The following is a 72,089-nucleotide window of genomic DNA, read 5'->3' as shown; positions in this document are numbered from 1 at the left end:
ACAAGCAGGAAGTAGGAACAATAGTCTATAAGGGAGCTTTTTTAATTAACTGCTTTTTTTAATGAAACTTTGTGTGTGTGTGTGTGCACATGTGTCTGTATGTGTGACTATGCAAGGCTCAAGCTGAGGTAGGCTAACAATTCAGTTCAAGTTTCATGTAACCTACTGCCAAATCTCTCCGGTGAACAGCCTGCTTGTGATATTAATGGTGCTGCTGACAAATGATGCACAAAATAAAGTAATGTATGATTTACATACTGTAGATGCTAGGACAAGATATGAGTTAAGTAGTTATATCCTTAATCATCTATGATCAGAACAAGTTCACACAACACTCCCTTGACATGCACAAGAGAGAAGTGAGAAACATGGCAGCAGGCAGTCATTTTTACTCATCTAAGGGGGAGGAACCAGGGAGGACCTGGCCTATCACGACACAGTGTTAACTTTATGTTACCCATTCATCACTGATGTACAGCTACTGCAGCCAATGTAAAAAATACATAAATAGAGCAGGCCAATTCTCTGATCACGGATAATGATCCAATTACTTGTACAACACTCATGCTCAGAAAAAAAGTCTGTGAAACGAGTACTCGGAACACCCCTAATTTTGTTGTTTGCACTGAAAGATTGTTTGCACTGAAAGTCACGTTTATCAGAGCTAGTCCCAATATTTAACAAAATTTCACATATTTACATAACCATTTGAATTTTGAAAATTAGGTGATATGATATTCAGTAATGCGTTTCTGGTATTAACTCAATTTGACCAGATAATGATTTTGTAATGTGTTTTGCCTCCCCTGTAAAATGGCCCAGTGTGAGATGTTGTGTCAGGACACATTTATCAACATAGTAGTGTGTGTGCGTGTGCGCATGTGTACATGTGTGTGCTTGTGTCTCTAACCATGACATTTAATAAGATTTGTTTGTTTGAAATAAACATTGCTGCATTGCTCTTATCTGGCTCTCTCAGTTGCTCTGTGTTATATAACTACAGTTCTGCAATTCAATGCCTGCATCATTACCTTTCCCTTCGCCTTTGTCTGCAGTACCGAAACCCCCATGCTTCCTCCAGTCTTACATCTAACACAGAAAAAAAGCTTTTCTGCTGCATTTCACAATAATGACTACTCAAGTAATTAATGCACAATAATCGGCCACGAAAGGAGTTTCTGTATGTTTCTTTAACCTAACCTCACAGTATGAAGGTTACCACGTGAATACATTTTATAACTATACAACATTTTCAATATTACATTTATCACCTAATCACCTGCAACAAAGGAAATTAAAAATTCCAGCGAACACATCCCCAGTATGAGAATCACCACACGCAGTGCACAGGAATATTAAAGTTGAAAAGGGACAGGATTTTAATTAGTTGTAAGATTTAGTTTGTTTGCCATGGTTGCACTTTTCATGCCAGAGCTGATGAGTGAGGAGGAGAGACAACCAGCGGCACAGCTGGTGAAAAAGAAAACACACACGTTTCATTCACAGTGGCTTGGAGATTTCAGATGGTTGAGGTACAAAGATAATGCAATGTACTGTGTGTACTGCGGAGAGTGCGGATCCTCCATTGCAGGCTGTTCCAAACTCTCAGCTCTATCACCTCATTTCAAACACGAAAGGTTGAACTTACATGGAGACAGTATTAAAGGGTACCTGTACCCCAAATGAGCATATGCCTAGAGCTGTTGAAAATATAATAAAAATAACTTTTCCCATTCTCATAAGCTAAATTAATCACGCATAACAACATATTTTATTTAGGTTTTTGGACCAAGTCAGTCCCGTAACACTTAAGTGAGCAGACATTGCCGAATACAAAATCATTGTGACGTCAAGTAGTCGCAAGCCAGGAGCCAAAACAAGCCGCTTATTTTATCGCCGATATTGCGGGACATTACAGTGCAAAATCATGGAGTGCAAGGCGTTTGGTTGTCGTAATAATATGTGGAATAACAAGGAGAAAAAGTACTTTTGCAAGAACTCCATTGTTTGCAAGAATCATTTAAAGCCTACATGCTGAATGAAATCTAAAAACAGAACTTACAGGATGTCCTGAGAGAACAAAACTTCAAGTCCGGCTTCAAGAGTGGCCACTCCACTGAGACCGCCCTGCTCGCGGTCACTGAGGCACTCCACTCTGCTAAAGCCAAATCCCTCTCCTCTGTCCTCATCTTCCTCGACCTGTCGGCTGCCTTCGATACAGTCAACCATGAGATTCTGCTCTCATCACTGAATGGGATGGGAGTCACAGGATCTGCACTGGCATGGTTTTCCTCCTACCTCTCTGGTCGTTCCTACCAGGTGACTTGGAGGGGCTCAGTCTCTGACCCTCACCCCCTACAAACTGGAGTCCTGCAGGGCTCAGTTCATGGTCCTCTCCTCTTCTCTCTATACACCATCCTCTCTTGGTTCTGTTATCTCTACCCATGGCTTTTCTTACCATTCTTATGCCGATGACACTCAACTCTTTCTTTCCTTCCTTCCCCCCAATACTCAGGTCAGCACACAGATCTCTGCCTGCTTAACTGATATCTCTGTGCGGATGACTTCCCACCACCTGAAGCTTAACCTTGCCAAGACTGGGCTTCTCTACATCCCTGCTAAGTCCTCTCCGACAATCAACCTCTCACTGATTGTTGAGGACTTTGTAATATCCTCCTCCCATACGGCCAGGACTCTTGGGGCGACTCTTGATAACCGCCTCACCCTCGCTCCACATGTATCCTCCACTGCCAGAACCTGCAGGTTCTTCCTCTACAATATACACCGTATCCTGACGGAGAAAGCCACCCAGCTCCTAGTCCAGGCGCTCGTCATTTCCCGCCTGGTTTACTCCAAGCCCCCCCAGCTGGTCCAGAATGCTGCAGCCCGCCTGATCACCAGTCAGCCCACCTTTTCAAACTGTACCTTAGTCCTCCCTCCTGATCCACCCGCCCCTTTCCAATATCCCTCTTGTCTAACCCCCCAAAATCTTTTTTTTAATTGCACTTACGATGACTGTATTTTTGTTTAGAACAGCCCTTCATGTGTACATATGTGATGCCTTAACTTGTGGAATACCTATGCACTTGTAAATTGCTTTGGATTAAAACGTCTGCCAAATGACTAAAATGTAAATGTAAATGTAAAACTAAAGTCTGACATCGTACCAACGATATTTGTATACAAAAAGGAGAAGACAGTTCATCCAAGACGTGATGAATGTGCTGGCAGTCGGGACAAGAAAAGGGTTACAATCACATGTTAATTTAAGCCACGGAATTAGATCTTGCAATTGTGCTGGACGTCCCATAATGTCATCTGAATCGTTGCTTTCTCCACCTAAGCATACTAAATGGGGATAATCCCCCTTAAATCGTTCATACAAATAACCAGTTGAAGTTTCTGAATAATTTTTGCCAGTCAAAATGATGCCTAAATCGAAAAAAAAAAATCCCTGCAAATTCCCTTCATGGTTTTGCTTATATACTCCACTGTATTTATGCCTTCATCCAAAGCACTTGTATAATTGATGCTTCGCATTCATTCATTCACACCCACTCACATAAACGGCGATTTGCTGCCATGCAAGGCACCAACCAGCTTGTTAGAAGCAATAGGGGGTTAGGTGTCTTGCTCAGGGACACTGGCACACCCATGTTGGGATCGAACCAGCAACCCTCCGACTGCCAGACAACTGCTCTTACCTACTGAGCTAATGCCCCGATATATAAAATTATAGTGTGATGCCTGTAGTAACTCTACACTATGATCATAAACACAAAGACAAAAGTCTCTTTGAAAGGTGACAGTCCATCTACTTGTTTGATATTGATCAGAAATGGGCTGGTGTCAGATCGATGCTATTATGAAGAATAAGCAAAAACCCATCAATCACATCACCACTGTTTTCTGACAGACTGCTTATGTTAATGAATTAACAATCTGTAGACTTTATGAAGACCATAAATTATGTCATCCATACTGCTGACTGCCTATTGCCCTGTCATGCCAGAGGAAAACGAAACGCAGAACAGATTAACTCAGAGCAATCATCTGTTCATCCATTTCACTGGATTTCAACAAATGTTTTTAGTACACTTCGATGGATGGGTGCCTTGTAGTTACAATAACAGTTCCCATCTGTTTGAAGAACCAATCGTTTTACATCAGTAAGTGATTTAAGTATCATCAAAAATTACCTTCAGGGAGAGCTGATTCTCCTCTGACAAATAAGCACAGATTTTCTTCCATTTTTTCCACATAGTTATTTTCATCTTTGAACCATGATTTTAAAAGTTTAAGTGGACAAGTTAAAGAGAGCACCTTACACCACATTATACATTCAAGGATTCATTTTGGAGTAACATGCCTAAAGGACTGACATATCTCAGACTAACCGGCTTTATATTTTCCTAAATGAAACAATCCAGCGTGTGCGCCCTTCCTTCCCTTCCTTCTCTTAATTGTTAATTCAGTATGACTGTCGATGCTCTACACGTGGAAAAGAAAGAGCAGGAGGGTAATGTGATTGTTCGCTCACTGGACACAGAGCCTGAGGCATAAGTGGCTTTAAAGCAGGGCATTGCATTTAATTAAGTTTAACTCAGGTTAGTCCACAAGAAAGTTTTACTTGTCGTGTTCAGCATATAAATGAGATACATGATGGTCAATCTAATGAGTTTTGTTCATTAGAGCATTAGAAACTGTAGGGTAACACAATTTATGTGTTCTGGTCAACAGATGTCAACCATACTTGCCTAAAATGCCTATGCCCCCTTTCACAACCCCTAAGATGATTCTACCGTGTGATAGCTGTGATAGAAATGAGCTAAGAAAACCACAATATTATTCAGAAAACATTTGCTTTAGTAGTTTCTTTCCACACAAGCCATTTAGCTAGCTATATAAGTGACGTTACTCATGTTTGTATTTAGGTAAACGTTAGTGGTGATTGAATGAACCAACTGACGCTAGCCACTACTGCTAACACCAGTGGATTTCAGTCTGCACTAGTCTGTCTGGAAGGAAGGATTGCAGAATTCTGTAACATAAGCATGCATACTCACAAACACATCAATTCATTGTAGCTTTTATTTTGAATCAGACATCTGAATTCTTCTGAAAATCTGGGAGTCATTTGGATGACCTATCTTATCAATTCAAGCAAATAACAAATGGAACAGTTCTGCAAAGCAAAATGATGATTGACATTAAAGAAAACAAACAGTTAAAGTGTTATTGAATTTCTATGCTTGTCAAATCTTATACATCAATCAAAATCACAATCTATATTCCAGCTTATCTATATTGACTGATATGCCATATCTGTGAGGCAGGTCAATTGGAATCTTGAACATAGAAAAGCACTATCACAGCACAATGCTATTGTTCAATTAATAACAGGGGAGTTTCCAGTGCCTTATTGATATACCTGAATCTATACTATGTACATTATCATAAACTCCATATGGCATTCTGAGCTGCCTGAGTGTTTAAAATGTGACACTGAAATATGAACTATATTTGGGATAAAAAATTAATGAATCACTATGAATATATGTTTTCTGGAAAGATAAAACTTACAAATTTTAAATATAAATTGAATGATTTGGTATGCATTTCACTAATTACGTTCCCTGGAATGTGCACAAAGCAGGGCTGCACACATTTTTACTATTCACAGACATGATCTATCCTGGCAAAGAACTGCAGGATGTCATGACAGGCAAGTCACTGGGAAATGGGTCATACCACCTCTACAAGATTGTTAATGTTTCATGTACATAATTATTTGGCTAAACCACAAATATCCAGTTGCAGTAACCCTGTGCAGCTTAGTTCCGTGGAAGCAGTTATGCCATCATCTTCTGAAGGTCAGGCCACCAGCGATCACCTATTTTCACCATCAATGAGAAGGAGAGGCTTTTTGTAACAGCTCAGCTATGCCGTAAAGCTCCAAGGAGTGTGCTGCAAATGCGCAGCATGATTTGGTCATGGCTGCGGCCACCTGATGGAGGCCTGATGAAGTTCAGATTCTTTCCTCATCGTGGACACAAATGACACATACGGTATGAGTGGCTACAGGATTGATAGCAGCTTTCTCTCGAGATGAGAATGTGACCTGAAGATGCTTTAACCCTATCCACTTTTCCCCCTTGTGGTTGAGTCATCAACGCGTCAAATTATTCTTGCGTTTATATTTATCATACAACAAACTGCAATGTAAGAAAACCGCAAAACGGCAATGGCAGATTGTTAAAAAGACTGCTGTTCGCGAGCGAGAAATAGAATGTACAGTATATGCCAGTAGGCCAGTAGACCAAAGTATTGTCCAGGTTCTACAGAATCCTGGGGCAGAATCCGACAAAAACAATGTCGTTATCCTGGTGCATGTGACGCAGAAGCAACCTAGTGCAAGGCATATTCCATACCATAAATACCATATGGCACAAATCATTCAATGCTAATTTATATTCTGCACACATACATGCTGATAAATGCTTTTGAGGAGATGCTTTTTATTACCTATGCCAGGGGTTTCGGGTCAAGGAACCCCCTTGGTTCTGTGATGGAGTTACTGTAAGTCCCTAATATCATATTCCCACTTTCATACTATTACAATTTGACCAAGCACTTTTATATGAGGCACTTCACAATATCATAAAGGTAAGTCAAATAATGGATTCAAGATTAAATAATTATATACTTCCTCTCCCAGAAAGCAACTATATGAAATGACACACAAAACTTATCCAACTTTCAGAAGAGGTTGACTCATTCTTTGCAATCAATCAACATTCAGGCCAAAAACACAAAATTGATCAGCCAGTTTCTGCCAAATGAAATCTAGCCCATCGTCTACTGACCAGCATTAGGGTAGCAGACAAGCAAATGAACGTTTACAGAGCCACCTCGGAGTGGGGTGGAAGTAAATGCCACAGTTCTCTGCAATCACTTATGTCAAAACATTTTACTATCTCTGTATAACATGTGAGGATACCAAAACAAACTTGCTGTACCACAAAACCATTTGTAGTTTACAAGGCCTCTTCAAAATTATATTACTTTTCACCTTCAGAAGGTCTCAGTCACTTCAGGCCCCCGTCAAGTTAAAGAGCAGGCTTGTCCATGACTGTGTCAACTGACATTGCAGGCATGTTTGCAAAAGGGAAGAGTGTTTGCGTATTTATTTATTGTAGTCCTGGTCACATGTAATAATATGCCATGTATCCACATTTTCCCCTTGTACATTTTGCACATACACATTTTATTGATTAATGTTATGATTTGCTTCATCAGTTAAATGGCTTTATGAAAAGTCTTTTTTTTAAGCAAAATGCAAAAACAACATGACATACAGCTTGTCCAATTATTTTTGCGTTTGTGCAAATGATAAGAGCACACACTAGATGAAACTAATAATAAAACAGGATCCCTCTGAACTGACAATAAAAGACAATTAGTCTGTTGTCCACACCCACTATTACAGCCCAATATTTGTAAAGATGTTTTTGGCTGTCAGGCACATATAAGACATAAAACTGATGCAAGTTGGAGGAGTTTTGTGAAATTATGGCTGCATCAACAAATCATAGTTTAAAATAAATAAATAAAGCTGTGCAATACATAATTAATTTTGTCTATCACTATTCTGCTATGCATGACGAAGCCCAGAGGGACGCATTTTAACTTATGTGTAAAATTAGGAATAATCTGCTGTATGCAAATGATCAGATCATCATACAAATGTAATTGCTGATTCATTTGCATATTCATTACCATTTAGAATCGCAGAAGATTAGCATGAGTAATTTGATAAACCGGAAAGCAGTCATTTTTTCTGAAATTATCTGAGATTTATTTTGTTTAAATATGACAGCAGAGGCAAGGATCATTTTATTGTTCATTTACAGCGAAGTAACAACGTATTACAACAGCGGTATGATGAAGAGCATCTCTGAACAGACAACGCATCAAACCACTAAGTGGATACAGCAGTAGACCAAATCATTAAAAAAGTCTAATTAAGCCAAATTAAGTGCTCACTGAATGTGTATGGCATTCTTGGCTTAGTAAACTCCATTCAAACTCAGTTAGTTATGATATACTGCATACATTTAAAGGAGATTCATCACAAGTCAATAGGGATAGTCTGATTTCCTACTTTTCATCCCCTGCTCAACTGTAGGATTTGTCTACAGCATGTTCCAATCTCTTATACATGTCGCAATACAGCACAAAACTGATAAAAAGTGAGCTGCCTGCACAAGGTAGCCAGTTACAGCTAACAAATGGCAAGAAGTGAATTTAATTAAATGGAAGCTCAACTGGGTATACTGTAGCTGATCATTCGCTCAATTGATCCCTGAGAATGTATCACCAGGCAGAAGAAACATTTTATTGTTCAAAGGGCATTTAAAATCAACCAAATTATATATATGCCATTCAAAATTGTGTATGTGTGTGTTTTTGTTTTGTTTGTTTCTTTGTTTGAAGTCCTGGATATTGGATGGGTTTTATGAACATTCAACATTAACCTTGCTTTAATCCCTATTAATGTGAATGCACCTGACCCAAAAAAGTTAAATATGTCCAATTTGTGAAATGTACATTTACGCTTTTTGAGGCACCTTTTGAAAAACAAGACTCAGGCTATGTCCAAAACCATACAGAAAGGTGTGTTAGAGCCAAGATACAAACGTTACAGGAAAAATATAGTACAGTGATACCTCACAGTACGAGTTTAATTTGTTCATGACCAAGCTCGTTTTATGATTTACTCGTTTTACAAATGAATTTTCCCCATTGAAATTAATAGAAATATAATTAACTCCCAAAACCCACCCAAAAATCACCCAAAAATAATTTTTTATGGGTTTTAAAACAGAAAAGGTCGTATTGACGTGCTAGGTCCACTACACGCGTTCCTTTCTCATATTCATTAATCAATTTCCTTCTTCAATCAGCTTTTTCTTCTTCTCAGCACTTCTTTGCACTAACCTTAGGACCCATGGGTTTACACAACTAATTATTTTAAAATAATAGCAAAAAATGCACAAAACTAAAAAAAAAAACACATTGGGAAAACACAATAGGGATGCTTCCACAACGAGATATCCGCGTGAACTGAGTGAGCGGTGGCCGCGCTTGTTGGGAGAGCGTGTGAGACCAACTAGCGGTCACTGTATGAACCTCGCTTGTACTGTGGATTTCCACTCGTACTTCAAGACAAAGATTTGCACGAGCCTTGGCTCGTACAACAAATTACTCATACACTGGTGCACTCGCACTGCGAGGTTCTACTGTACCCGCTTACATTGCATAGACGAGATAGGTATGTCATTTCTGTTTTCCACAGACAGAATGGAGTAAATATGATAGTGTCGCTGATGATCCTTTGCATATTCATAGATAGCACCTTTTGGGTCTCAAGTATTTTCATTGCCTGAATCATCTCAGCTACCACCAATATGGGTGATAATTGGCAACAATTCTTGTGCCAGAACACAAACCACACATCAGAGGTGAAGGCAGAATGACTGATTCCACAGCTAAACTAAGAGAGACAGATTTTTTGCCAGGAGACAAATCCTACTACAAGAATCAATCTTAGTGGATTCCAGTCTTTAATAACCACAGTGAGTCAGCATCTTGATATAACATCTGATTTGAAATGCTGTTCCTTATATTCAAATACAATTTAAGGGCAAATGCAATTCAATAACATGAGACTCACAGAAACGGGATATTGAGAGCACAACAATACACTTAACTTCAAGTAGTACACTTAACTTCAAGAACTTCAATGTCATATTGCAAGTGGTTTCCACAGGCTGTAGATACGAACAGATTAATGTGTGTAGTGTTTACTCAGAATTGTAACAAACATTAGTTTGTTTATCATGCCAGTGTTTAAGGTTGTTTGTGCCATAGGTTACAACCAAAAACAAGATGCAATTTTGAAAAAGTAATAATTACATAATATACACGTGTACAGCCTCTGGAGGCATAATTTTACTGACCAATGTGCTTTGGAGTCACTAGAAGTGTATTTCAAGTACAGGGTATTAGAAATTTCTGAAATATCTCACATGTATTATACACAAAAACAAATGTGTACCAAATTCTACAATTATATTAACGGACTTGCACACGGGCAGCAGGGACCCACATCGTGAAAGTATCTCAAATTATTAGAGCGAAATCCAAGACAGCCAGGTCAACAAATCCTAAACATGGCAATCACGGATAACAGGTATCACGACACTAGTTATCAACCCCAGAACTAAGTTCAAAGCTATATGCACATTCACATAAAAAGGGCGGTGTGTGTAACAATGAGACAATCGTAATAGAGATCAGTGAGAAGTTAGCTGGCTGCCCTACTTCATCTGCTTCGTGATGTAGGCCCCTGGTCTTATTCCTCCAAAGTAAATCTGTTTCATGTCTTGCTAAATCTGGTGTCATATTAGTTACACACCAAGGGGCAAATGCAGCTTAATGCAGACTTTAAAGGGAATGAAAAATGACATTCTGATTGGTTTATCACGTTATGCCCATGACACACCTACTAATCAATTAAGCCACAAGGTGGCTATGAAGAGAGAGTCCTGTTTGAGGCAGGGATGTCCAATCTTATGCAAAAAGGGCCAGTGTGGGTGCAGGTTTTTGTTTTAGCCCAACAATAAGACACATGATTCTATCAAGACCTTGATAAGTAGAATCAAGTGTCAGAGCTGGGCTAAAACAAAAACCTGCACCCACGCTGGCCTTTTAAAAAAAAAGATTTGACACCCCTGCCTCAAACAGTCTAAGGTAACAACAAAACCCAGCACACCCTATGACCATATTTAATATTCCTGTGCAATATGGCAGTATAGCAAAAGGTTTTTAGAGGGGCATAAAGGAAGACTTCTACTGGGATTATTTCACAGGGACTAACCAGAAACAAGTGAAGCTGCAGCAAACAAAGCACATTTAATAAAACAGGAGGCTGACATTACTGCATCTGGGATGATTTCCTCAGAGTCACCAGAAAAGCATATAAAAGTTGGATGTCAAAAGAGGGAAGTAGACAAGGAAAATCACCTCTTACTTTCTGTGAAATATTGTTGTGGATCATTTATGCTTTGGGGTTGTTTGTGGTCCAGGGGCTGTAGTTAAAATCAATCATATAAGAAATTCTAGGGCATTTTATATAAAACCTCTGCCAGGACGCTGAGATTTTTCCTGAAGTAGTCCTTCGAACAAGAAAATGGGCCTCATGCAAGAGCCATTTGTACAAACAGATTTGTTCTCAAATCAATCATACTGCCCATACTCTCTGACATTGTTTGAATAACCGGGGGGGGGGGGGGGGGGGTATTTGTATAAAGTCACTTAAAATTACTCCTAATAATCTTCTCAAACTTTGACTTAGGAGTTAAAAAAGAAGGAACTAAGTGCTATGCATAACAGCATTCAGACCATTTTTTAGCAAAGAGTAAGCGGCAGTAGGTGCTGATCAGTTTAATTCACAGCACACTCTGTAAAGTGCTGTAAAGAGGAGCAATGATGGTGTCCAAGAATCAGCCAATAGCAAGCCATCGTAGAACAGCCAGTTGCATAAACGGGAACAATTCGCAAATCGCTTCTGCCTCCATTCAATTTATATCAAAAAGGAAGATGCATTTACAAATGGACTGCATCTTTCTAGTCAGAAAATTGTACAATTTTAAACAGGAACAATTAGCAATGTACTCCTGCCTGCATTCGATTTATATTAAACATTTAGAGACTCAAAAGTGATTTTGACCCACTGTTAAGAGCTGTAGCATAGACTATAATACGATGTGATATGTTGAGATAATACTGGACTCAACAAGGCAAAAATCTAACTGGACGCAGCAAGATATCATAGATTAATGAAATGGAAGAATGTAATAAGGATAAAAACCATGGCAAGAAAGTACAAATCCCTTCCACTAAAAAACCCCAGACGAACATGAGGAGAGATGATACAATATAGCTTATTTTCCACAGGGGGATTTTGATTTGTAATGAGAATCTCAGAGCCACTGGCCTAAGTCACAGGAATTCAAATGTATACTGAAACATGTGTGCCGTCAATAACTCCAACAGCTGAGGGAAATCGCGCAATCCAAGCCACTAGGTTCTGACGGATGATTCTGAAATGCGTAGGGAAATTGGTGAACTGCCTGACATAGTTTAGTGCTGTCAAATCCTTGATAGTGGCAGGTACAGCTCTACCTACTAATTTCTGACTGTAATGGGCCCATTCATCACTTGCGCATTGTATATGTCTTCAGGTGCCAGGAACCTTGGTGTCATGATAACATTTAATTTATGCTGTGGGAACATTATTGCATGCAGTAGGAGAATATAAAACATCTCTTACGAGATCTGTAACAAATAAGAAGAATACACCAACAATCAAGACACTAGTTTTTCAACAATTCCGTCTCATGAGACATTTCCAATAACGTCCCTTCTTGGTGTGTGGTCTCCGCCTCTGTGCATGCACCACAGCCATCTGCTGGCAACTCCTAAATCCTCCCGTCTTAAATAATTTAGGAGCTAAGACCATTTTTTTTTACAGTCTTGCTCAGGAACACTTTGACACACCCAGGACGGGATCAAACCAGCAACCCTTTCGACTGCCAGACGACTGCTCTTACGGCCTGAGCCAATGCCATAGAGGGGCATTCTATTCAGGTGGAAAGCAACTAATAATTTTACTTTGGAGAGACCTTTATTAGCTTTTTTAGCTGGAGAGTATCATTAACAGGAACATTCATCCTGTTAATGATAATTATTATGCATTTGACATAATCTTACAACAAAGACAAAAACAGTCAGTGCAGTGGGAAAAGTCAAAAATATGAGTCATTTAACTTCAGCAGCTTATGGTATAATGTAATACCTTATCAACAATTTTGCAGCCTTTTTGTTTTTTTTGCAGCCAATTTTGCTTTATAAGTTCATTGAATGTTCACAATATGCAATTGACATTGTTATTCACCCTGGTTGGGGCTTGTGCTGGTATCAACACACATTTCGTCAGCATTTCAGTTTGGTTCTCCCTGTTCTGATTCTAGAGGCAGTGACTAGAGCAGCAATTGCCATTTTCTTAGTGGGAGAACAGAGTTTCCCCAACCCATATCAATTATGATGCTTTAATTGATGATGGCAGTTCCTTTACTTTACTCTTATATAGTGCACAATCAAGTACACACAAAAATCCAGCTGGGCCATTGGACCCCAAGACAGTAGCACCAATGTAAAATCAGTCCTCAAGAGCAAGTGCTGTAATTTCTGTATAACAATACCCTTCAATAAAAGCTGAAAATGTACACTTTAAACACATTTGAATTGTTTGATTACAAATCTGAAATTGTGGAACCAAACCCCTCACAGTGGACCTCTCTGGGGAGCATTCAGACAGGATTAAAATCACAGGAGTAAAAGGTAATGACAGTTACAGGATGCACTGGGGTGGAACTAGTCCCTGGGAATAGGGCTTTAGTCACTCCCATAGCAATCAAGCAGCAAAGATCACAGCAACAATGCTTGAACTATTCTCATGAAAAGAAACCATTTTCAATTATGGCAGAGCTTTCTTAAAAAAAAAAATGCTGTCTGCCATCCTACTTCTTGATTGGTTTTCAGTGGAGACATACACATTAGATTGAGTTGAAAATTGTGTCAGAGCTAGAAAGAAATGACATCTTGAATGCAAACAAAGTGATTTTGGATTACAAACCCACTGGATTGATTGTAGTGTGCCTTTAAGTTGTAGACAAGAACATAGGTGACATAGGTCATTGTCTTCCCGGAAAGCCTACAGCCAAATCTCTGTTTTGTGGCAGAGGAAACCAAATTGTGAGTCACGATTGCCTGATACTTGGTGGAATCTGAAATACCATTGATTTTACCCAGTGCCCATGGACCTCCAGAATTAAAAAAGCCCCAAAACATCACTGACCCACCACCACACAGTGGGTATAATGTGCATCTCCTTTCATGCATTCCTGTTTCGAGGCCAAATATACCAATGCTATATCTGACCAAAATGTTCAATCTGATCTAATTGCACCTTCGTTCAATCATACTTTAAATGACGAAATGAGACCAAGTGAGAGCAAAATTGAATGTTTTCAAACCAAGGTTTCAATTCAGAAAGAAAAACAGTAGGTAAGTGGCTCCTTAACTTTCAAGGTGGTGCAGGAAAAACACAGACATGGTCAATTAGCTAACCTCCCCTGGAGAAACTAGACCCGTCCGAATATGGCTTAACTGATTAGCATCATCCCGAATGTAGCATGCTTTAAACGCCACCCAGAGGAAAGCTGTGTGGTTAATAAACCGTACATGCATGGCCATACACCTGTCTGGACACACCATGAAATTTCAGCACAGGCCGTGAATAAATGGGGAATATCCGAGACCTTTTGCTGTGTCTACCACAATCTCTCTGAACTACACTCGGGAGCATGCACACAACGGTAGGGAAAACATTAACACTGAACGTCAACACTAGCAGGAGACTTTCTGGGGAACAAACTGAAATTGCACGCTGCAATTCACGCTGCAGTCAAGATGTCCATCTATCCACCTATCTATCTATACTTTTGGACGGCTCTGTATGGTACTTTCTCCTGTTACTTTTGATTGTAAGAATGTGCCGAGGTTAAGTGCTTTTATAATGTTCTTTCTGGCGTGATGCCCTCATGTCAAATTTGATTTCGGCTTCATTTGGTCTTGGTGCCCTTTGCCAAGGCCAAAGCGTTCTTGCCTTGAAAATCCCAAAATTTGAAGCATAAAATATACTGCCTCTCAGCAGTAGACTGTACAACAAGTAAAGTCCCTTTACAATATCTACAGACAGTGGAAATAAATGCAATTCCAAAAGTCAGAGGTCCAAGCGTCAGGGAATAATATTTGGGTTTTCCACATGGGACCCAGGAAGGTAATGTAGTGGATCTGCGATCACACTCAACCCCTATCTGATCCATTTCAATTCACCTTTAGAGCAGAGGCATGAGGGATGCACTGCTCATGGCATTCTATCAAATTTATTATAACTCATAATGCCAAAGTCAAAAGTTCAAAAATCCCACTTGCAGACGTTCCATATGCTTTCAATAGAATCTAAATTCTGTTTCCTCCCACCTTGGAGACTGAATTTTACTGTGGGCCACATACATACAGACCGCAATATATGCTTACTCAATCTGTAAAAATCTTGAGAGATGACTGTAGATACAGACATTCCTCAGAGATGTGTTTAATTGCTTGTATTGTTCATTGTAAACACTCAAACGCTCAAGCCATTCATCAAACTGGTTAATCATTACACTTGCTGATGATACAGAAATAAACAGCCTGTTATTGTGTTAATGGCCAGGTTAATGGAATATGGTTGTACCAATGGGAAATAATACATTTTACACAGTGGTGCATAGAAAACGGGCTTGTTTTGAACAGAAGGAGATGGTAATGAACCATGCACTTGCTTTAATAAGATAAACTACACCCTGCATTGACATAGGAGCCAGTGTACACTCAGGTAATGTGCAAAAATTTTGTCTTTACTATCACCATTAGTGTAAATTGTGACAAATAGGGAAGGCAAGATTTGGGATTCCTGACCAAAATAACAAACTGGAAAACACTGGAAAAACATTACTTGATAACTTTCTTCCCAAAACATTGCAGGAATGACAGAATGTAGGTTGAGTTATTTGCACATAGCTGAGTTTTCCACTATTTTAACAGCAACTCTAAGACATGGTGGAACGTTTGGTTGCATTACCTGAAAACAGACAATGATACAGAAAATATAATGCAACAAAATTGTATCATTGGAAGCAAGGTTGCATGTACAACAATATTTGCAAATAAGAAATAAACCTGAGACAGGAGCAATTTATCGTCTTTCACTGAATTAGGACCAAGCTAACTTGAGCTCCACTTCTCTGAGACAGTCAATATAAATTACAACCATATAGCCAACAACACTGACCACATCAGGCGCTTGTGTGCCAAGAGTTGGCTGGCTAAGTGAGGCATTGGGTCGATTGATATAAGAAACACTATTCATGAATTTACATCTTGTATCATTTGTGATTTTGAGAATGCAAGAGCATTTTATTTTAAGTTGTAGCCAGCTGTATACTCATTATGCTGCATGTTTCTGAAAGCCAGTGTATTCATAATATTACTCATATCTAATAGTATTCCTTCATGTGCCCCTTCATGTTGGCTTGATTATTAACTATATTGATTGATCGAATTTGGTGAATTCTGACGGCACTATATAAACCTTTCCAAAAGACCCCATTCCTATGGGGGGATTCTTCATATCTCCTGGCAGGAGTTTACATACCTGCATCTGGAGTACACTACAATGTGTTTCAACAATTGACTTTACATGCTTCCTCCAACAGCACTGAGCGACAGACAGTTCCCCATATATTTTATCTTGGAAAAACACAACAGGCCAGTTATCTGTTTGCCACCCTCAATGTTCTCAATTTATATGCTGATGAGTTAACCTGCAGTGACTTCATTCCTTTCAAAACACAAAGCATGACCCAAGCACATCAATAATATACTGCTGCTATAGGTTAGTAATGCAGATTACATCTGTCCTTGTATTTCCGCATACTTTCAACTGTAATGGAGAATTATTATTATTTATTTTTTTTACTGAAGGAGACAGTCCCTTAAGTGGTCATTCTCTCAAAGAAGATCATTTTCTCATCAAATGAAGTATGCGACACATTTCTGTCATCCTACTGCTGCCATACCACCCCAACACATTAAACAAGAACCTCCCTGTTGGAAAGTTTCAAAGCTTTCAAAGACATCAATTAGAAACTAGAAACTTCATTAACCAGTGTGTGGCCCGCTGGCCACAGCATGACCACAGGATTAAGAGGGTGCATAAGAGAGCCCCACGTGCATGTCGTGGCGCACTTTTACACCCCATATGCACCCTACGCAGAAGTAAATACTCGCTTTTAGCCAGTGAAATAAAATAGATATATTTATATAATATTACAGCTGACAGAAGAAGCAGATTCATCAATTCTGCAGAAGAATCCATTTTGTTTACCGAGGGATCACAATCTTTTGGGATATATGCAGTCTATCTTTATGCACTTTTTTATGCTTTTGTTCCGCAAGTCCAAAAAGCTACTTTCAGCATCTGCTAAAATCTGTGTTCCTATTAGACTTAAGTCCCTCACTACCTATGAAGCAGATGCAGTTATTTATGCATCAGAGTGCCCAAGTTCCCTGCATTATTTAGAGTGACTCAGTTGAGACTCTTACGCACAGAATACCACATTTCTGTTTGAAGGAGGGTAATTGCTAATGTGATATACTGTAAAAAATATCTGGCAATATAAGTAATGCATAGAGCATATCTGTCCACAGTGTCCTTACAACCACCGTACATACTTACAATCATAAGTAGCTGTATTACATTCATATGTAGTATTTCACTTCATTCATAGAAAATGTTTCAAGACTCCAGAATTTATGAAAGATACTGCCCATTCACATTTTCTTGTTTTGATGCGTCCTCTGGAAATGAACAAGAACATTTCTATACCAAAGAGAATTTTCTTATGGAAGCTCATTAAGAGCAGGTAATTCAGAATCTGTGTGTTGCTACAGCCTGGTCTGTCTGCTCAAAAGACACATAGGTATCTCTCCTCTCCCTTCCAGTCAAAAATATCCCATGGAAATTTATGCAAGATACCATTTAACCAATTACCTTCAGTTTTATTAGGAGTGCACAATATTCTGTCAATAACCATTTATTTAATCTAGCCTATAGTCTTTTTACACAACACAAAGGCAAGGTCCAAACACATCAGTGCAGATGCCAGACCAAGAAGAAATGCAATAAATGATATTTGTAGAACAAAATATTCAAACATCCTTTCTGTGAAACTTCCATTAGAAGCAGAGTTTCTGCAAAGAGTGGTCTATTTTAGCCTGGAGCAAAACAAACAAACAGTGCAAATAAATGCAGGTCTCCTGTAATGGTTATTCCTGTCATAGTTAGGGCATGCATTCAGACCATGACAGGAAGATTTACCCCACACTGTGATGTAGCCTCTAGAGCCCTTCAGTGTTTGAGGACGATTACTGAGTTTTTATTTGTGTTTATTGTCGGCATGCACAATATACTCTCGTCTATGTATACCACAGAGGACTGCAACTTCTACTACTCTCAGTAAATGCAGTTAAAAACAAAACCCAATTATGTATATTTTTTCCTTGTAAGGCTACACAAAGAAAATAGAAAGTAGAAGTGCTAACATTCTAATTACGGAATTTGCCTTCTAACATGTGAAAATCTTATTTTCTAAATCTGTACTACTTTGTGAAAAGGTTACATTTTCCTGATCTCATCATACAAGAGGTATTATTTGTATAGTTCACATGTGTACTCATCACACATCGGGTATTAGACACGTGGTATTTGTGGTGATGTTTTCGAAGGGCCCTTACATTTACTTTGTTTTTATTGTAACTTGAGCCACTGGTTCCAAAGGCTTATGACCACACAGCAACTGAAAGAGCAATTATGTTTGCGGTTATTCACCCCATATTAAATTGAAGTCTGGCAGAGCTTCAAATATTGAGGCAAAATATATTATGCAAATTATTATTAAATAAAATAAAATAAATCATAAAAATAATTTTAAATCATAAAAAGCTAAAGCATTGTAACCATGATAGAGTATGTCAAATTAACACACATTACAGATTACAGTTAAACTTGACTGCTTGAATTATCATGGACATTCTTTCTATTTACTTACATTATTTATCAATTTACTTGGTGGTATTCTGTGACCCCTGTGAAGCATGTCAGAGTGAGATCCACTGACACACACAAACCACACACCAGAGTCTGGATTTGGAAAAATCTGCCCTTATCACAGCCTGGGGCATTAAAAGAAAGAGACACAAGTTCTCCCATGTGCGGTACCTTTCATTCTTCACCTCTGCCATTGCAATAGCTGGAAATAAAACACTAGAGGGAAATATGGTTCAAAGTGGTAGAGTGATTACAAAGATAGAAAACTTGAGCCCTTCTAGAATAATCAGATAAACCGACCAGTTTTGGCAAGTAGAATAGTAAAATATAGGAACAGTAAAATAATTAAACGCATGAGCACTTCATAAGGTATTTATTATTGCAACTCATTTTTTTATTACGTTGCATCAAAATTTTAAATGTTTAAATTTGATGCGAGCCTGAACAGGCAGCCAGTGGAGGATCAGAGAGCAGGGGGGTGACGTGAGTGTCTGGAAATGTTGAACACCAGACAAGCTGTGGTGTTCTGGATAGCCATTTAAGAGAGTGTACACAGATAATCTGCCAATATTGTGAATGCAAGCAGTCTTGGCAAGTAACACCAGAAGCCCTTTCTCTCCTTAAATAAATCATTCTCATACCCTTTCAAACGAGGGACTTCTTATATATAACCTTTGCTTCATCCGTTTGGGATACACAATGCAAAATGGCAGTCGAGCGAACTTTAAAAAAAGAAGACACTTGCACAAAGCAACAGAAATTGAGGTCATAAAGCTTCCATTGAAACTGGCAAAGCAAAACTGCAGTGTTGGGTTGAAATAAAAACTATTTCACCGCTCTTATGAACAAACAAAAAACATTTCTGTGACATTTTCCTGTGAACATTTCTATCAAAATGTATGCTATCAAAAGACTGAAAAAAAAGAAGATTTTAGGCGTTAACATTTTTGTGAATTTCTACTCTCTTCACACTCCATGGTTATTGTCCATGGTCATGCTTGTTGCAAGTACATGGATGATAAAGGCATGAAAATCCATCCAACTTGGACACTGTAGTAATTGAAAATAAATGTGTATGACTAACCTGTTTATCATGAAATCCTGCTACATTTGAAATGACGGACAATTCACAAAAATGAAATGGAAGATAAAAGCATGACTAAAATAGGCAAAGAAAAAATGGCCATCTGGAAATAACATCAGAGCACGGAAATGCCTAACCAATTCACAGATTTGCATATCATCAAGCTTGATTGCTTCAGACTCAAACTATATAGCAGGTTCATAGGTTTCTGTACAATGAGCGTAGCAAATGAGGGATACAGACAAAGCAAGTTAATCACGGAGAGGTAGATAAAACATTGTCACCACAGTAAAGGAAATGTTTACAGAATAGCTTGCCATAGAAAAAGCATGGCAGACAGATAACTAGTTGTAAGCCCTTTCCATTGATGCAGATAATTAACTGGAAATCGCATTCGACTGTTAAATAATAAAGGCAATATAATGAAATATGGATCCGTTGCCCTATAATATATTAAATAGCATGAATATGAATTATTTTAATAACAATCACAAATTCTCAAAGGTAATGTTATGAGCATATATTGAATGAATATTTGTAAATCAACAGCTTCTTTACATATAACCATAAAATGAACATGCTCTTATGAGAGTAGTCAGTGAATTCATTGGTCCCATGACATTTAAACTAATGTTTTACCAAAAGATCTATCTACATCCATCCATCCATCCATCCATCCTTCCTTCCGGCCCCCATGTCCCCAACAATTCCCGATGATTAAATTATATAGTGGAAAATCACCCTCAACCATAGTGACTGTAGCAATAAAAAATATGAATAGGCCGAATGCATTGATATGCTTAGAACATTTTTCGAAACAGAGCATGCTCAAGTGGTATTGCTAAAATAATAAAAACATGGTTTGTTTTGATAAGCTATCCTCTTAAACAGCCACGGAGAAGGAACAGGGAAAGTCTTTTTGACAAACAACCAGCCATACAAATAATTGCACTTCTGGGAGAAATTAAATATGTCATGGGACAATAGCCACCACAGTTGGAATATGTACACATTTTGTCCTGCGCTGGATACATTTTTACGTGGCAGCTGATACATGGATATCACCATATGCAGTGAAGATATTCAAAGCACTAAACGAGTGTTTTAACTGCGCGGTTTAAGATCAGCTTCGTTTGCAAAATGCGTAGGTTCATAGGCAGTCCCATTCGCTGATTGCGTAACGAGCTGTAGACTTCATTTCTGATGGATGCAATCGCCAATTGTGTACCGCTCTATAGAGCTGCTGGCCATAGTCGGCAATCTTAGGCTGTGAGGCTCATCCATGCAACACAGCCTTAACCAAATTAGGCATCCATCAGCCCTCACCAGAAGTATTTTTTGAACTATGAACTTATGACGACATTTCATCAACTGTACTCATTTTTATTTTGGAGAACATGCATTCTCATAATGCAATCCAAATTTTGCAGGTGGCTTACAATCACCAAAGGCTCACCTAATACTGATTTTGGTATAGCTAAAAAATTGAATTTTTGACTGGTTTGTGCCCCTCTCATTCTGTCAGTCATGTTGAGGCATGCATGTTTTTATACCCCCATGCTTGCAGACTTTATTACATTTGAATGAGACCATTGACTTGACATGGAGAGACACAATGCACAACTTACAAATAAGGCTAGTTTCGATAGTTCTTAGAGAATAGTAGAAGAATACTTGAATTTTTTGATCAACCAATATCTCTTATTCAGGCAAAAATCTATTAAATAACATATGTGAGGGTAGAAGTGCATTCCGCTTTGTTTAAGAAATCTTAAAAGAGTGGTCTGGAAGATATCGTTCTCCATAATATAATATGACGTGTCAAGCCACGGAAAATTTATATTGGGAAGAACTGAGTTAACGCTTTCCACTTTACCCCCAAGAGGGAAATTTTGTACTAGTCCTATAAAAGACTTAAATTAAATAAGAGGCTTATACCATTCATAATAGAGGAAATCACAAAGGAGGCAAATGCTTTTTTATGGCATTGTACATGTGCAATGAATCATTAAAAAGACAAGAGAAATGTTTTAGATTCAAAAATGATTCCTTGCGGTTTTCTCTAAATAACAATTTCCAATCAAAATACAGTAAACAGTGAATTAATATATTTGAGTTTTTCTACAAAGCCAATAGTCCACATCTCAGCTTGTAATAATTTTCTTGGAACAGCAAGCCAGTAACTGTGCATATATTATATTTAAAGACTGTTTTACGAAACTATTAATCTCTAGCTTGTATTTTATTTATTGAACTTGATATAATGCTTTATATTTGTACTATATAAAGAATAAATAACACTGACAAATACACACAACTTTTATCTCTTATTTTCACACAGACTCAATAGTCCATAATTTAAGATAATAGAGTACAATGATAAAAGGGATTAAACTGGAAGATGAATTGAATTGAGGATACACCCACACATACAATGCTCTTCATCAGGACAATATAATGACCTAATATTATTGGTGAAAGTATTCGTATGAACTTAGTAATGATTAGTAATATATGTAGTTGTAATATAGTTGTAGTCAGCTCAACTCAGTATACTGAGTGAGAACCTTAGGTGACATTTGGGTTCCCTATCTAGGATTGGAACACAGTCCACTTTAATTATTGGATTGCTATCTACAAAAAAACAGCATTAATAATCAAAACAAACCATATAAAAACCAGTTTAATAATTTCCTCCTGTAAAAATTCTGAAGATACAGTATTAAATCTGCAGCAATAAACTATGTTGCACCTAGGACAGCACTGATAACCATCATCAATAGCTCAAGTGATGTTAAAATGTAGCAGTTAAGTTCATCTTCCATTCAATTCAAAATTCAATGGAGTTCTTTGACAGGACACTGAACAATAAATCACAATCCTATTAACACGCAAATTAACAAGCCTATTAATTAATAAGATGGTCTTCCCTTGCTGGCTTTGCACGAGTGCTAAGATGAATGTTTGATGTTAGGCGACAGTAGAATCACTCTGAATGGTCACTGGTGCCTTACAAATCTTTATAAATACCATCTTATCTCTTGTTGTGCTGTGCTTGTTTGCAAGCATAGTATGACTCTGCAGAAAACATCAAGGATTTCAATGCGTTCTACATCTGGCAGAAAAGCCAGAGGCACAAGCTCTGTTTCCAGGTGAGATGAGAGCATGTGCACCTTAGAGTATTCATATCCTTTATCTGAAAAGTCTCACAGAATGGATGCCACTGATGTTGGCAGGAAAGTGTTTCCTCAAGACAAAAAATTTAAGTCTCAAATTAGCAAATGCTCCTATATGATTTCCTGAGAATTTCAGATTAGGTTTTGTTTGCTAGTCCCTGGTTTTCCTTTATCCTGGTAGTAATATAAAATATGAAATCACACAGTAAGTTATTTTCTTTGTATTTTTGATGACTACTTACATGTTCAAAACATCAGCATTTTACCTGACCATATGTGCACTGAGGAATTGAAATGCACAATGTGCAGTACAGAAATATGCTGAATATTACCATACCTTAAAAGTTATTCTCATTAAATTTGCTGCATTTAATAATTACATATTCTCTGGGCTGTAACAATTAACATGTTATTGTTATTAAGCAATTCATCTACAAGTTGAAAAATGTTTTGGAAAACTTTTTTTATGCATAATGTAATCAACCACAGAGCAATATAGGGAACACAAATCTTAAAAATAAGGCTGGTAATTGTCATCAAATAATCTAGTTTCATGATCAGATAAGAAATGATCCCAGAATTGTAGCTCTCATCTCATTGTTCTTCATAAAAGAAACATCCTCCACTTGAAATTAGATTGTCCTATGAAAAAGATCAAACAAGAAATCTTTGAATAATTAATAAATTTTTTATGAATTAATCCATACTTCTCTTGTGATTTGCAAAACCTGGGCACATTGATAATATTCTGCTCCTCAGCCAAACAACCACACATGCATTCAACGGCACTGTGGAAATGGATGACACCATAGTCAATTGACTAATTCAAAAGGACCTCATTTGTCACTCCTTAAAGCTTCTCGAAAACATACTTCAACGAAAAAGGCATAATTCTGTATTCAGACTGTATGCTAATTAATTAACTTATGCCATATGTATGCCTGTCAATTTTGCAAAAGGGCTGCTTTGATCTTTACAAGAAATGTAAAGTAGTTTAAAAGTAGCAAATACGGTTCACTGTTTTGGCATCTCATCAGTATGCAACCAAATTGGGTTAATTCTCCCGCTATTGATTTGACAGCTAGCATACTAAATAGGGTTGACAGCTAACTTACTAAATAAGGTCAAATGTAGCCAAATACAAGCTAAGTTGAAGCATTGAACAAAGCGGAGCATTGCATTGCTTTGTGCCAGGGACAGTACTGAAGATAGCTTATAGGATGGATAACACTTTTGCCGTCTACCACTTAGCTAATGCACTTGAAAGTATGGTACATGCATTTGACACATTGCTAAAAGACTATTCTAAAGCTCATTGAGCCAAATCAAATAATAACCTAGAAGGGCCACCATTCTAAGAAATGTCCATGCCATTAGCTTTAATGTTTATGCTTGTGTTCCATGTGTGACAAACAAAAAGGAATAACAAAGGATGAGTATGCTGCTTGACTCCAGAGCTGCATAGGATATATTGAAACATAGCTTCATGTAACTGATAACAATATTGCACACAGGGAGGCATGGTGCAATTCAACATGATTGACTTTCCAAAATAAGAGCTAGCTATTGAGCACAAAGCATGTGCTATATCAACAACAATATTTCAATTTAGAAAGCTTCCTGATTGGTCAATTCATAGATAGAACTTTGAGCTGAAGGTATGGTGAAGGTGTAACCATGCATTGGCTATTAGCCATTTTACCCAGAGTAGCAGAAAAGCCACTCAGCACAGAAGCAGAATCGCAGCCATTTATATTATGAACCTATTTTGAAACTTTTCTAATAGGCTTGCCTATATCACACCCATTGCACCCTCCTGACAGTTACAGTCTTATTCATTTTAGTGTATTATTTAACTACATTAGAACCGGAGAGATATGAACCTCAGTGTTATGGACTGACCAGTCAACCAAGCAGGGTATGATCCCAGGCGTAGCGCACACAATTATGCCCTTCTAATCTGTCTTTTTATCAGTAATACACAGGTGAGAATTAAATGGAAAGAAGTCACACTTTCCAAAAAAAATTGTATAACCTCCCTGCTCTCTGTAATTGTGTTGAAGTCCTTTTTGAAATCAATGTGCTTTCAAGCACAGCAATTTTCAAAGGGAGTTGCATAAATGGAACACAGTAGTACATGTGCAGTAAAATGCATGTTTTTTTTCTGTTTGACACATTGACAGGTTCATTCACTTATCAAGAGTACAAGACGCAGTCAGAAGGCACCAACTGTGCCTTCTTTCAGTGGTTCCAGACATAAGCAGTCTAATTTGTTTCATTTTCATTTTTGAACTGAGGGTACAATCAACTGACTTTCCTGAGATGTTGTCTGAGGTCAATCAACTGTCGTTTTCCTGAGATGTCATCTGAGGGCCACCGTACCAATCGGTTTATATTAAACATCCAAACCAAAACCAAAGAGACGCGACATGCAAAGACCACCCACACATTTTTACTTAAAAACCTTTGCAGATATTGTACTGAATGTTGAGAATCAATATATTGTGTTTTACCATAATGTACATTGTGTTTCTTGAATTTAATCATCCTACAAATTATTTTAATTGAAATAAGGTAGCATTCAGTGAGGGGGACAGCAAAAGACAGTGCAGATAGATATTCGGTCCATAAAGGACATAAATAAATCTAGAGAGTTTTTCAATTTCTTGACAGTCATTTATCAAATGGTTTTTGCCTTTAGCACAATGTCAGTGCCCTCCTGCTAGATGTTAGATGTAATCCCTATTGAGTCTGGTTCCTCTTTTATAGTAGAAGAGTCTGAGTGTTTAATTTACTCTCAAACAACTTGATGACATGCAATTTATCTGTGAGGGATGGATATTACTTATCTGATGATAAGCCTACACTATTGGAAAATACTATTTCTCCCAAATAAGTGCAAATTTGGAATCTTTAAATACTCATTACGCGAGAAAAATAAGAATGTAGCATAGGCTATGATTTCATAATCTTTGTGATATGATAGCTGTGATCTTAATGCTGAATCTAAAGCATCCATATTTTATGTATAAACTATACTATATTTAAGCAATAACTCAGGCAGCGGTATATACACATTTTATCACAGCTAAGGGGTGTTGTTCGGCCAGGCGCACAAGGGAGCTTGCTAGCTAGTTAGCTTGCAAGCTACGGTGAGTGAGAAAACAAGAGTTTACAAGAGTGAGTGAGAAAACTTTGATGTTTATTTGTACGTTATTATTTGAAGAAGCACTGTTCTGCTTTCTCTGGTTCACCAAGTTTCAGTCACCCTAAAGCTCTCACACTTCTGCCTGCTTATGGACACAAATCTCTCTCGCAAATAAAGACCTGCATCAAATAGTTTCCGAATCGTGGAAGCGGAGGCAGTGTATAGCTCTGCGTCCATGCGTGCTTGCAAATTCTGGGCAACATTGTTGCAAGGGGACTGACTAATTTTTATTTTGACTTGAATGGCAGAATGACTTCACCATGGAGTGATACTTGAAATGGAACTGTAAACAACCATTAGAACGCACAGCATATATAGAGGTAAATAGAGAATGTATCACTGTTATGAACCAATCAAATTGCGAGTATTGTCCTACCCATTTTATAAAAAGGTGCTATATAAATAAAGCTTTTAATTATTATTTAAAATTGTTATGCCTCCCACCTAAAGCTCATGCCTACATAATGCAGCTCGTTGACACCCAGAGACCTATGTCCTGTCCCCAATCTCTACAGGCCCTCCAAAGCAGTGGCAGTTTTCATATCTTCTGTAGGTCACTTCTAGGTGAGAAACTGATAACCGCTCAAAAAACTGATTTCACAAAACCACTTCTGTCAGACACACATACTTTAATAAGCCATATCTCCAAAACCAATCCCAAGAAGTGATACCTCATTTTGTAGCTGGAATCTTCTAGTTTCACATTAAATAAAACATTTTAAATCTGCGCCAGAATATCCTGTTTACTGCATTGCATGACAAATGTTTTCTTTTACTTCCATAATGATGATAATTATTTTTGCACACAAGAATGAACCTTGTCTTAAAAACAGTAACAATCCCACTGAGAGTAATTTGGGGGAGTTTCTTCATAACTCTGTATAATGCAAGTGCCATCTATTTCGTTTTGCATGTTCATCAATTCAGTTCCTGTTGCCAACAATTCAAAAAATCTAAATATGAACTCAGTGAAATGCAGAATGCTATGTGAAAATGCATTTATGTTGGTATATGCAATTAATTACGTATTTATATGATCATATATTGAATTAAGCATTCCGTTTGCCTAAGGTACACACCATCTTAATAGTTTTTTAAATAATTCCTCAGTTACTTTTATGTTGAAAACAGATTAAATGTGAACAGTTGGTGGATTACATAATTGCATCATTTTAGCTGGAATGATGACTGATTTCTATCTCTTTATTTACAGTACCACGCATTCATAAACATATTTTCTGTGCACATTCCAATATTAAATAAACATGACACAACATATCCAAATAATTATATTGTTGGGTGGTTTTTGGTTTTGTGATTTTTGATCAGTGGTAAACCCTCGAGCAGCCCACCCTGTTTTGCAGTGAGTAATCTTTTTCTATATGATTTTAAGGAATTGATCGCCAAGGGGAGCAGGAGAGAAACTTAGTTTCTTAGGAGAGATTCTTAGGTCTTACAAATAATTGTGTCTGAATTTTGACCCTTTCCTTTGCCAACAGCCAGTTTAATTTATTTTCTCTGCAGTAAAGTTGCTTTGGTGAGATAGCCTCTTGGGGTTTCATTCCTTCTTTTCTTTTTCACACCTGGAAGGCCTGTGTGTGTTACTGTAAGTCATGAAATACGTAAGACTTATCCAACTTTCTGAAAGTGAGATGAGGGTGGAGCGAATAAGGTGCTGAAAAGGTGGATTACTATTTGTCTGTACTGTGAGGTCACTCCAGAATTATAAGCCCTTCTGGTTTTGATAGATTGTGTTCAACCCATTTACACCATGTTATTGATCTATCGAAGCGTCAATTTTGCCATTCCCTACCTATTTCAGAGATAGTCGGTGCACTTGTGATATTGTAAAAACTGTCTTTTCATATTATCTCACTTATTGATGAAATGTAAGTATTGACCAAAATGGAACAAATTGGCATGGGTTCAAGTGCTGGCAGATGTATTGGAGTCCCAATTTTTAAATGATAACATACAACACAGGTGCCTGGATCTAATAACAATGTTACAATATTACGATTCCCAACTTAACTACTTTGCTACAGATGTAATGGGAAAGTAAAACTTTTTTTTATTGAAAGTTTGGCAGAGAATGCATACTAATTCAAACAGATTGCTCTTATGAGATTCATCACAATTTTTGAAAAAGTGATGGCCCAACCCACGAAATAAGGGAGAAACATTTGATTAGTACCTATATCCATATCCTTATCTTCTACTGCAGCTACTTGTGAAGAAAGCCCTAAAACTCAACAACAGGAAATTATGAACGATTCATTCAGCAAGCAATGTATACTGTAGCAATCACTCAGCCTATCACTTAGTCTAAATTAGTTAGACTAGTCAAAGATTTAAGTAAACCTTGCCTCCTTCGTCCATCAGTGTACTTCCACTTACTTGTGGAGAAAGCATGACACAAACATAGCAATCCAGGGAAAATGCAAGCTTGTTAGTTTCTAAGTTGATAACCACTAAGCAGGACTGCATTCCTGCACACCATCTGCAGTTTTGGAGCCATCATTGCATTCGCATTGCTGTTTAAACACTGATACAGCAAGTGTTTCAATATTATATGCAAACCTCTTGCCAGCTTCCGTTCAGGTAAGGTAGTCTGAGCAGTTGCTTCATGCCAATTTAGGAGCCCTTTAAGACCACCTGCTGGTGAATATTAGCCTTTTGCAGAACCGGACTTCAAGCTCTAGGATTCTGCCAGATCCCCAATGACTGGTGCAAGCACATTACAGTGCGAATCAGAGATACATTGTCAGGAGTCTTTCTGTGATGTTGGTCTGACATTGTGTGACTCCGCAGCACACCATCAGAATGCATCGCAGGCAGCTATAGTATCCAGCTGCTCAATGCGCTTGCCCTTCTCAAATTAGCATTCATGTCATCATTAAGGCACTTGCAGGAGAGAGTCAGAGAATTCAAAGCAGGGAGGGCATTCAGTTACAGATTGGTCTGCGTGTGACTGTTTGATGTTCTTCTTTAGCATATGAATGCATACATAATCTGTTGATGGAGCAGGGAATCAGGTGTAGTATTTAGGTGCTCTGCTGCCATTTTGTTAAACGACCAAGGTGCATAAAGACATAGGAGCAGTAAGATGTTCCAGCTGGTCTTGGTCTAAAATGGAGCTGAATTTACTTTTTAGTATCAAAGCAAGTGAAATATGCATTTTGAAGAAATGAGAAGGTTTCCATAATTAGAAATATAAATATTTATGAGAGCTGCAAATGGTATCGTCAGTGAACATGGAAACAATACATACAGTACAGGCACATTTCTCAAGAACCAAATTTCACAAAATGTGTGTATAGTCAGATCCAGAATTAGTGGCACCCTTGATAAAAATGAAGAAAAACGGCTGCATATAATAAAGACGGATAATAATCTATATGTTATGTTCAACGATATGGGAAAACTAGAAAACTAGAAACTTTTATTTCAGTACATGCTTACATGTTTCAATGTTTTTTATTAAGTAATATATTTTAGAAAAACCATAGGTGTCAAAATGATTGGCACCCCTAACAATTATTGTTAATAAAATCAATCAAAATTAAATTGGCAAAATGCATCTCAGTCTGAAGGAACTTCATCACTTCCTGTAACAATAGAGTATAAAAAGGAGATAACAGGAACTCTGTCGTGTATCAGCATGGGAAAAACCAAAGAACGGAGAAGCAATTGGTAATTGACCTTCACACATCTGATAATGGGTACAGAAATAAGCACTGTAAGGGCAATAATGACGCAGAGGACACAAGTGCGTGCTGTCCCCATGGACAGTGATCAAGATGGTGAGGGAAAACATAAAACACCATCTTCATGACAACAAAATCTTTGGAGGAGTGGCAGGAAGAAAGCCCTTACTGAGCACAAAAAAACAAAACCATCTGGAGTTTCGTGAGCTGAGAATTATAAGGTTCTATCTGCGTTCTGAGAGTTTTGAGAAATTGCTCTTCACAAATTCCAAAGTGAATGGGCTCCAAGCAGATACGACTTCAAAATGCTTAATTTTTTTCACACTTTTAAACAGTATATTTGTATAAATCTTCCCAAATGTATCTAGTGCCTTATAAACAACATATTTGTTACACTAACACAGTTACTAATTCTCCGCTCACGATTTGCCAAACGTCATTGGAATTATTACTGGAAAAGAGTGCAATGGTCAGTTGAGAACAAAAATGTAATGTTTGGCCATACACACCATCAGCACGTTTGGTGGTAAAAGAGGACTACATACAAGGCAAGGCACCTCATACCTACTTTGGGTAAAAAAAATTATGTTTTGGGTATGTTTTTGTTTCCTCCCTATTTTCATGTACTATTGCTACCTGGCTGTAAGGTTATGAAGTTATCGAGTTACTTGCATCAGTATGATGGTGTGGAGGTGAAGCAAGCAATACTGTTGTCTTCAGGGGAGTCATTTTCTGTTCAACATAGCGGGGGATGCAGGGCAGCTGCATAACTTGCATTATACACTGTAAATTATACATCACAAATTTTTAAAACTAAATTAATGTCTATCACTCCACCTATTGTTCATCAATGCAAAAAAAGTGGGACAAGCCAAGTCCATTAACAGAAATGAATGTTTTCTGTTGTTTTCAATATAGCACAATATGAACTTGGGATTGTTATACGTCATGGCATGCATAGCTATACCAGACATAAAATGCCTGACACAATCCGTCAAAACATGAAGCACCTAATTAGGCCAAATTTTCTGTTTGTTAAAATTCAGAGATTACAATTATGGTTGAAACAAAAACCAGCATACACAGGACCGAGTCTGGGAACCACTGGGCTAACTCATTCAAAATAATAATAAGGTAATGTTATCTCAGCGGGGACTATGAAAACTCCACACAAATCTCATTGAAAAATGCTTTTTCTACTCACTCAGCTGAAGGTAATCAGCTCTAAAATGGGTCCAGAATGACAGCAGTTGAGCAGGTAAATTTAAGATATACCTCTAAAGTTACTGAAAGCAGTAGCCTGCTGTAGCTAGCAAACAGTTGCACAGAGGGTTGCCATGGTTGTGATTGCTTACAAATAAACATTCAACTTTAATAACTGTGAAAAGGCTTCTTTAAGGCATTTTAGCTTTGCTGTAGCTACATGATACATTCTCTGCACGTTTGACATGTTTGGAAGCTATTGTAATTAATTATTTTTTTTACGCGAGCAAACATGAAGCGGATATTTTTGTTGAATTGAGGGCATATATTAGACATAGCCCAACCCTACAGGTTTCTTGCGCATTATTTGTGTGTTGTGAAAGTCGAGAAGTAGAAGCGTCTACATTTTGCCTTTAATATTTATGTAAGCTAGTTTTGTGGAGAAGAAGCAGGGTGCTGGGTATCTGGCCCAGTTATATAAGCGTAAATGTAAATGACACCTATGGTTGTCTTTGTCATGTGAGAAGAGAAATCAATCCATAGTTTATTGCTACTTTTTGAGTGTTTCTGTTCCATTATTCCCTGTATCATTTTTATCTGTCTTCACCCTGTTTCATGTCCTATACCTCAATACTATGATCGCTTGTTTGGAGTGCAATTTGTTTGGAGTGCTCCCTTGGCCATGTGTTTCATTACCTTACAACATACATTTTAATAATGTTACACAACTTGCATTATACACTGTACATTATACATCACAAATTTTAAGAACTAAATTAATGTCTGTGTATCACTCTACCCATTGTTCATCAATGCTAAAAAAATTATTGAGCGATAAGGGACAAGCCGTATGTCCATTAACAGAAATGAATGCCCTGAAGTATCGACTAATCCTCATTTAAATGCAAAAAAATAACAGTAATGAAGTGAAGCGAAAAAGAAAAAAATAATTATTTCTGCTTCAGGGCTTCAAAGGTATTATCCAGGGAAATGAAGTGTATGCATTTAGAAGTTATTGCAATCATCATCATAATCATCATCATTAGACTCAACAAACGCCTTTACATTCTTGATCAAAAATATTTGGTTTATCACCTTCACTGGATGCACTCAGTGTGGTACATGTCATATTGGCCCTTAAATTAATATTTTGGACAAGCATTTCATAATATTTCCTAAAAATGTATATAATTTATTTCATTAAAATTATGTCCAAATAAATTTTTTGACAAATAGTAATTTTATGACTTTGGCTTCTTGCCAACAGATCTTGACCATAAGGCTCTATCAGGGGACAGAGCTCTTGTGAAGTTCAGCAGTGGATGCAGTTGAGTGCATGTGACAGCCTCAGGCAGGACTCTCTATCAGCTGATTTTCCCATGCGCCACAAGCATGATGGCCAATGACAGAGGTCAGCGTGGAGTAACCGCCAGCTAACAGAGCCAAGCTCATTCCCTCAGGTGCCCCAACCACGATGAGGAGGAGTGTAATAAAGTGTGCAGCTTTCCTCAGGAGAACCAGATATATTTAGACATACAGTGCACGGTTTACTGTGACTGTAATGTAAACAGCATACCTGATTTAACAAAATTACATTTTGTATTACTTAAAAAATTTAAACAAATCCCCCCCTTTGACAACAGAAAGTTGAAATCTCTTTATAGAAACTATAAAAAGCAAATATGATGCTAACTCAATTGTAAATACTTACGAGAGCACAGACTTTTAAAACCACATTCAATGAGCAAATAAAAAGTGTACGATGCAACTGCGGCACTAAATGTATTTAAACCATTCTCCATCTGGAATTACATGCAATTTCAGTTGAGAGTACGGTTTCATTGTCTCTGTGTATTCACTGACAGCCCTTAACAAGGTATACATAGGCTATTTTATGTTTATTGCACAATGTTACCGCTGTTGATTTTTAAAATAGGATTTGTGCAATGCATAACCAAAATAATAAACAATTATCTCAAAATCTTCACAATGAACAGATTTAGATTTTTGAAGTTTTTTAATATAATCCAATATGCTTGCCCAATAAATGTTAAGCTTTAAATAACTAAATATAAATATTTGACATTACAATCCATCCAACTGCTATTTTGTCTGTGGATCACAACATTATTAGTATGTCCTTGCATAGTCAACCTAAATAAGAAACAACAAGCTGGCTGTTTAGGAGTCCTAGTCCTACCCTATCCAGTTTTATGATCTTGATAGCAGGCAAGAAGCTAAATCAGCTTACCAGCTAAATTTTGTTTCATCCTGTGTATATAACCTGTAGTATAAAAATTAACAAACTCAGATGTTAGCCAGTTGCATTTCCGATCTTACTAGGAATCTAGTTGAATGCAACAATTTCTGGTAGTTCTAAAAATTAACTGGTAGATGGCTAGACAGTTTATTCAATCAACTGTTAACAGTGCTAGCTAACTAGCAAACTAAATCAATGGGTCACATGCAGGAACATTTTCATATTTTTCTTCACTTTTTTCCATACTATGGCTCACACAATGTTCCACGTTGGATTCAACAGATGCACCTAACTTCAGATAACTGTCCTGAATGAATATGTCCATTATAATACTATATATACGGTACTGTCGGTGGGTACCATCGAATAGATGGCCAATGGGATTAACAAGAACAAGGGATAACTGATACCTGATAGACTGTGGTTCATTTGTTTTTGGCAAAACATAAGAATATTGATAAATGGTTTCTTTTCTCCTTAACAGACCACAAAAATATGTTTCTGAAACATACCTAAAACATGTCCCCTGCCCTACCACAAATATGCATTTTTCAGACCTGTTTTTGGAAAGTGATCTTATGTTCTCCTGCTTCTGCACATTTATTTTTTGTTGATTACCTCAGTAACTGAGGTAAACTGCCTCAGTAAATTGGGTAGCCTATTGTCTGATTTCAATTATGTTGAAGAAAGTGCAATTTTTTAGCAAAACTTCTTAATGTCAGTTTGATTACGTATTGTAACCACACCTGAAAAGTTACTCTCGAAACAATCTCATCATGTCATGTTTTGGGAAACGCAAGTTCCATTTTCAAGAGGTTGAAAATTGTGAGTGAAGTATGTTGTGCATTTTTAAGACACATTGCCATCGGCAATCTCACCCATGTATAGCAGGTGTACTATTTTCCACCTCAATTCTAATTACATTAGCAAGAAGGCTGCAATATTAACTTTCACTATAACTAGGTAGCTTTCTGATACAAGAACAGTATTAGGTGAAACATTATCATGTTTTTTTAATCAATTATTCAATTTAATTTTCTATTTTCAATTCTTTTTTTTATGTAATCAAGCATCCATCTTGTTTTAGCTTGGGGTTGTGTTTCACAAAATGTTCAATTGTTGTAACCTACAATATAAAATTAGTTAATAACGCCCCCCTACCCCAATCTGAAGCCTGCACATGATGTAGGTTTAGTAGAAGGGGATACAGAGACACAAGCCAACTCTCGTCACTCCAATTTGCCTCTCGGCTAGGAGAGTTGGTGAACAAGGCTATGAAGGATATGTTGTATTGAACTTGACTCAAAATCATGTATAACCATCTTTGTGGGCAAAAGTGCATTCTTAAACACATTTTAGTTTGATGAGGAGGAGTCCACACAAGTATATAAGCCCATTATTCCATTGAGTTTGTTGTTCCAAAGGAAAAACTTAACAATCAGTTAAAGTCAAATATGTTATGTCTATAACTCTGTTGGAGGACATGACTTAGGACTACAGAGACAGTGTTTGGTGAATGAGACAGGGATCTGAAGTATAAACGCATCAGGAAAGACACTGTAGATCCCATAAGAGAGGTAGAGGTGTAGCCCTTCATGGAAACAAAATCCCCATGTCCAGTAATTCCAGGAACTGGCCCATTTCATTCCTAGTGATGATATCTGGCTTGACATAAAACAAGCTTGCAGGGCCAGCTCTAGGGTTTTGGTGGCCCTAAACAAGAATATTGTTATACCCCCAAAGTGCTCCTACATAAATCACACCCACCACTTAAACTTGAATTGTGTGGCAAAGGGACGGCTGAGGCCCTAAAGGACTGCACTGAGCATTTATGCCAGCTGCCAGCTCCCCAATGTGTCAGGGAGAGAGCATTTATTATGGGTGAACTCCCCTCTTATAATTGGGTCTTAGTAACAAGGCAGGGGACATGTAAGGAGGAATATTGTATGAACGAATAGATGTGATGAGGAATAGATGTTGTAAACGACTGGAGAAGGATGTTACTCAGCTTACAAAAGGGAAATTGATGCTGGATCTGATTTTGTGTAATAAACCTGACACAATTTGCAGTTTTTCATATTTTGGCTTAGTAAGACCTTCTCTATATATTTTCTGTTATTTCAGGCAAGCTAAATGAAGAATTTACATAAGTAATACAGACTGGATGCAACTTCACTGCAAAACTGTGAATGTGAAGCACCACAAAAAAGGGTTATTATTGATTGAGAGCGTAAAGTCATTACAAAATTAGAATAAAAAGCTAATAAAAAAATATTAAATATATAAAACAGTCTCTACATACGGGATAATCCTCTGTTTCGCATCAGTCCTTTCCCTCTATATCGGGCATTATTTTTTATCGCAGACCACCTCAGAATGGATTAGCCCACTTATTGCATGGCTACTTACCTTACTAAATAAATTGATCAATAATTTACCAAAATTACAAAATGTTGATTTAAAGTGATTTTTTTATTCCAAATAAATTTCAAAGAATATGCAAAAAAATCTTCAAATAGGTTCTCTTAGATTAGGGGTTCCCAATAGGTGCATGAGTCATTTTAATCTGGCCCGGCAAAGTTCTATGAATCAAAAAAGAAAAAATATATACTATGTACGTTTCCAATATGACAATAGTGGCTGCATTTTTTTTGTCTTTTTTTCCCCTTTCTTTCTTTACAAAAATAAAAAAAAGATAAAATGCTGGTTGTCAAGACAGAAAATATGACTTGTGTCTTGGAAACTCAATAAAGTAATAAAAAAGTGGTTGGTTGCCCATAACCGTCATTATTGAGAAATATCAGATCGTAGAATACCTGAAGTCACAAATCAGAATACACCAATCAAAAAAGCCATGTAATAAAATGGATGAATGATTCTTTTCAGGAGAGTTTGAGAAAAAATAAGACTGTCTATGAGATATAAAAATGACCGCACTGAGAGAAATTAGTTAGAATATTGTCATATGCTGAGGTTAAAAATAAAATAAGTAAAACAATACTACAATTATAAATGTATAAATAAGAAAGTAATTTACTAATTAATTAAGTTAATTCAAAATAAAGAATGAGCATTGCTTTATATGATTAAGGATATCACTGATATTCTAGTGCATACAAATATTAGGTTACAAATGACAGCATAGTTGGTATTCTCATTAGGTTTAGTTCAGGGGTTGGGCATTTTTTCTTTTTCATCTGATTTTGGATAAATTAAAACAAATCAAATCAAAATGATTATATATTATTATCAAAAACATAGCATTTTTCCGCATAGCTAGTCTTAATATTGTAATGAAAACAGACCTGAAACCAAATTAGTCAACCAAAAGCATTCATTTTCTACTTTCTAAGTAAACCCAGTTTGCAGTATGAGGCATATTGGACCAAACTGCAGTGCTCATTTACAGTTAATTTAACAGTCAACCATACAAAGGAATGGATGTCAAAATCGACAATATACCACACAATGGAACATTTGCAATTCATTTATGAGTCAAGTCTTTAAACGTCCTACTTGACCACAGAATTTTTCTTCGAAAGACAGGCAGCAGATCATAACCATGCAAAGTAGATCAACTACTGCTTTACACCGGAAAATTCCTCACACAAATGCCATGCCCACAACATCCAACAGCAGCATAACACTACATAGACATAGGTGCAGGAAGTAGCTTGGTAGCTTACTGTACTGAGAGTTGCCGATATACAGTGAGCTCCAAATTTTTTGACACCCTAGATAAACATGTGAAAAAAATAAATAATGCCAGCAACCATTTAGATTTAACGCCTTTTAAAAAAAAAATTTGCTCCTTCTACAAAATTGATTGAATCTTCACCAGATTTGACAACAAGCTTGCCTGCTGTAACCCAGGGGAAAAAAATACTTTTTTGCAGCAAACTGTTTGTCAATGACATGTCAATCAATTGTTATTATTATTATTATGCCTTTTTTGGTGTAACACATAGAGAGACATATGATTTCTGGCAAAGAACCAAGTATGGCTTGGGAGCTATAGGTTACCAACTACTGTCCTAGTGGATATTGAAATAAGGGATGTACTGCAGGAGTATCAAATAAGCGACAAACACTGAAGACAAATATGGCAGCAGGCCCTGATGGCATATATCCAATAATACTTAAAGAGCTAGGGGATATCATCCATAAACCAATGTGCATGTAAGTGGATTACAATGGCTTCCAAAATGATTGGCACCCTTGATAAAGAAAAAACTGTATTAAATAAACAGCACAGCTAAGCACAGATGAACTATGTTGTGCACTGAAAAAATAAATGAAGGGAAGGTACCTGTATCATATGTAATTTTTCTTTATTCAGATGGGGATAGCAGAAAGCATTACATACAGACATAGTGCATAATGTACCATGCTGATGGGTTACACCCCCAGCCACATGGGGGGATTCAGTATATGGACTGCACCAGGCATCTCACAAAAAATAATGTTTTCTAAAACGATAGGTATCAACTCTGTTTTTAGTACTTTTTACACCCTCCCTTCATCTTCTACAGTGTTTTATAGGATGGGGGGGAGATCTTTGAGCATTCCTCCATACAGAACCTTTAAAAAGCTCTTTACCACACTCTTCATTACCAGCCACAGATTTCCAACCAGTCCATCTGGAGACTGAGAAGACTAAAAAACTAAAAAACTGTAATTTTGTGGTCTGTCAATCAATCTCATATTAAGTGCTGATGAAGGGCTTAAAAATGCTTTTGCTGGAAAATGCATTGTTCCTGGAAAACTAGCATGCCCACACTATAGCCATAATTGGAATTAACCTTTCAGTGAGTCTTCAGGGAAATTATGTGGCCTTCCTTGCAACCACAAAAAGCACATTCAGTGTCACAGTAAGTATTGCTCTTATGAACAAATACACTTTCCCAGCACCCTCCTACTATTTTATGATGCATTTATTTATGTCTATTTTAAGGATACTCCTACCCAGAAGGAAACATTGTTTCACAGTGCTGCAAAATCTCTTTATCAGGTATCAAAATAATAATTTATTTATTATACAAGGATGTTATGTATCTGAACAGATACACTCAGAAGGTTCTCCTTTTTGAGCAAAAGGCAAATTAACAAATGAGAATTAGGCTTTCAAGGATACATTTCCCAGAAGAATCTCTCTAGTACTTCTCTGGTCTTTTTGTAGATACTATATAAAGACCAGACTGAGCTGAATTGAGCTAAATTATGCTCCCATGGAAGCATAATGTTTCCATGGAATTTAAAGTGGAGATAAGAAGAAGAAATGAAGCAACTGTTAAGGTGCACTTTGAGAAAGAATGGGGGAGGGGGGACTGATGACATGCCAGCTAATTCTGCTCTCAGTCATGATCTGGATTTTTCACAATTAAATGACCTTGATATGAACTGAGATTGCTGCATTATGGTTTTAGTCCATGTTATTAAAAAACCACTTGGTGATTTTACACCTTCAACTGAACAATAATACTTTCTGTCATTATCATCCATGTGATAATCATAATTATGGTATGTGAATATGAAACCATATGGAAAGGGTTAGAGGCTCCCTCCCTATCTGAAACAAGCAATGTGCACACAAGGGCAAAGTAAGCTTTCTTTCAGATAGCAACATTAATACATTTTAATGGAAATCAATGTTAATAGATGCTTGATTTACTGAGGCATATGGTGACACTAATACTGGATCATCTACTGAATTATAAAACAGAACTTCGGTACTAAGGAGCAGCTTTTGTCTTTCAAATGGAAAGCTGCAGTACAGCTGGAAAATCAATCAATTAGCTCTGAGTGCTTGGTCCTCGTATTATAGGCCTAATTTAGGGGTTGTGAGTACTTCAGATTGTCGGCTAAAATAATTCCTGTCCAAGCCATGCACAAAATCACTTCAGCTTCAGCACCAAAATTCAATGGGAAAAAAGCTAGAGATATACAAAAATAATTACATTCTGGAGAATAGTCACAAATTCCAACTGAATACAAGATTTTCCATGAGAATTATCCGCATATCCTGTTGATGTGAAACAATGAAATTTATTTCACTGCAGATGAACTACACAATAGAGATGTGATGTGTAAATGTTTACCATCCAATTTTGTAAATGATTAACCGTGTAACCAATGCTGCTTATGACCGCTAGGTGCTGTAAAATATATATTGCATTTTCAAACTTTATTTTGGGCCTTAAATAGCTCTGTTTAAATGTCAACATTGTAAGTCAGATAATCGCCTCATTCAGGGGCAGCTATTTAGGGTGCAAAACATTTTCATGGGCCCTTCTAAAAAATGTCAGGCAGGCCTATGCACGTGCATGCACACATACAGCACCATTTGACAAATATTTTACAGACAATACTTCAGATTTTATTTGGCTCACAAGTAACTTTGGTTATTGGGACACAGGCTACATCATTTTTGAGATACTTTACAACATTTGTATTAATCAAGTCAGAACCATGGACCAACGTGGATGGTCATAGAATCAAATCAACAAGTCAACAAATCAACTAATGATAGTTGGGATGTTTACATAACTAAAGCAGTCAGTATCAGAGGAAAAGCACAATACAATAAATTAATTGAATGTATTGTTCACTGTGTTCTTATGCCTAATTCACTGAATGCATTTTTTTACAATAAAATATGAATTAATATATGAAAATAATTTATTTTCTTAGCTTTAGTTTTATCTTTCAACTTGTCATTATTGTCAAGTATTGCAGGTACTTATTCTTATTATGGACGTATTTGGTCGCCTCCTCTTTGTTAAGGGATATTTGATACTTTCCATATAATGAGGCTTTTAAAACAGCCCCCTGACTTAACATTGGTGGAACGTTAGGTTTACAGCAGAAAACCAGTCCAACAATTTAACAAACAAATCAAATTCACGGTAACTGCTGGGAGAATTAGCAGTTTCCTTGGCTAATTTGAATGCAATGCCAGTGAAGTACACTTACGGACTTATGACTAATGTTAATTAATGATTACAAGATTGAATCAAGTTAGCTCACATTAACGTTACTGCGTTGAGCAAAACAGGAATTTCATTGAATAGTTTATACATTATAGCCTTTTTTTTCTGTAAAGTAGACACACATTATAAATTTAGCATGATCACACATTGTACAAAGAAATAACCATATAATTGTACTAACCATGACCGAGATGCGTCTGCTTATTTAAGGATATGTAAACACCATAGGCGTGTTATAATGTTATTTTCCAGTGAGCAGCTAAAATATAAAGAAATTAAAGTAATATAAAAACGGAAGTGTGTAGAGACATGGGCCCTCTGGTGCCCATGGGCTCCTCCAAACCAGGCCCTGGAGCAACTTTACCCGCTGACCGCCTTAAGCCTCATCGCTAAATTAAATATTTTTATTTACGTTGACATGTTGCTCACAGACGTCCAGTCTACTTAAAGCCATGTAGGCTACGTCCAGGCATGCTGGTTGAACGTGTGTGATCTTTTAAAAAAAGGGAATTTGAACAAATGTACAAATTTATTATTGGTACAATAATAAAGAAATCTTCATTCAATATTGAATCCCAGAGTTTTAAAATCGGATAAAATTACAATTCTTCACGTTTTCATCCCTCTTCCCTATGGCTTCTGCCTGACAGACTTGATTGGCGTGAAATGTGCCTTATATTTTTATGTAGGCTAAGTAAACTTTGCCATGCATTTGATTTCATATGGCACAGGGCAATCATGGCAGTGACATGATTAATGCGGTCCATTTAAGGCATGGAATTTTCACTTGCTCATCCACATGCTCAGGGGGATATCACAAACAGAATTAAGTGTTAGGTGGATACGTTCAGCGAGTAAAAACCTGCAACAGCTGTTTTTATTTCAGTGCATGTACTAGTTCTAGAAGGGTCTCTGTGATTCAACCTCCTGAAGTAGAACAGTTCAGTCGGAATAAATGTAGGATTAATACGAGGCTATTCAGTTCGCTAGCTAACGTTAGCCAGTTAAAAGGGTCACAGTGAGCGGGCTGACACAAAGCAGAATATAAATGTTCTAATAACAATTCCAATTTACAATGTATTGCATCACCAGTAAACTCACCAGTGGTCAAAATACCGGAATAAACACACTGCAAAAGTTTGAAAATAATCTGTCAATAATACTTCTGGTTCTTCTGCATTCAACAAAAGATCAAATGTGACAATTGAGATTTTGCGCTTCCTCCCAACTTAACCCCTATGACTTTCCCATCAAGTTTCTTGGTAGTTGGCCAAAATGAGTTTCGTAAACATCTTTGGTTTGACCAGATGACGTCTAATGTTGTTGTATTTGTCGTATATTTAGTCATACTGAACTGAATGAAATAGTTGGATATCCACTGCAGGAGAAATTGAAGCAATGTAAAGAAATGTATAACAAAGGGAGCCTATCCCTGCTTGCATGGGGCGAAAGGCAGAAATGCAACCATGTCACTAATCCATCACAGGGCCCACACACCATTCACTCACAAACTTCTAAAGGCAGTTTAGACTCTCCAGTTAGTCTAAACTAACTATGGACTATGGTAGGAAACTGGAGTAGCCAGAGGACAATCAGTGCAGACATGGGGAGAACATGCAGACTACACACAGAAAGGCCCCGGCCGGAATTCTTGCTGTGAGGTGACTGATATCCACCAAACTGCCACTATCCGGGTCATCCAAAAGCATCATTTGAAAAACAAGCTGAGCTCTGTCTGCACCTCCACAGGGCTGTGTTCTTCCACAAGGGAAATTTGTACAAATGTATTATTGGTACAATAATAAAGAAGTTCTAATAAAATCTTCATTCAATATTGAATCCCAGAGTGCAAATAGTAAAATAAAATAATAAAACAAACTGTTATTTCAAATACTGTAAGTTAATGCAAATGAAAGTAATATCTTAATTAATAGCACATGTGTAATTGCATTTCATTTCATTGTGTATAACAATGAGTACTTCAACCATACAATTTAATTACTCAGGTATAATCCTAGTTTAAATTAATGTGATTGGATGGAATAATCCAGACCGGTAATCAGGCCTCTTTGTTTTATTAGAATCTCAATCGTAAATTGAGTGATTACTTTACTAATGAAATGCATAATGCACTCTGCATATAAGGCAGAAGAAAAGCACAGCATTTGCACACACCAAACAGACTGAACACCTAGTGGCTATGAATTACATTTACTTCACATCCTATAGCATTAGTGGATATGTGCAAAGGGCAATGAAAAACTAGAACCCATGCAGCTCAAATACAAAACAAGTTGCAAATTGTAAACATGTTGTCCCCCACCCCCATGCACTGTCACAACCTCTGATTTCTTTAGCCAAGTAGAACAGCAGAATTTGCAGCTGACGAATGCCACATAGGAGATTGTAGAACCTGCCAAATTTATCTTGCAGCTTGGAAGCTACAATACAATCGTGAAAAGGAACATCACATCTTCCTACCTATAGTAGCAGTCTACTTCACAGCTAATGTTACCCATTACTTCATTTAGCAGTTAGTCCTAACCAAAGCGACTTAAAGTACAATGTACAATGCTCTGGATATGGCAGTATAATGCATTTACTAATTTTGCCTGATGTGAGCAATATAGTGCTAAGAACAATCCCAAACATGCATGCAAGGAAGTGGAGAGTAACTTTAAATCACCTGTTACATGTTAACTACCATAACCAACCAAGAATCAAAGTACAAATTCTAAACACATATCCATTATATGGATTATAATTTGCATTGGAGGAAACTGACTTGGTGTGATGCTACACATGTTATCACTGCTTTGGTGCTTTTATAATATTTAGCAAAGCATAAGAAATCCATTTTGTGCAGTTTTTCTAAAGCCTAATGCAATTAAAACAGTTTGACCTGCTGATCATGATGATGCTTGCTTTTCATTATCAGATTAATTCAACTGTGAGCGGTTTAGAATATCTGTGACGGGTGAGGAGAGAGAAAATGCTGCTACATATTCCCCAAAATAAATACTGACTGTCAAGATTTCAAAAAGGTGGCAACTGTTTTAAAACATTCACTTCAAGACTGTCTTCACCAAGGAACATTGGTAATCCTGGACAGATGTGCATTATCATGATGATACAAACCAATTTGACCTCCATTCCAAAATGACTGGATGACTCAAATTAGACCTACACTCTGAGGCAGGTGTTAGGAAATCTATCCTGCAAAACGTATTCCCTTCCCTCGTGGTCTTCCCTCGAGGCAGGTGTTTTGTGACATGCAACAAGCTGCAAAGGGGGATAGAGGAGGAACAAACCAAAATGGAACTGAACGGTCCACTGAACTGGACAGCCCTTGCAACCTACAGTATACTTGGACATGCTGTGTGTCCAGAGATGCTCTTCTGCATGGCACTCTTGTAACATATTTAGTTGCTGCCACCTTTCTGTCAGCTTTAACCAGTCTGGCCAACTCCTCTGACCTCTCTCATTAGCAAGGCATTTTCCACCACAGAAACCTTCGAGACTGTTGTGTGTGAAAATCCCCAGAGTTTCTGAGATACTCAAACCACCCTGTCCTCCCCATTCTGATGTTTGGTCCGACCAACAACTGTGTGCTGGGTGCTTTGGGTCATTGTTCTGCTGGAATATGAATCTCCAGCCTAAATGCAATTTATTGAACATTGAAACAGGTTCTCCTCAAGAAGTTATCTCTATTTGGTTACATATATCTTGACCTTGGTGGCAACAAAGGCTAACATATTGTTAACATGTTCAGTATGATTTCTCAAGGAAATGTAACACATCTGGCTGAAATTTGGCTGTGAATGCAGAAGGAATCCTACTTATCAAGTAAGACATTTTCAGGTTTTTATTTTGATATGTTTTCATTGATTGCGACCATACATATGGTATGTTACAGGCATAATAGAGTTAAGTCACTTTTTCCACCACAATGTGCTGGACTACATAACCAAAAGAATGGAAATTGTAACAACTGTTCAAATTCATATGGACTGCACAGTATACAGTTTATAGCGATAGCTCTCCAAGAACTTTTGAAGAGATGGAGTCAGATATGGCATTACTATTACGATAAGCTGACATTGCTGATTAGTACTACCAGGACTACAGAAGTACCTAATGCTCTGGTATTTTATGACCTCTCCAATACAGGTTTCAGCGCGAATATATAACATCCTGGAAGACTAGGCCCTTTGAAAGCCGTGCCCTAAATTCACCATATTTCTAAAATGAATGCATAAACAAGTCAAAATAATATCTGCTATGAAAAGGTGGCTAATGCATTTTCAATAGAGAGGCAGGAATGAGTGATACACCAGAGGGGGCATAACATATGAAGTCATGAATAAATATGCCAAGCATCAACAAACGAGTGACTTAGGAGGTAATTGGGGGGGAAGTTCTCTATATTTTACTCTTTCTCCAGCTCCACTCAACCAAGAGCAGTAACTGAAGAGAAGAGAAGCTGTACACACACCCGACCTTTTAACTGAAAGGTCAATGAGTGAGCCTGCTGCAAACATCATTCTCATAATAGCTTGATAGTAGTGTTGGTTCATCTGAATATATAAATAGCCCATAATGCGGTAAAAATGTACAGTATAATGATGGATGTAACCTGGTGCCTTGGCTCCAGGCATTGCTTTAAAAGACTTTTTGACCCCGTCAGCCTCAGGGTGAATGCATCTGAATATACTTGTGTATGCTTATCATCTACAGGGCCACCTTCTGTTTTTCATTAATTTGAGCAGCTGCTGAGCTCATAATATTTTGAGAGAAACTGTAAAGTCTCTTGCTCAATTTATATTTTATATTTGCTCAAATTGAAAGAAAGCATATGCATGAGGCCTAATCTGAAACTCTAGAATGTCTTTGTAAATCAAAATTTCAAATCTGTATGCATCGCCATCTGCATGTTAGAATAAAATGTACTACTGTTTAAGTGAGAAAGAGATGAATGTAAACTGCAAACAAAAGGTGATTATTCCTCAAAAAGCCTTCAAAATGAGAAGACACATATATTAATATCACATTTAACAATCCCACAATTGAAATTGATGTAAATAAAAGTTTGGTGAGTAAAACCTAAAAAGAATAGGAAGATACTTAAAAAAGAGAATCTCAAAATTCAGTCTGTACATAGTCTTTTGGATTTGATCAGTGCGCTTGTACTCACACACAGACATATATTTGTAAGAGACCTTTATCTGGTCATTGCTGTGATTTATTGTTTATCACTGTTTATCTGATTCATCAAGCTAACAGCACCCAAGATATTAAAAATTTTATGAACATGCAAAATATTTTTTTCTCCTCAAAACAAATGAATTCATGAATTATATGTAAGCTTCCAAGACAATTTACTTGTTTATTATGTGCATAGAAAGGGGAAAAAATGTATACCCCAAAGCTTTAAAATGGTTAAATGTTGTGCCTGCATTAATATTTAATACCACAACAGGTGCTTAATTTCAGCTTTAAAGAAATGGGGAAAAACAATGTTATCTTTTGCTGATGCAGGAGAAGGGTACTGTATCTGCACATTTTTTTAATCTTGAATCCTTGAATCTGAGGTCATTAGTTATCAAAGACACAGATTTACGGCTTTCCTAAGACATCAATTTGCAATCCAGAATGAGTGCAGCTCTGTGCTGGTACATTAATTAAAATATAAATTTTGGGCAGAAATAAAACCTCGATTGTAATCCCTAGCAAAATGAAAGCAGCCATGTTTGAAAAAAAATAAAAGAATGGTTTATGTACCAGAGATAACTTTGTATGAAGTCAGTACCTTCTGGTTTCATCAAAGCTTTGTTGCTTAACACATGCTGATATGAAAAGGTATGGTTTGCTGGAAGACATGGTGCCTGTAAATGTTTTTCAGTGGGAAGGAGCCTTCTGGGACCAGATGCAGTGATCTTGGCTTTCCACCAGACGCCTGTGACCCTGCATGCAGCATGGATGTTCACCGCTCCGAGGCACTCAGTGGATTATGCGTAGCTCGTAGAGCCAAGGATCACACAACAACAAAGGACCAGGCAGCCTCTACATCATTGCTCAGAGAGAGAGTTTGGAGAAAGCCTGCTGTCTATGAGCTGTGAGGCTCTTTGGCTGAATCTGATATGGAGTGAGATGTCATGAACAAAGACTGACTGGTTTGATAAAATCTAATAAAAAGAAAATATAAAGAAATTAAAGTACACAGGTGCAAGTCCCATCCATATGCAATAGAATGTGCCATGTTTCTACAGATGGGCCTGATGTTGCAGGTAGGGGGGGGGGGGGATTTCAAGGGACAGGGGCCCTCAAAGATTCTACCATTTATTTTGGTTGCATATATAACATATATAGTGTATGTTCGAAAAATGTCTCATTTAACTCAGCTGCGAGTCTTCTGTCACAGTTATTTTTAGGGGACCTTGAATAAAAATTATGATAATGATAGTGTTCACATGGTGGCAAGCACTGATCGATATGAGCATTGCTACCAAATATCAAAAAGGAAAATCATGCAATTTTAGATGCCTTAATTGTTACTTGTACTGTGATATCCCGTAGTATGTAGAATGCGCTGTGGATACAATTGCAATGCATTCACACTTTTCTTCATAGGATGTGCTAGGATTGATTTTAAATGCATTTTTAAAGCCTTGTGAGATCAATACGGAGTCCTATTTGTGAGAAAAGATGGCCATATATCATGATAACGACACACGTGCCTGCCAAAGTTCTGATGAATGTTTTTCAAATGTCACCACAGAACTAAAATGTGACTTGAGGGGCAGTTTAAGATGCAGTGAGATGCACATTGCACACATGGGGCCAAATGTGAAATACATTTTTAATGAAGGTAGCCATCCTGCTGCACAATATTCTTTGGAGACAAAAGTTTCTCTTGCACTTTGCAAATGAGAAAAGGGTATTAACTCAGGGCCGCCCTTCCCTAAATGCAAAACACGGGCTGTGGGTAGGGCACCACGTTTGCGTAGGGCTCCAAGGCAGCTCGAGAAAATAAAAAAATAAACAATTTTTATATGAATTATTATGTGCATTTCATAATAATGAAATATTCACATGCTGTAACAACTGCCAATCGTAGTCTTGTCGTGAGTGTGACCTGTCATCTGACACTGCACACATCACCACATTATAATGTCGATGCTCAGACATGGGCACAATATGATACAATATGAGATTGGGTCCAAAAGACACAAAGAGTTGGGAGCAACCAAAATAAAAAAGAAAAGAAGCACATGCTTCACTTGCAGGAATTTTGAAATAAAGATCAAAAACTTTGTCCACTACCATACACTGCTGCTACTCTGCAACAACACCAGATAGGAGAGAACATCAGATAGGATAGCTAACATCATAAGCTAGCTAGCTAGTTATGGTTAGATGCTATGATGCTTGCTATGGGTGAATATCGAGCGTTACAGTATAACTTCAGCTCAGCCTAGAACCGACTAGTGGTATGGTACTGAAATAATGACCGAGAAGCATTTTAGCTAATGCTAAATAGACTTCATTTGGAGGACTTCCAAGGAATCTCTAGGAATCTCTGCTTCTGAATAATAAATGGCATGTGAAATTGTGGTATGCGTTTCACTTATTGATGGGGGTTGGGTATTTGACAAAAACTTAAATCAATTATTGTACTTACTTTGTACAATATTTTTGACCTGCTGTCAGAAGAGAGCAAAAGGAGAGGGAGAGGGAGAGGTAAAACTTATTTTCAGGATAAAAACTGTTGTAATCGAAATATAGTATTTTACACATCATGAGACCCATAATATCATTTAGTTTAGAGTCCTTTTGGAGTCTCCAAATACTTTTTTGAAAACTGCCTAGACATATATTTTAGAAAAACATTGCAGAATGCTTTTTTTGTGATATTGTCATCAGATTTTAAAAAAGTGGATTTGTCCAGTGTTTTGGATGTTACGCCATTCTGTTTCTAAGACACTGCCACAATAATGTGTCTCCACACAAACTTCTGAAAAATCTTTTCAGTGAGAAAATTTTTTTCCTCCTCCACTGCATTTGAGCTTCTGTAGCCAGAAGGCTTAACATCAGCCATTATTTAATTCTTGGAGGACAGATTGAGAGAATGAACCCTCATTTATAATGGTGCCGAGATTACAAAATACATTTAATAGAGCAATAAAAAGTCAAATATTGAAAAGAATGAAAACAATAAAGCACTTCATTATAAATATTAAAATAACAGTGATAAAATTAATAATAAATAAATAAAATAAATACCATACATAATAAAAGATCACAAACGAATATAAAAACTCACCCACTTTAAAGCACTGAAATCTGTTCGAGAGGTAATTTTGGAATGAACTGCATGCCACAGCATCTAGTCCAATAAGTGGCAGTATGAGTAACAACATGGAATGGTCCTGACCATATTGAAGAAGAAATTCAGTGATACGCATGTTGTGTGATAAGTTGAGTGAAATCAACATTTCCATAGATTTCCTTAAAATCATCTGAAGCATTTGTTAGCCAGTCTAATCACCAATAACTTCAGACTTAATGTAACTTTTTTATCCAAGTTTCAGTTCGAACAAGGACATTAGGGTCAGTCTGAGAAACCAAGATATTTAAATGATCTAATTTGCCTCACTGAACTATGCTTCTAACATTTAAATGCAGGAATCAAATTCCTTTTCTAGCCTTGAACACACAGAATTGTCCAATAGCTCATTTATTTTCTAATTTTATTGGTTGGTATGATGTCTAATTGTGGCACGGTGGTCTTTTTAACAGTGGAAATAAAAATAACACAGGTCATTATTGTCAGCTGTTCAACCTGACACCAATTATCCTGAATTTTGCTAATCACAGCACTCCTTGGAATGGATTCAACTCATTTTGTGAAGCCGTTTGCTCTACCCATAACTTGCACATTGTGAGAGACCTGCTAACCGTTTTCAGTGTGGTATTTTGCATAACTTGACGGGAGGTGCAGTAACCCTCAATCTGATATTTGAGGACTTTTGTAATTTACTGAGGTGTGTTGAAGTTTATGAAGCAAAAAAACACCTGAAAAGGTTACACCTGAACCAACCAAGCAGCAAGGCATGGAACACCATAAAGCACAGTGTGCTTTGAGCACAAATTTATTCAGTGTTTAAACTGTGTAATAATGTAATGAATCACTTTGCATTTATTGATGGTTAGGAAACTCTCACAAATGAAGTGTAATAGTGTGCATTACATCAATGCAAATTATATGCAAAGAACACCAAGCAAAGTGATTATTGCAAAGACTAGAGATGGTTATGAAATGTATGGCAATAACGTATAAAACCATTTGCACTCTGCAAGCGACTGTACCACTTTTGACAGACTCATAGATTTCAGCTGAGAGTGCAATGACCTCATCACCAACATAAATCTGCATTCAGCACTTGTTATATCATCAGTTTATAATAAATGAACAGCCTTGAATCTCCTATGCCAGAACTATTAAAGCCAAATAAATAATTTTGCGACTGTTAATGGACCTAGAATCTGGTCTTACTACTGGTGTGGAAGGAAACAATAATAAAGCTTTCGTGGTGTCTATTATTTCACACTCAGGCATGCACAATAGAGCTCTTTGTTTAAATGCATTAAATAAAGTAAATTGGTTGCACCTGTAACTGGCAACTTACATAACGGGACAGTTGTTTAATAAAAGGAAATAAATTAATATTCACAAACAGTTAGGATATAAAAACTAAACCGGCCATATATGCCATAGTTCCAATAATAGAGTAAGGGAAGGTTCAACAATGCTGATATACTAGTGACTGGGATGCAGAGTTGAGTCGCAGAAGACTCCAAGCTGTTCAATGATACTGATAGAAGAGAAGGGAGTCAAGAATCAAAGTAAACAATATACTGAGCAGATGCATTTTAATTTGATAGACAGAGCTTTTGGCAGATTTAGTTAAAGTTTTTGAAAGCTTGTTGTGAAAAAAGTATACCATCACACCATCAAAATACAATCCAAATTTCTTGTTTATAAATAAACAGGATCATGCAGATTTATTTATTCACTTGCGGGTTTTCCACAGAACGTAACAGCAGGTTTTCAACACGTCTACATGCATGCAGTCCTGACCAAAGACCTTTTCATTCCAGATGATTCCTTCCATCACACTTACAGCTGACTTGCTCAAGTGTATACTGTACATCTCCCTCAGTGAAGCAAGGCAGGAGACAGACTTTTCATGATTTCCATAATTAAAGCACTCACATAGACTGTTAATTAATAAAAGCAAAAACAATATGCAGGCTCTACTAGTGAGAAAAGGAACTGCTCCCCTTCCAAGCGTGGAAATAAGTATTTCTGCCTATTGGGATTATCAGAGCAAACTTTTTTTTATCATTATGTAAAATCATGTAAAATGAAACCAGGAACAGTATCAGTTTATTCTGTAGCTCGCCATTATCTGCTAAAAACTGTATAAAATATATTAACACATTTGTCAGCATATTTTTATGACTAAATTATTTATTATTTTTTGTGATTTATGGTTTTCTGACACTTCTGACATAAAGTAGGCCATTAGGCTCATTCCAATCACTTATTTGTATCCTCTTTATTCAAACTACTATACCTGAGAAGCAACAAAGGGCAGAAGATACTGAATGGATGGGCTATACCAGCAAGAGCATCATAGCTCATGGGCTGAACTTAAAAGGAGATTTCTGATAAGCTCTGATTTCCGAGTTGCAAGCATATGCATTTATGTGAGCAAAACTGCCATGCAAAACATTGATTATGAAATTTTGGTTAAGGATGATCCACATGCACTAAGCACAAGAACATTCCGTTGTGTGTTGACCGATCTAGAGCTTGAAAACTGCTTACCATAGATAGAAAACGCTCATTGGATCTTTACACATATTTGCATATTCATTTTGCTATGTGAATGCAGCAATATTCATAAACTGTCCATCACCTGAATATAACACCTTATCCCTTGTTGGAAAGGGTAGAAAACCCTGTACAAGAAGCTTACCATGTTTCATGTGTTTGTAAGAGTATTAAATTATTAATATCTGGCATTATCACTCAGGGCTGGTCAGCTTGCTGGCTTCCTCTGGTATTGTGGCAAAATGTGGCTGTAAAGTCATTTAACCCAGGAGCATGCACCATTAACCCCCACTATCTCCGCACCCATATGGGCAGGAGCCTGTGGGGGAAGACTCAGGCCTCCAGCCGTAAAACTCGTTACGACGGGGCAACATCCTTTACGGCACGGGAAGGTTTCAGAGGGCACGGCCTGTTAGGCCCTGACCTTCTCCTGAACCCCCCTTTATTGCTCTCTCCCTCTTTACTCAGTCACTAAATGATGTGTACAGCACTGGATGTTTCATGACAAAGTCAGTTTAGATAATATTCATGTTTGGTATTATTCTGATTGTTTCAGTGTGACTGGTGCAATGGTTTCATTTCTGCAACAGCAAACCCTGGACATCATAACCAACCAGGAGAAACTGTGTGGAGCTCTGCCCCAGTGAAAGCCATGTGCCTCAACCCCCCTGCGTTTCCTGGGGAGGCGTGGCTCCAAATTACAGATGGGTGACCCATTTTTAGGGTTAACATCAAAGGCCAGATTTTGGATTTAAGGACAGCAATCTGGGAGAATGCAATCAGCCTCCCATGCACTCCGTGCACGTAATTTCTACGTACAGGGTGTCTGTAGCCTGACTCCTGTATGTAGCTTTTATTACCAGGTATGACTTTTAAGACTCCGTAATTTGGTTTCCATTGTAATGTTTTTTGATTTGGAACTAGTATGTAATTACGTGTATGTAACCTGCCTGGTAAAATAAATTGTTAAAACTTGATCTGTGTGGTTTCGCTTACTGACACTCAAAGTTATACAGGGAATGCTTGGTTTACCCCCTCGAACTGGTCTAGGGAGGATGAATATTTACGCTTAATGTATCACGGCGTATAGCACCCGTAGACCTATGATGGTAAATCCCTCGCCTCCGCGTGGTAGTTCATTCATGTCGAGCACAGCCGTAGCTAGGTTTGTCTGCTTGGGTCCCTAGGCTGTAAACAGATATACCCAAGAGTAGCTATTCCTGCTACCTCTGTGATGACTACAGATATCTAGTCAGTTTGCACATAACGCGCAATGTGACATGCGGCGGTACCAGCAGAGGACTGTTCGGAGAGTAAATCTCAATACAGGATTCCTATAGCGATCAAGTCAAAATTATCAGTAAGAAATCTACCTAATGTGGATAACTAATCTAAATTATTATTCTAAAATGGAGTCAGATAAACGAAGGTGAATCTATTGGCCCTATTGTGGAGATTCTTGGTCAACCCGGACCAGTAAAGAGCGGAAGGCAGAGTGGTACTACTGTCTTTGTATCATGGTTTATTTATTGGCTGATCTAGACTCTCTGCTTAGGGGCCACTAATTTTTAACCCTACTAGTATTCTTTCAGCAACACCGGAAGGACAAGCACGCTGATACCTTCAGCCCTCGCTAAATTCCGTCGTTGGGTTAGCGTGGGGTTTTACATGTTTGTGTGATCCATGTTTTGGTTCCATAAATATGTTTGTTCAAATATTTTATTTGCAGAACAAACTACAAAACCATAAATCTGTCAACTGGACATGCAATAAAAGTGAGCTAAGAAAAAGAAATGCAGTCATGCATGCAGCTTCTGAAATTTATATATTTTTTCTGATATTGGGACATAATCTTTTGACATAGAGAAATTATATCAAGGATTATACAAGCCTTTTATTGTCCGAGTCTGTGGTGATGTGAGGGTTGTAAATCTTGAGTGTAGTGTGAGGGGGGCTGGAGTTGTATTACCTTGTTTTGCGAATAAGAGGCTGATAAGCATCTAAACTTTTGTTATGCCTAGCATATCATGTCGCAGTTTTTTATTATTATAGAAATAAGAACACTACAATAATTTGGGATATCTATGTCTCAACCACAAGGAGGCAGGGTTAAAACAAGCCATTGAGGAAGGAGTCCCAGGTAGCAGTAATGGTAGAGTGATAAAGGCCAGGTACTAGTAATGGTAGAGTCATAAAGACCAGGTACTATGAGACATACAATGTATTCTTCTGAGGGTCCAGTATTCCCCTACAGTAAGGACTAAAATGCTCTGCTCAGTATATTGTTTACTTTGATTCTTGAATGCTTTCTGATTGAACAGACAGTGGCATGTGTTTAATGCTCAAATGTTATTCACATTTATCAAAACTACCCTTTTAGCAATCATGATTATTGTATTTCTGTATTGAACAGATGTTTTGTTTCTATAAAGATGGAGATCTCCAGCTATTAGGAGGTCCAAAACACAATTGCTGATTGTGTATGCTGCTTCTTGAACATGAATGCCTCTGTGAATTCACTTCCTTGATGACAAATTTTACTTCTGCAATAAAGACTTCATTCTGTAGCAATGGCACCACTGTAGATGCTGTGAATTCTATTCAAAGACCTGAACAGTTGAACAATTGTAATGAGATAGAATAATGCGCCATATAAATATGCACCACTGTGTAGCCCCATGTGATTACTTTTTTTTTCCTTGTCCAAGATAAAATGCAATAAGGCAACATAACAATCTGTCTACACTTCACTCGACTGCTGGCACACTTCATTTCTTACCACATAATACATTTACCTGGATGGGAATGAGATTGATCCTTTAATACACAAACTGGTTGATATTTTCATTTGGTTTTGAAATGCCATTTGCCTGATAGCACTCCCAGCTACCTACACCACCCTGGTAATTTCTCATTCTTTGCATTTTTTCTGTTTCCATTTTACTAGTACGGAAAGCTTCTGGAGCTGATGGCCCTTTATCCACAAACCAGAGAGGAGGCCATCTTCAGGAGGAGGAGAGAAGTGTGATCGGGCACCCCTAACTTTCCTTTCTGTTGGGTGATCAGCACATCTCCCCAAAGCCAGTGTCTCTTGCCAGCGACAGTTGACACTCGGCTAACAAAGGGTCAGTGTGTGGTGGGGGATGGGGACCAGGGAAGGGAGTTGCAGCCACAGTACATTAAATTATCAATGACATGCCATCACCTTTTTATCGCACTGGAACTGAAAACAGCAGCCCAACAACCAGTCAGTCGGTTGGATCTCTTACCCTGCATAGCTGAAGTTATTGCTTAAGTGTTATGTGCATAATCAACCAAAAGCATTTATGATATTTGTGGATTTATATTTCCTTGTCTATTTCATTGGAGGGTAGAGCACAAACCATGATTTCATTTATATCGTCCTTGTGGGTTACACAGATGTCCACCATAACTGCTGATGAATCTGTGATTAAGTTTTGTTTTACTGTAAGATCAATCATGAACACTGAATTTAAAACAGCCCTGAAATGTGAACCTGTACATTCATGTGCAAATATATTTTCTAGCTAGCTGCTATGTACAAATATGGCACCATCAATCCCATACACATTCAAATTTTTCTGTGCATATATTTTGTGATTTGACTCCTTTGACTCTTTGCAGCTTCAGACATACAGTAATGAAGCTATGATGTCATTGCTTAATAATAAATATTAATAATGCAGGTTTCGTTTATAAAAAGTCAATTTAAATGACATGCTCTGATAATACCATATTTACTTAACATGTTTATTTACAATATTTGCTTAGTAATTTACAGTGCGTTCAGTGTACCTTTGTTCTCAGTGTGATCCTTAAAATGATGTACATGGTAAAAAACACATCAGCATGAATGTAATTATTAGACGCATTACCTTTCTTAGCGCACTTTAAACAAAAAGACGAAGTAAGTGAAAATATGAAGGGCACCAATGGAGGACTACCACATTAGATGCTCAACTACAACGCTAAAGCAGGAGATGACTGATACTCTCATGACATGCATTTTCTTCATGCAAATCAGCCGGGGTGCAATTATGAGGTTGCAAATCAAATTTGTTTTAAGGTACATTTTAATAATCCTGACTTCAGACAAACAGATTGGCATTTCCATTTGCCAATATTATGACTAGTATTGGATTAAGGTCAAATATTGAATTATATCGCTCAAACTAGCAAGAAAAACAATCAGCAGGACATTCCTTGAGCATAGCTTTAATTTAATCGTGTACATGTGTGTAGACAGCACAAAAGTGCATGTATTTGACATTAAGAAAATGTATGGTGCATGCGCTTCGTAATGCCGCCTTCGCCACCGTATCCTCTTGCATTACACATTCCTTATTAAATCCATGCAATCTAACAGAAGAGTATTCCTCAAGTGTAAATTTCCCATTTTTTCGATTTTAAGTTAGATCTGCCGGCTGTTTCCGGAGTCATAGACCGACATTTTATTATCATAAGGGAGTTGACAGTTGACTTCCTAGACGGACTGATAAATTGTACGGTTACTGAAATGTGAGTCTAGTGTTTTAATATTTTTAATAAACAAAAAAAAAAGAAAAGCGAGAGAGAGAGAGAGAGAGAGAGAGAGAGAGAGAGAGAGAGAGAGAGAGAGAGAGAGAGAGAGAGAGAGAGAGAGATTTCTTAAATTTCATTGAGAACGATACTGATCTGAAACAGACCACTGAGGATTTGTTAATTCAAATTACACTTCAAGAGAGCCTTTATAGAGCCTATTGAAATGAATTGGATGTCTGGCACGTTTTTCAGGACTCTTCAAATGATTTCACTTTTTTGTACAGCAGGCGCTCCATGTGAAACGTTAAGTAGCTCTAACTAAGCGATGAGTGTAAGTTTACACGTAATCATAAAAATGACTATTTAAATCGCTTTCCCTAGGCTACTACAATGGTTGTCAAAGAACATTGTGAAATGGCTAGCTATACGTATTATCAAGAGCCCACCAATTTGTTGAAAAAGTAGTCAAGGCCTAATTATCGCGTTAAAAAATACTTGGTAGGAAATGGTAACAGAGCCTCTGCCAGTTAAAGCTTGGTTATATTGGCAAAAAAAAGTACCAAAGCAATGTCGAATGGGTTCAAATTATGACACCGCGCCGCCAGTCTACTTATTGGGGTCTTCTCCCTAATGCTATAACTCAGTAAGGATAATTAATTAGATCTTTCGTCTATATTTCAGTTTGCATTATTTGATTCAGTTGCGGCTTCTATTTTCACAGTTTCTAGTTAGCTGTGCATAATTCAGATGCAAAGAAACAGAACATGGAAATGACACACAATTGAGTAGGCTATGTGTATTAGTACTTGCACTTACACTTAAACGTTCTGTGAAATGCGATTTCATTTTTTTTTTTACTATATAGCCATTAAAGCCTCCGAAGCCTGTGCTTTTAGATTCTCTTGGTCCACTGTGGGCGTCTTATAAAGCAGTAGCCTACGAATTGCCATCTTCAGCTTATTGCTGTATTGGAAGATAACGATATTTCTACAATAAACATCTATCTTTTACACATATTGCGTTGTATTAAATGCTATCGTATGACCTTTTGTAAACTGAGTTATTGAATTAAAACTAGCGATAGGCTTACCTGATATCCTCGTAACAGGTGGTAATGAAACAGGCTCTTCTTTCGTCAATCCATTCAATCCAACTTCTTTAAATTGTTCATTCAGAATCTTTTACAAATATCAGCAGAATCCTTGAATCGCGATCCTTCCCACAGCTTATGGGAATGAAGGGCAAGAGGCTAAAATGTTCAAATGGCACAAACTGAAATGAGATGCTTCGCTGTACGAATTCCTTTATCTTATACGATACAGGCTTTCCCCCTCAGTCCACATCCAGTACAATCCAGGCGTCGAGCTTCACATTTTGCTCTCTTCTTCGAGCGAGTAGTCGCTGTCTGTTCCTCGTGGTGCTGGAATGACCGAATGAAAAACTGAGCAGATAGACGAGACCGGGCGATTTTTTTCACACACTCATCCAAACCTTGGGTTTCTTCTTCTTCTCTGTGTTTAGGCTGTATCTCGTTGCTGTCTTTACAGTTTTAAGCGCTTTGACGAAAGTACACCACTGGTGTGAAATAACGAGCAAGGAAATTGCAAAAACAGGGGCATCAAAACGGCTTTGTGACGACAATTATCTGCATGATTTTCACTGCAGCATGAGTTCGTTTAGCAGAGGGACCCATGAACGGCTCCCAAGCTGCAGAAGCAAAGGACGCTTTGCTTATCCAGTTCCGCCCTGACACTCTTGTAAATCAAAACGATGAAAATGCTTGCAAATCAAATGTGACACTGGCTGAAGATAACATTCTGTGTATATAAATGTGAACCAGAAAAAAGGTACAGAATATGCGTGTTAAACTAGAGCTATTTTGTAGTGGGCTAGACATAATTGTGCTTAGTGTTCAGCTTTCAAAACGTGACAGCAATTTGACTTTAGGCTGAGCAGTTATAATATCTTGGACATTTACATTCAAAAGAGGAGGAGGAATTTCAGTATTTGTATTCAGATATGCGGGAATTGTCTTTGACCTGCCCTGCAGTGCTGTTGCGCTTCTGCTGTTCGCGTTTGGATGATTTGCAAGTTGCCATTTCACTTTTGGTTTCCGTTATTTTTCCATGCGCAATTTTGTGAATTACAGGTTGCACGTTAGGCTTTTGTCATTGCGTTTAGTGTAACGAACAAATATCGAACAGGAAAGCTGAACTCGTAACATTTTTTTCTAAATTAGTTGCTCGCTTAGGTCTGCTCGCTTAGGTTCATTGCAATGTCATGGCCGTTTCATCTGGATACAACAATAGCACGTTATTATAATGGAACCGAGGTTGTGATTGGCAGCATGAAGATGCATCCTCTGCAGTTTGTGGGCGAATGCACTAATTGCAATGAAGGGCTGCAAACAGCTTACTGGGGGCCTAGGGCTGGTATTCACCATAGTTTCTTCTCTCCTGTTACTCTGTAAAGCGTATGTGGGACAGTCTGCTGTGAAAAGCGCTATACAAATAAAAAATGTTTATTTTATTTTTTTTATTGACTCTTTGAATTTCAATTATTTCCTGGATGTGAAGGATTAGGTGATCTTCCAGAAAGACTGAGTGGAGTCATGTCTCTTCTTGCCACCTTTTACTGGCTTCAGGAAGCCATATATCCAATGAAAATCAACGTACATTGGCATACCTAACCGTGAGTGGTACTGTTACATTCTACTTTCAGACTATGATTACACCCACCGGAACCCACCGAAACTTTCTGCTCAGCCACCTTGTGCCTTCTGTCTGTGTTGTCTTTCAGAACCTGGTGACCTCTCGCCGTGGTCCACGTTCTTCTTCATGTTCTTTCCCCGATAGTTAAACCACCTTCCCCAATCAGTCAGGAAGCCAGATGCACTGCCTCGTTCCATAACAACTGAAAACATACCCTTTTAGATTACATCTGTTTCTGCTAAAAAAGAAACAAATTATGTTTACAAATATAGGGCTAGTTTCACCTAGTCCCAGATTAAATTCAATTTTGATAAAAGGTCTAGAGTTCATTTCAAGTGTGCTATTTGCATTTGGAATCTGTTGCTGTCAACTCTCAATATGAGATCCAAAGAGCTGTCACTATCAGTGAAGCAAGCCATCATTAGGCTGAAAAATCAAAACAAACCCATCAGAGAGCAAAAACATTAGGTGTGGCCAAATCAACTGTTTGGAACATTCTTAAAAAGAAAGAATGCACCGTTGAGCTCAGCAACACCAAATGACCCGGAAGACCACGGAAAACAACTGTGGTGGATGACAGAAGAATTATTTCCCTGGTGAAGAAAAACCCCTTCACAACAGTTGGCTAGATCAAGAACACTCTCCAGGAGGTAGGTGTATGTGTGTCAAAGTCAACAATCAAGAGAAGACTTCACCAGAGTGAATACAGAGGGTTCACCACAAGATGTAAACCATTGGTGAGCCTCAAAAACATGAAGACCAGATTAGAGTTTGCCAAACAACATCTAAAAAAGCCTTTACAGTTCTGGAACAACATCCTATGGACAGATGAGACAAAGATCAACTTGTACCAGAATGATGGGAAGAGAAGAGTATGGAGAAGGAAAGGAACTGCTCATGATCCAAAGCATACCACCTCATCAGTGAAGCATGGTGGTGGTAGTGTCATGGCGTGGGCATGTATGGCTGCCAATGGAACTGGTTCCCTTGTATTTATTGATGATGTGACTGCTGACAAAAGCAGCAGGATGAATTCTGAAGTGTTTTGGGCAATATTATCTGCTCATATTCAGCCAAATGCTTCAGAACTCATTGGACAGCGCTTCACAGTGCAGATGGACAATGACCTGAAGCATACTGCGAAAGCAACCAAAGAGTTTTTTAAGGCAAAGAAGTGGAATGTTATGCAATGGCCAAGTCAATCACCTGACCTGAATCCGATTGAACATGCATTTCACTTTCTGAAGACAAAACTGAAGGGAAAATGCCCCAAGAACAAGCAGGAACTGAAGACAGTTGCAGTAGAGGCCTGGCAGAGCATCACCAGGGATGAAACCCAGCGTCTGGTGATGTCTATGCGTTCCAGACTTCAGGCTGTAATTAACTGCAAAGGATTTGCAACCAAGTATTAAAAAGTGAAAGTTTGATTTATGATTGTTAGTTTGTCCCATTACTTTTGGTCCCTTAAAAAGTGGGAGGCACATATACAAACTGTTGTAATTTCTACACCGTTCACCTGATTTGGATGTTAATACCCTCAAATTAAAGCTGAAAGTCTGCAGTTAAAGCACATCTTGTTCGTTTCATTTCAACCTGACTGTATATGAGGCTAAAAACACATAACTAAAAGTGACTAAATATAAATACAAATTACAAAATGTGAATTACAAAATGATAAAAATCAAAGAGAATGCCTGATTTGTTTACAAATGCTTGTGAATCATAGTTTCAAAATATTGTGAGATGCTCGACAGGATTTAATAATACATTTCAATGAAATTTAAATAAATTTCCCGCTAAATGTTTTAATACATTTACATTCCTCCCTTTGTTGCACTGATAGCAAATTCTGTCTAACTTGGACGTGGACAACTCCTGTTGGTAGATACAGTAGATAGAAGACCAAGGAGCCATGTAAGAAGCAGGGTGATTAGCAGTCATTGGCCCAACAAAACATCCCCCTGGCCAACATCCATTCCTGCAAGGCTAGTGCGAGCCTATCAGGGTAGATGGTATAGCAACACAACAGTAGGTGTACAACAGGCTTTGAGGCCTTATTATTACAGTGAGGCGACTAACAATCTGCAAGTTTTGCCGGAGAAGGCTGGCCCAGTTGGGAGCAGTGCACCCACTCAGGCATGGGAAACAAACATTGGCCCTGCTCCCTACAGGGGTAATCCTTTTCCAGAGCTAGACTGGCAAAGGCCTCATAAATTGTCTAGTCTGTCTGTGACAATCTATCTATTTTGGGATGGCTAGCATTGATCATGTTTCTACTGAGGTATTGGGACAATGTCCAGTGTGGTTTTCAAAATAGAAGCAATCCCTGCTGCATAGGGACCTGCAGCCTCAGCGTAGGAGCATGCTTATAAGTCCATCCCTTTATGCCTATGCTACAGACTGTGATTGCCAAAAATTGCATAGACGCTATGCTGTTGATGATTCTCATGACAAATCAACATTTGAGGCAAGTCTTTTTTCAAAAAACTATTTTGGAATTTATTTAGTGTTGTCAGAGTGCAGAACCAGGAACCAATTGTGAACTGAAAGGAATTCCAATAAAAGTCTTTATTGGCAAACTGGCAGGTCAAACGGGCAAAGATCATATGTGGGCAAACAGGAATGTAGATCACAAAGCTAAGCTAAAAGTGAAACTAAACTCATATACAGTTGTGTTAAAGGCCTGGCCAAAAAAAAAAAAATAAAGCAGCTAGCAAGTGGATTGAAATAACAGGAATATAGCAATGGTTCCCAAATTCCCTACTATGCTGTGTCTAACAATAAAGACACATACTTGAGCCACCGTATGAGCCTGTCTCTAATTACAGTACAAAATCAACACATTTCACAAGAAAATGCTCAACCATTTCAAATCAGGTTGCTAGATATACAGGTAGTCGTCGACTTACGACCTATGCAACTAATGACCGTACGCATTTACAACCGCGTGCGAAGAAAAGTTTGATAAAATATGACTTAAAGATGATTATAATATCATTACACAGTCTAATATATGTAAGGTAATTATAACATAGGCTGACTTACGTCCACTTCCACTTACGACCGGTCGGTCGGAACCAATTATGGTCGTCAGTCGACTACCTGTATAACTATTAGACACGATGTCACTGACAATGTTTAAGGAAACATCTACTTTTACATCGAGACTGCCTTTCCACTGCCTACCCATTATGAATTCCTTTCTTACATTCATGAAGTTGACATTCTTATGAGCTTTAAGTCTCACTCTCCTGGGTCTTCAGTTTTTTTTTTTTTTTTTGAAAACTTCCATAATGATCCCTGATAACAATGGTGCCACAGCAGGTCTCATTTTGGCTCCCTGTAGAGTAATACCATTTTCTGTAGTTATAGGTCACTGTTCTTGCTCTTAGTTTGCACAGTGCTCCAATTTCCATTCCACGAGCAGAATTTCATGTTACACGTCATCCTTTATGTGAAATTAAATTGCAATATTGCTATAAACTATTTTTAGTCTTTGAGGTATTACGATTCATCTTTCAGGTCCGCCTGATACAGCGGAAGTTTGATTTGAAGACAAAAAAGCAAATGATCTGCATTACAGTTGCAGAAGCAGCTCCAATAATGTCCATGTATGAACTCAATTACAGCAGATGAAGTAGTGGATAAATATAACAAAAAGTGGTTCAAATAATAATTTGCATAAATACAGAACCTGGGAGTTGAAATGCACAACCAGACATCTGAGACAGATGCGTGGGGGGGTTGGACCAAAAATGCACGACCCAAACAGTGGTGCAATGAAGTTCCGTCTGGATATTCCCCGAATAAAGCCCTGAGAGCGTGGTCAAAAAACAAGCAATGTTCATACACAAAAAATCCAGCCAAAAAACCAAAGCGTAGTATCGAGGGAGAAGGCAGTCTCGTAATCGGTACACCATGCAAGAAGTCCGGTAGCCAGGAAAGCTGTTAGCGGGGCAGAAGTACAAGCGGGCGGTAGGCAGGCTCAGGGGTCGATGACGGCGCAAGAGTCAAGACCGAAATCTACAAAAAGTACAAAAACATCAGGCAAAGACATGGTACAGGCAGGCAATGGTCAACAAAACAGAAGTCAATAATCTTTGGTCAATAAACAGGCTTGGCTCACAACAGGTAGCCACTGGCTTGCCAAAACTACTCACCCACTGCACTGACCAACAGGCGGCAACAATCTCACAAAGACAAGCCATGAAACTGAGCTTTATATGCAGGTGAAGACAGGTGTAGACAATTAGCTTGATAGCAGCAAGAGAATGGAAATCAGGTGTGGAGGATTGACAAGTTAACGAGGTAATTAGTAATTGTTAGTAATAAACCTATCCTGCCCTAGCATTAGTAAATTAGTAAATGACATGCACAAGAAACTTAAGGTAACATGAACACATGATTAGAATGTTAGTATTACCCAATTCTGATCTAGCATTAGTAGATTAGTAAGTAGACAAGGGAAATTGAAACAATTAGGGTGTGAGTGACAGAAAGGGAGAGAGAGAAAGCAGGAATGCAAGATTTGCAGAAAAACATGAAAAAGTGTATGCTAATCAATGACCAGTACAATGTAACATGAAACATAAATTGTGACATAACAAGTTTGCAAAATATGACAATAAACTAAATAACATGACATGGCAAGACTAACAATTAAATTGTAACAACAACTAAACATGAAACATAACATGACATGAAACATAAAAATGTGGTGATACTAGACTAACATAATATGTGACATGACAATAACATAACCAAGACAATAACTAAACATAAAACATGACATGACAAACATGAGACGTGACAACATCTCAATGAAGGACTGACCCTTCATTAAGCCTAGATTCAACTAAGCAAACATGTGAACTACCCTATGGAACAAACAAAGGAAATATTTGTAATTTGGAAAAATGGATCTTCAATTTCAGAGACAAGCAGTTGGCTATGCCGTTGAAGGCTACATAGAGGAGACCAGATATGGTTGTCATACGGGCTGCAAATATTTTTGCAAATGGTTCCAGGCTACCTTGGCACAAACATTCCTAATCTTTGACGGGCTCATTTGTGAAATTTATTTTTCTAACCTACAGCCTACATTTTTCGTCGTTTGATTCTGGTTTCGGAAATGGAAAAATCATATCCTCCTCCAAACTATTTTCCATTGCGAGTTCCATTGCAAGATCCCCAAGCGCCGTGATCATAATAAGCTGGCCACTGCCCAGCTGAAGACAACTAAAGAAAGTTAGGCGGAGGTTCACTGCCTAGTAACAGCTATGGTTGGTCTATCGCTGCTCGGAGTTGTGCTCATTTCCTAATGCGCTACTGATAGGCTACTCTATGAAACTAAAAACAATACAACTGCATCAAAATTTTACCAATCATTAGTGGTAGAAGTGGTAGATCTGGCAGCCAGAAGCAAACCGGTACTGTGGCACACTGGTTTTATGGCCTATTTGTGAAATAGGTTGCGTGTATTGTAGGGAAAAATAGCATCACACAATCATATCACTTTCTGGAATGAATTTGTTGGAGGGGAGGGGAGGAGGGCTAGAGCCTTATAGCCTGATGCTGGTTTAGCCACTGGCTGAGAGGATTGCCATTTAAGCAGAAATAGATCATGTGGGCTTCATGCCAAATAGAACATTATAGAGCATTACTTGAATACTGTAATATGTATCTTGTCACTTCATCAGCCAAATTCACATCCCACTGATAGTGAATCAATTTTCACAGGCATCAACAGATAAAGTAGTAAGGCATTAATTAGATTTTCCACCAATACTAAGTTCAATAACATTTGGTAATTTCCCAGGAAGAGCTCAGGGACATTCTAATCTCTGTGAAAGGGAGTTTTTGAATGTTTGGCATTTTTGACAGATTGAGTTTCAGATATGCATGCAGTTCTACAGGAATAAATATTATGCTTCTTTATTTATTTGTTTATTTTGTAAATACAATATGGAGAGCAATATACTTCCCTGTTTACAATAAAAAATACAGTACAGGGTTTTCATTGCAGAAATTGAAATGGCGAGCCACCATTGCGATATAGCTGCATTGGTGAGCCCTCTAACCTGACCACAGGTCTACAGGTTAGCTTGACATATGAATTCATACAGATTTTTTCATTTCAGAGAGACACTGTAATTATAGTAGGAGAATCTCTTACATCTAAGTGGTACTGACATATGGATGATAACATATTACCATAAGATGTCGCCTGGTGAAAAGTAAGGTGAGTAAAATAGGTTCAATATGATTTGACAGAGGAAGATTACATTATCTTGGATTCATCAATTAACATTTGTCCTTTGCCTTGGCTTCCAACACATACAGGCATTCAATGATTCACATATATTTTGTGATTACTGATAGTTAACTTGGTAAAAGTAAAGCAAGCATTTAATTGTGAGTTACAGTTAAGGGTGAATATAGACTGAATCAATGGCATTTCCCATTCAACACAACATGGAGTCGATGTCATTTCTTTTCTCCATATATTTCACTGGTCTCATGCTGGTCTCATGCTCCATGCTCCAATTAATTTGAATACTTTCTTTAAATGTGCATACTTGACATTACATTTCAGCATTGGTAAGGTCTTTTGTTGCTTTCATTAGGGCAGTACAGTAGTTTTGAGTCAGAATATGTTGCATATTGCTGTCTCTCTGTGCCTGTTTGCCTGCTCCCTGCAGCCTAGAGTGGAGTCAGGAGCAGGCTGATTGCGATTCACCGCACCTGTGGCAGGCCCTGTAAAAAGAGAATTTTGGGATTGCTTTTTCTCGTTGCTGTTCCCCCTTCACCTCACTGCCTAACTTTAATTTGTTTGCCCGCCTATTTTCTCTTACCTCTGTCTTTGAATGTAGCCTCAAAACGTATCTCTTTAGCCCTACAGTTAAACAGTGCACAGCTCTGGAGATGGTTGGCAGGCAAGGCTAGTGGATATTTAAAAATCCAAACATGACCGGTGGCACTAAGCTGGCCTTAACTGTACCAGTGGGGGTAGTCACAGGGTTAGTCACAAGCGTAGTCACCAGGGAGGTTTGTGTAGAACTTGCATTTTAGGCATGGTTGGCAGGTCAGGCTAGTGGTTTGAGAAATCCACATGTGACCGGTGGCACTGAGCAGGCCTTAATAGTGCCAGTGGGGTTAGTTATAACCTTGGTCACTGGGGAGGTACAGGCATTCTGTGCATGGGGTACATTGGTTAGAACATAATTAGAAATTGAGTTGGAGTTGATTTGGCACATATGCAAAATTTTATTTTGTGTTCTACAGTGCCAAACCTTCTTGTTTTTTTTTTCTTGGGGCTCCTGACCTTGATCTGCCCTGAGTTCATGGATTGCTTCAGTCCTTTCCCCCTGACCTGAGGTCAGCCTTCAGCCCTTTCCCCCTGACCTGAGGTCAGCCTTCAGCCCTTTCCCCCTGACCTGAGGTCAGCCTTCAGCCCTTTCCCCCTGACCTGAGGTCAGCCTTCAGCCCTTTACCCCTGACCTGAGGTCAGCCTTCAGCCCTTTACCCCTGACCTGAGGTCAGGGAGCGCTTCAGCCCTGTTCCTTCCCTGGGTCATACCTACGCCTTATTACATCCCGGAGCTGCAATTACATCACCATACCTCTCTAAAACGTCTAACTATACTTGTGTTAGCATTACTGTATTTACAGTAACCCGTATTTAATAAATAAATAATATACCATTGAAGTCTGCAGCAATACTAGCTTTTGGAGAGTACGGGTGCTAGAACTAACTGGTTATGTGTCATAGGCTCATAGGTAAAGAGGGTGAGGGTATAATAATCCCATGCCTGTCAACAAAGAAAATCCAGTGTTTGTTACTATTCTGAATAGGGACCCACCACTATTTTCTTATAATGTCAGCAAATTACTTTGAATAATTGTTTCCTAAAGACCAATAAAGGTATTTTGGCAAAAATAAACCATCTTGGACCAGAGTGCTGTCCTCATGCAGTTAAAGTGTAGAAAAATGATCCAACTGTATCATTCCCTGACATCTTCTATCTAATTTATGTCCCTCGTAAGGAACCACATCAATGATCCATGACCATGAAAAGTTGAGGAACAGTAAATGGTAAGCACCAAATATCTTAAAAAACTATTTTATGATTTACAGCATTTCAATTAATTTGAATGACATAAAGGAAAGGAATAAGCCCTAAAATATGTAATCAGTTAGTGTTTTTGCCCCGCCTCCTATGTTCATCAAACTTTGGAATGAGCACAATATGTCATTTTTGTGATTAAATATAAGGTGGAAGTAGGATGCTGCTATTATGAAATTTACATTTTGTGCTGCGCCATTGTGATTGCCGACGGCAACGTTAGAAGATGTGTTGTGTTGGGATGCAACAATCACAGCAGCAGTGCACAGTTGGCCTAAAGATGCAATTTGGGTGCATTCGCATCCTCAGAGTAGTCCTGTGGTAAGTTTTGTAAGATGTCTGCACTTGGTGAGCTTATCGAGCTACATGCTGCAGCTCCTGTTGCGTATGTTCCCACTGTAATGTCATGCACCAGAGAAGTCGTTTTCCGGAATGAACCTCAGTTTTTCCACTAAAAACCCTCTTGCAGCCTGGTTTGTTGATCTCACACTGTCAGTAGCGATCATTAGCAATAGCTACGAAAAACCTAACAAAAAAATAAAATAAAATAACAATACTTGGTCTAATATCTGTGGAGCAAGTTATTGTGTGATGCTTACCCTTTAAATTGCTGGTTTTACTTTCAACATTCAACTACAGAAGTAACTAATTTAATGTATCAAATTGAAACAGGATACTTTTTATTGAAGAAAAAATTGCTTTAGTGTTTATTACCCCTATATGAGAGGACAAGCTCAGCCAAACTAGTAAACATACAGAATTTGATTTAGTTGAATATTCAGGCAGCCTTGCTTAATTAAATTATTTGATGATGGCTTTGATCAGTTTACATTGGTCCTGATGCCAGTTTTGGGAAGGAAGATCTGACGGAATATTCCAGGTTCACTTTGAGGCATTTATTGTTATATGTTGAAAGCCAGCAACACAACAGTTTTTGGACCATCACAGAGCTCATCTGTGCATTCTACTTCATTCAGCCATCAGCCACTCCAGCACTACATGTTCACAAATTGGTGAGCCTTATCTTTTACTCTTATCAAGGTCTCATTCAGAGGTTCCATGGTCAGCCCATTTCAATTTTTGTGGCTTATTTGGCTCCTCTACCTTCTCTAAGCCAGTATTTGGAAGTGTGCCTGAGAGCTAAGTCAGCTCTGTTTGGCGTATGGCGTTCAAACTGACGAGGTTTGACTGAGAAAGTCAGTTCCTCTTTTATTTAAGATAACATGATTGATTACCCATGAATCCCTGCTGACCTTCAGTTTTAAGAACTTTTTGCTCATATGTATTCCAGATACAGAAAACCGATACAAGGAAATGCATCATCCCTTGTGTGTAAAATATTATTGAGGAAAAGGACCTATTCAGAGGTCGACATACCTGTTGGTAGGAGGCAGACATTATAGTTAACATTACATTATTAGTACGGTAAATCATGTGGATGTATATGGGAATGTAATATAAGGAAATGGAGAAAGTGTGTGTTTTGGCTGGTTTAGCCTTCATCTGGGCATAGTCATTTTACTTTTGGAAGTGCTTGTATACAAAACAAAAAAATCAATGGTCATAATTGTTTTTCATTTTTTGTTCAGTTATGCAATCACAAATCAGACATTTTATGAAGGGCTGGTTAGCCAAATATGTGTTGTTTGATGCTATTCATATTTACCCATTTAAGGAAACATACTGCTCCTTTACTGAAGATGAATCAGGATGAAGATCTTGTGTGTCAGGAGCTGCATGAGATTCCCAATTCTGAATGACTCATTTGGATTTAAAATAGGTGGGGGTGGAAAATAGGTGGTCAGTCGGCAGGTTTGATTCTTTCCATTTTATTTCTGTGGAGTACAGCAATTTGCTGATTTTTTTGTGGAGAGCCCAGGAGGTTATATTGTGTAGGTAGCAAGGTAGCATAGCAGCATCAACTGGTAGTTCTATCTGCTACAGTTTTAGATGCATTTCTAATGGATACTCCATTTTAAAGGAAAGAGCCTTCTTTCAATTTGGGATCATTTCAGCTAGTACCTAGTTTTCCTCTATACCCACAGAGGTATGCTTGCTGGCCACATGCATTGTATAGGTGACTTATAATGGACTACAATTGAAAATAACAACTCAGCAAGTACATTTTATTTTACCTCAACTGGTATACAAATAAAATGTATAGTAACATGGGTAGAATTACCAGCAACAGATTTTGCAAGTAAAGGTCACTTCTGTTGGAGAATCTTGGCCCGTGTATGAATGTACAGTGTGATCCATAAGTATTTGGACAGTTGTACAATTCATTTTCTTTTGGCTCTGTACTTCAGCACATTGGACTTTGTCACATGCCATGTGACTGCCCTGGGGTGGGAGATGCAGCACTTCTAGAATTTTCCCCATCGTTTGTCGCAAGAGAGAGAACGCCAACACCAGTGCGGTGCTGGGATCTGGACCGAAGCAGGAGACTGGACCCAGGACAGAACAGAAAGCTGGACCGGGCGTGGTTCTGGGAGCTAGGTCTGCCAATGTTGAAACCAACCCCATCCAGAGTCTGAGGGAGATTCCTGAAAATAAGTTAATCCTGAATACGTTCGGAAAGTCCCTTAAAAATCAAGTCACAGAGAGCTTTGCTATTTATATACTAATTTATATATTAGTACAGTACGGCAAAGTCTGAAATCTAGAGGCATAATTTGTCACACAACAGCTTCTTCATATTAGATGGGCAGGGAAAACACAAAGTGCAACTGAGCAGTCCTGGAGTCCGCTGGTTCCACCTTTGGCTAGTTCATTCTGTCAGGAACCGGGACAGAGGATTCAGGCTGAGGTGAAAAATGGCAGGCTTTAATAAAGAATGAACAGAGGGCAGGCAGTGGTCGATATCCAGGTAGACTGGGTAATCGGAGGCAATCAGGTGGGTAAACGAAAGGCAGGCAAAAGTCCAAAAACGGGTAAGCAGTCCATTTTCAAATGTTTCTGACAGAGGAAAAAGGTATAGTTCGAAACATTGAGAGAGTTTTTTGTAGCCTTCTCCTTCTTGGTGGAAATTAACCATCTTCATTCTGACATCTATGGACAACTGTTCAGAGGAACCCATGGTTGTTAACTCCAGACAGAACAGCCACTGCAGTTGGATACTTTAGAAAGCATGGAGATACTTCAGAAAAGTTCAGCCCTGGATTTATACTCACGTGAAAGCCCTAATGAGTAAATCACCTGGGTCTGGGCCTTAGTTATCATCTCTTTAAAAAGTAACAAAGAATAATCCAAAAGGGTTCCCAAACTTTTTCCACGGGCCCTTTTATATAATTTATAAACAGTAAAAAATTAAAATAAAAAGCAATCTTGCTTTAAAATTTGCAGAAAGGTCTCATGTTAACTCCAATAGAGTTCAGGAGTGCTTTCACTCACATACAGATTCATTGTAACATACACTTAAACCATGGGTGCCCAGGTTTTTGCACCTCACTGTCTATACTTATTTCCATACATGTATGGTCATGTTTCAATGTTTTCACGAAGTATATAAGTGACCAAAATAATTTAAGTGAATAAGTGACCAAATATATTTTTAAATAAGCAATGAATACATATTATGCCATACTGTGACTGGAACCTCACTTCTCACTTCAGTGGCTGATGATGAATACATACTTGCATTGCTGTAACAGTTCTCCAATCTTTATCAAATGTTAACATTTTCAAAGGGTGAAAAATGTATCTATCATTTACCTAACTTTCTACTCTGTAGCTGCTTCTTGCACTTCTGATCACAGTGATATGGACAAGCAAAGCAACTGTAAATATGCTCCCATCACAGGGACAACCTTTCTTTTGAAATGAGCCTTTCACTAAGGTTGAATTGCATTTTGTGGTGCCATAATGTCTTCTTAAAAAGAGCATTTTCCTCCATATGGCCATATGGCTTAATTTCAGCATGAACACCCTCAGCTGGCTGCCCCATCCTTTTGCACCCCAGTCAGCTGCCTTAAATAACCCCGGCTTTTCTCTTCCCTCACCCCCCAATGGGGAGCAACCTTCCCCAGTCAGTCATTCAGATTCACTGGCTGTCTTCTGCACAGTCTCCAACTCACCTTTTCAAATTATACCCGAATGTTTCTATGAAACTCAATCTTTCATTCTAAGAAAACTCTCTCTCCCTTTATCTTGCAGGTCTGAAGGCAAGCTCTTTGACGGTGGCACTTGTATCTTCAGCTTTCAGCTGTGTTGTGGGTTTTATGTCACGTGTTTGGGGTTTTCTGCAGCAGCTTATGAATTTTAGCCATTTTGTTACGCATTCATGCTGACAGATTTATGAAAAAGGTGTCATAATGACTATTAAGAACAATGGTAAAACAGATTTTAAAATGAAATATCTAGTTGGACTGATTTAATGATTTATGAGCATTGCATGAGGTACCAACAGGTCCTTTTACATCTACAGCCACATCTGTGTTCTCATAGTTTCCACTGAATGTCTACCTTCTATGCTTGTATGAGACCTGTTCACTTTAAAATGTTAACATTTTAAAATGAGTCAGTGTGTCTTCTCCCCAGTTGCATTTAAACTGCAGATTCAGTGTGCTGTTGTTATACATGAGTCAGAGATGAGACCTGATTATGGGTCACCAAAGCACATTAAAATGTTTATCCTGAAGGCAATGGGGCAGCCTGTAGCATAGTGGTTAAGGCACATGACTGGGTCCCGGAAGGTTAGGGACCCGCAAGGTTGGTGGTTCAATCCCTGATGTAACCACAATAAGCTGTGTGCAGCTGTTGGTCCCTTGAGCAAGGCCCTTAAGCCCACATTGCTCCAGAGGGGATTGTCCCCTGCTAAGTCTAATCAACTGGAATTTGTTTTGGATAAAAGCTAAATAACATGTAATGTAATTGAAATTGAATTGAGACAATGTACCATCTGACTGATAAATGAATGAAGATGACATACATTTAGCTATTCCTCACTGTTTTGTTTTGTCTATGCTGTAGTAACATGTTCCAGAGGTTCTTGATTCACCCTAAATCTCAAAAAAAAAAAAAAAAAATTTTCTTTTTGTTTGTGTTGTGCGAGACGGTTAGAGAGAATGACCACCAAAGAATATTAGGACATTTTTATTGTTCTAAGCTAGTACTGTTTAACTCACAGAAAAAAATTCAAAGACAAAACGTACTGGCCAAGCATTGCAAGCATTGCAAACTAGCTGATCATTGACTTTAGCACTTCTAACATTCCTTGTAAAATTGACAGGTCAAATGTTAAATGTAAAAATAATGAATAATTCCGGCTTCAGAATGTTCCTTGGCAGTTAATGTTAAACAGACCTGTAGCAACCAATAATGTAATAACGGCCAATAACGTAA

The sequence above is a fragment of the Conger conger genome, chromosome 9 (assembly GCF_963514075.1).
Source record: "Conger conger chromosome 9, fConCon1.1, whole genome shotgun sequence".
In the NCBI taxonomy this organism is placed as follows: Eukaryota; Metazoa; Chordata; class Actinopteri; order Anguilliformes; family Congridae; genus Conger; species Conger conger.
The sequence above is the reverse complement of the archived record's forward strand: the minus strand, read 5'-3'. Positions refer to the sequence as shown.